Source organism: Condylura cristata, unplaced genomic scaffold (genome assembly GCF_000260355.1).
Source record: "Condylura cristata isolate star-nosed mole 26May11 unplaced genomic scaffold, ConCri1.0 scaffold00048, whole genome shotgun sequence".
NCBI classification, from domain to species: Eukaryota; Metazoa; Chordata; class Mammalia; order Eulipotyphla; family Talpidae; genus Condylura; species Condylura cristata.
In genome coordinates, this window is record NW_004567149.1 from 2,323,776 (window position 1) to 2,392,885 (window position 69,110).

Here is a 69,110-nt window from a genome sequence, read left to right on the forward strand (position 1 = left end):
AAGTGGGCGGAAGGGGGTGACCCATTCCCCAGTGTGGAGATGGGTACCAGAGGGAGCTACACGAATGTGTGTTTGAGGGGTTTAAACCAGATGTTGGGGTGATGTCTGAGGGTCCATGAGGCTGCCAGAGTAGCTGATAAAATGGAGACATCCAGTTCCTGGAAATCTCTGAAGTGGAGAGATTTCAGATCGAAAGGAAGAAGAAAGAGGGAGAGTTGTGAGGTCAATACTGAGGTTGGAAGAGTCCTCAGCAAGAGGGAAGCAGGAGGTGTAGAGAGAACTGGAGCCAAGGCACAGGTGTGCATGAGACTTGTCTAAAACACCATCACCCCTTTTAGACACAGGCCCTAAAATTCTAGGGGTGGGCCTGGCATTCATCACTAGCTAAGTTCATTTTCTTTTCCTCCATCAGTTCCTTTTTGGGGTTTTGGCCTCAGATCTTCCCTTCTCAGGGCGCCTTGGGCTTTCTGCTTACTTAAAATTTGTTTCTCCAGTATTTACATTGAAATGTTGGACAGATACTACCAAATTATTCTGCAAAAAAAAAAAAATTAGTTTATATTGCTACAATGTTGTTTTTCCCAGCCCTGGTGTTTATCAATGATTATCAATTTTTGGCTTAGCCATTCTGTAAAAAATGGCATCTCATCTTTGCCTTAAACAACTAATTTTTTGCTGAGCTTTCGGCATAAAAGTCATTAGTGAACTAAAGACTATGTATATTTTTGTTCCATGAAAGATTAGCTGTAGTTATGTTGCTGAAAAAATTCTTTGGGAAAAACTGTGTACTGTGATTAGATCATTGTTCTCTGATCCTTTCCATCAGGAGTAGCACTTACCTAAAACATGGGGAGAGGAAGGTACAAAAGAGAAAAAAAAAATCCGTTTCTCTACATAGCCCTATTCTGGACCCAAAGATGTTTCTGTCACAACACCTTGCAAACAGATTAGGAAGCCCTACACCTCACACTCTCTGCAGCAGCAACACCCCACACCCTCTGCAGCAGCAACACTGTGTTCCTTAGACTACTCCCTATCTGAGGGGAAGAAGCAGGGGCTGGGGGCAATTGGCAGCTGAAGCTTCGGGTGGCAATGGAGGAGAAGGGTTAGAGCAAAGGAAGACACTGAGCTGGTATCTTCCTTAAGGTGCCCCTTGGCCAGGCTTGGGAGGAATTAGCTTAGAATGGAGTGTGTCTGCGTCCCCAGAGGCGGAATCCTCCCCCATGGGGGACAGTGGGATATCCTTTGAAAGATCTTTGGCATCATCAATAACTGTGACTCCCTCAGGCCCTTCAGAGGTTGGGCAGATGGTCAGAGGCTTCTTACCACAGGACCACAGGCAGAAGAAGGGTCGGAGGGGACCCGAGAAGGAGACATTGGGGAAACTGTAGATAAGGGTCCCATCCATCATATTGTAGAAGGAGATGTCTCCTGATTCATAGTCCAGGAAAATCCCAACCCGGCGGGGGGGTCCTGCCAAAGGCAGAGGGGTCCGGCGTGGGGTGAGGGCCCAGTAGCCATTTCCATACAACTCCACAGCCCAGAACCCATTTTCGGGAGTCAAGGGGTCAAATCCTTTCTTCATCACATTCTCCCTACACACCCCAATTGCCCAGTCGGTCGTGTCTCCCACCTCCACCTCCCAGTAGTGTCTCCCCGAGGTGAAGGCCTCACGCCCCAACACGCAAGGCCAGGAGTCAAATCTCTCCGGTTTCTCAGATAGTTTCTGGCGTGAATCTTCTAGTCGAACAGATTTTGAATCCTCATACAGAAAGAGGTGGGGGTGGGCAGTGTCTGCATCCAGAGTCACATCCACTAGAAACAGAGCGCCAAGCTGAGCGTCAGTGAGAGGCTCCAATACCCACCCGCTCATCTCTGAAGAAACAGATCTGTTTTAGGAGCTGACAGTTCTCCTCTGGAGAACTGTCTGGTCCACTCAGCTGTCTCAATTCCTCCCCTTCCTCAGCAGCCACATGTTAAATCAGAGGATCACATATCATGGGCCTCTACTTACATGAAATGTCCAGAGTAGGTGAAACATACAGATTGAAAGTAGGTTAGGGGTTGCTTAGGTCTGGAAGGAATTGGGGCCAGGGAAGGATAGCTGGAGGATAGAATTTTCTCTTAGAAATACTTTAAAAACTTGCCTGTGGTGATGGGTACACAACTCTGAAAACACCAAAGGCCTTTATATTAAACAACTGAATGAGCGGCCAGTCCCAGTGCCACATGGGGCCTTGTCCAGGGAGCCTGCCTCCTAGCTGTCTCCCAGGAATGCACTTTGTGCCTCAAGGAAAATGTCAAAACCATTTGCCACTATCTTTCCCCTAACTTCACAACTAGAGCATGTTTTCATTTCCAAATATTGTAGCACTTTGTGGCTCTGGGATACAGCCTCATAGCCTTTGCAAAGTTCAAAACCACTGACCTGCATGTAATGTAGCCTTTTTCCAATCTGCAATGAAATAGAGAGAGAGAGAGTCACAGACAGGAATATAACCAAACAGGGAAAACCGTGAATGAAATGTTGATGAGATAGAACTTACTGAGCTCTTCCAGGAGTTTCTCTGGAAAACAAACAGAAACACCTCAGTGACCTTCTAGAGTGGACACAAAGACAGGAAAAAACTGGTGTGGAAACACACAAAGGAACTTTTATTTGATCCTGATGACCTGATTACCAAGCCATTATCAATAGGTGAAGAACAAGGATTTTTTCTTGTTTTGTTTCTAAGAAATAGGCAGGAAGTCCCCGCTGGTCAGGGATCAGATCTTTAGTAACAAGAGATTATTACCAGGAAACTGAGTTAGAAGTGAAGACAGAGTCTGAGGGTGAGTTATGAACAACCAGGTCTAATATTTTCATTAGGCTTCATTTTGACTCCTCCTGTAGCCCAAATATCTGTTATAGCTGTTTTTCATAATGGATACCAGTGACTTTGGGGTTGGGGGTGGGGTGGGAGGTGGGTCTTACAGTCCCTTCTGACTTTCAGGATTGTAGAATCAACTGTCTCCCCATGGGCAGTCACCTTGAAGGATTTGGCTTCCTGGGAAGCACCCCGACAAGCAGTCTGGGAGCCTGCAACTTACCTCTAGAGCTGAATTCATTCTTCCTCAATCTGGATCTTTCTCCATAGAGTCTCCAAGTGAAAAACATAGATCCAATGGTGAGAAGTCCTAAGACCATCACAATGACAATCACAGCCACCATCCAGGGAGTCAGCCTTGGGAGGAAGGTTGCTGAAATGGAACCCCCCAGGACAATATCTGTGAAGATAACCCAAACAAGACCAGCTCTTCTTCCAAAGAGAGTTGGAAGTAGGGGATGGACCCCACTCCTACCAGCAGGAGTAGCGCCTCTGGCATCACTCTAAGCATCTCAAAAATATTTTGATTTTAGGTAGAAGAAAGAGAAAAATAACAATGAATATGAACGAGACAGGTTTTGGGACAGGAACTGTTAAGTAAAGAACTTAATGGACTAATTTACATTGTTATGGAAATTCTTCCTTAAAAAAATCATTGCAGGGCCCTTCCTGGCAGCACAACCTGTTAAAGCGCAGCACTATGAAGCTATCCACAGCCACTGCAGCAAGAGCTCCATCCTGGGCCAGGGAGTGACCCACATGGTGCAGCAGACCTTTCCTGACCACCCGCTGCTCCCCTCAGCAGTGTCTTTCAGTAGATCTGCCTGTTCTGTTCCCAGTTCTTCTCTAGTGAATCCTCCAACCCCCCCCCCACACCCTGGCCTGTACCCCAGTTCTTGTATACATAAATAAAGGTATAAATCTTTAAAAAAAAAATCAAGGCAGCATAGGACCCTAGGGTAGAAGGAACAGAATGGAACTAAATAACCAAAAATAAGGAAGAAATGTGTGAACTAGAGGTGGTGTCTGGGAAATAAATAATGACAAGGTTTGCTTCCCTGGGGACCTTGGAAACCTAGATAGAACTGTAGCTTGGATGGAAGGAAGGGGCATAAGAAAGAAACAGTAAAACAAGGAAGATAACTTAGTTGTTTTGGTTACTCCCTGAGAGATGGCTCTGGATCTGGAAGACCCCCTAAAACTTATCCCTTAAAATGAAATATATGGAATTTCTGGGTAGAGGTGACACCTTCAGAATCCTTACAGTATGGTGAGTGGGACTTCCTGAAATCATCGTGCAGAAGCTGAGTTGGGGAATGTGGACAACTCTGCTGTGAGGTTACTCCTGCTCAGGGGTCTCAGGTGATGTGGCCCTGAAACTCAGCAGTAGTTTCACTGACCTGGTATGGAAATCTCCATTTCCTTCTCCTGGCCAAGAAGGAGGTTCTGGATGCTGCAGGACACATTCCCCAGGGAGGTGTCCCTGATAATCACCGAAGCTGCCACACTGAACAGGCCTTCTTTATCAGGAGTCCTGGCCTCTGACGTAGATGGGAATTTCTCTCCCTTGGAAGTTCTCCATTGCACCTGGGGCTCTGGGTACCAACCCACTGAGGTACACTTCAGCTGGATCTCCCCACTCTCTTGAACTTCCATGTGGACATGAGGCTCAGAGCCCAGAGCTGTGAAGAGAGAAGCTGGCCTTACCCCTTTATGGACATGCTTCTGGGACCCCAACCACCACAGAGTGGCAGTTTGAGAAAGAGAAGCACAAGGGACTGGGACTGAGGGGGACTTATCTCCATGCTTCATTACGTAAGGAAACTGAGGCATCAATCAAAGGAATTTCCTACATCTCACCAGAGAGGAATGCCATGTTGGAAGCTAGAATGTGATGGGAGATTAAGGGATGCTTAATCACTCAGCAGGAACAGCAAGATCAGTGGCTTAGAGTGGTGTTGGCTGGTAGGAGGGAATTCTGTGCTCACAAGGATTGTGAGGAGGCTTTAGGGAGGAGAACTAGGAGAACTCTTTTCACCCCTTAAGGGTGAAAAGAGAAGGACACTTGCAGAGAAGGGAGCTGTAGGATTTTCTTTGCACTGAAATCACAGCTGCCAATTTAAGTTTCCTTTATTATGACCATGATTCACAAACTTCCTTTATATCCTGGTATAAATCAATGTAAAGCTGCCTTTCCTGCCTAATTAAAAACCTTAAACTAAGGGAAAAGTTCTTAAACCACAGCCATACGTTTAATCCCTATGCCAAGTTTGTGCATATAGATAAAAAGATGTGTTCCTTTCATGAAAAGAGCTGCCATTTTTGGCAGATTCTCAAAGTATATATCACTCAGAAAAGAAAACAATGCAGTTTTATGCTGTCAAATCTCTAAGGGTTTAATTAGCCACCTGTAAAATATTTCCCTAAAAAACCCAAGGGGATTGCAACTGAGATGGAAAAATACACAAAATTATGTAAAAATAAACTAATATAAAAAAAATGTTTCCCAAAAAAGGAAGTGGGAATTATGTATGATGCGGCCTGGGAGACACCCATGTAGGAGGCAGGAACCCAGACTTCACCTGAGAATGTTTCAAACTTTATTTGAATATTTACATGAAAGGCAATATCTTAGCATATTCTGCATTGTAGAACAGTCTGAGGCAAAGTGTAGAGTGCTTTTCAAAATTAAAAAGAAAATTCCCACATACTCTCTAATTTTCTTTCATTCTTGCACATTCTCATTGGGCAGAAGCTTCCAGAGCTTCACTGAGAAAACAGACTCAGAAAGAGATTCCCCAGCCAATGAGAAAAAGGGACCTTAGGGTAGACACCTCCTGGAGTTCACCATGTTCCTCCTTGTTTCACCTGACTTTTGACTTGAAGCCAAAATGGAAACAAAAAACAAAACCTTTCTGGGGAGGTGGTGAGATGGGGAAAGAGATGAGAAAGTTAATGAATGCCCTGCTCCAGTGATCTGGGGTGACCAGACTCTAGGTGCTAATCCAGAAAGCAGCCTCAAAGTATGCAGGGGTGCCGCACCCTTGCGAAACCTATAGGGGGTAAACCTAGAGAGTGATAGAATGGAAAGTTACACACCCACCAGGGCGGCTACTTCATTGATAACCTGCGCAGGTGTTTATCCTATACCTGGGAGGAAAAGGCAGGCAAGGAGTGACAGAAAGCTCAACACCAGACACAGCTGCTATTCTCGCTCCAGGCTCAAGTCCAGCCCTCTTCCCACTCACCCCCCACTCTGGACCTGCCAACCCCTTGCAATCCAAGGGGCTGCTCTGTGGCGTAAACCTGACGGGCAGCTCCCCAGCTGGTGATCCACATGGAGGACGTCACCGCGGCCCACTCACCAGCGACCTTCAGATGCAGGGTGGCCTGCTCGTAGGTTTGGTTCTCCCTGAAGAAGCACCGGTACTCGCCGTCGTCCGAGGCCTTGACCCCGTGTATCCTCACGGCCGCGCAGCCCGAGGGGACGTGGCGGTCCACCAGCGACGCCCTCCCGCGGTACTCGGCCATCTGCTCGACCTCCTTCTCGGCGCCGTCCAGATGCACCAGGACGGCTGGAGAGAGCTTCTGCCGGAACCAGCGCAGCTCCATGTGCTCGGCGCTCACGTTTGGGGACAGACAGCAGGGCAGCTCCGTGTCCTCTCCCACCAGGGCCAGGATGGGCTCGTGGGGGCCAATCACGTTAAAGTGAGCTGCCCCAATACCAGGAGGGTCAGAGAAAAGTAGACATGAGGGCAGAGGACTGACGCAGACCAGATTCCCCACAAAGGCTGTGTACCCCACCATTTCTCTTATTCCTTTGACAGCATGAGGGGCCCCTTGTGGGCCCTGGTGGCGGTCACAAGGAAGAACCAGATGGGAAGTGTACATTTATTGAGAAATGTCATTTCTGCAGGACAGTCCGGGACCTACCAGAATCTAGTTTGGGCAGGTGGAGGAGAAGGAGGGTGAGCAGACATAAGGGGAGGCAGGAGCGTTGGAAAACTGCCATCTTGGATCTTTCTGAGGCAGCAAGATGCAGGTGCTCTGGGCTTCGCCAGTAACTTCAGCCTAGGAGATGAATGGGTAAGGTTCTCTAGACATTCTTTTCCCGGGTCTTCTCAACCACTCTCTCCAAAGAGTGCCCTTGACTTTACCTCTCCCCCCACACCACACACTATAATCCACATCACCATTAGCACCCACCCACCACCCAAGTTGGGTTAAGCATGAGCAACAAAATGAACAGTGAAACCCCCAGAGACCCAAGAGAAGAGAGTTGTGAGGCTTAATACTCATGAATAGGTTGCTATAAATGGACAAATCTTGGAAACACCGTCCTACAAAATGTCTTCTTTCAAAGACAACAGCTTTGACATTTGCTTTGAGCATTTTTTTTAGCAATGGTGGCAGAGATGGAAACCAAAGGGGTGATCCCGGCGAGAGTAAAGGAGAGATGGGACAAGAAAGGGGGGCTGACTAACACTGAAGCATTTGCAGAGTAGGGGCCTTGAGGGGAAGCAGCCAGGGAAGAGAGATTGCCCTCCAGCCTGCTGGCACTCAGGGGCCCAGAGTAACTGCAGATACTGACCTCTGATTTCGGAGGAGAAGGCACCAGGGAGCCGCTGCCCCAAGTGAGAAAACTGGTCGTGGCTCCAGAGGCAAAAGTTAAACTCGGAGAAGGAAGGAGGAAGTGCTGTGGCAGCACAGCCCCCAGGCCCCTGAGGTTTTGTTTTTTTTTTTCCTCATTTGTTAAAATTTTTTTTTATTACAAAGTTTATTTTTACATCATTTTGCACATTTTTTTTCCATCTCGATTGTAATCCCCGCGTGTTTCCCATCACCAAATCACCCCTGTGCCACCACCATAGTCCGGTGCATTTCCCTCCCCCCCCCCCTTTTTGATCCCATTCCCCACTCTGCCCCCACAGAATGTCTCTGGTATATGGTTGTTCATTATTTTTGTTATTTTCTCGCCTGGTCCATTATACTCCTGCTATGAGTGAAACCATCCAGTATTTTTCTTTCTCTTTCTGGCTTATCTCACTAAGCACGATCTTTTCCAGCTCCATCCAAGTTGCTGCAAAAGACATGTGTTTCTCTTTTTTGGTTGCTGAGTAATATTCCATTGTATATATGTACCACGTCTTTCTAATAGGCCCCTGAGGTTTTTACTGTGGAAAAAAAAAGGGTTTCCAGAGAGGGCACGAGGTTGTGGACCTGTGTCTTTAGCTCAGAGATCAAGACATCCATCACTGAAAGCCACGAGAATGAAGGAGGAGACTCTAGACTAATATGCCATGTGAGCACTTGGGCCAGGGCACTCTTCTCTCCAAGCCTCAGTTCTTTTTAGCTCTAAAATGGGAATATTGTTAGTAATCCTTCCTTTGGAGAGGTGTTGGGAGGATCACATGAGATTAAGCATGAAAGTATTTAACAATTTGTGGGGGCATGGGAAAGGCTAAGTGGTTGTGCTACTGTTTCTGTGGATTGAAAATTAAAGTAGTCTGGGAATGACAGAGAGAGATTCAGTTTTCAAGGGCCCACAGTTGCCTCCTTAAAAGCAATCCATGAGGACTGTAATTTCCCTATTTTGGGCTAAGCCTCTTATTGTTATTGAAAAAAAAGTCATGTGGAAAAATATGTTTCAATAGTAGAAATCCCCCACAATGTCATCAGTGAGTGATCACTTTTAATCATATTTTGGCTTATTTCCTCCCAGTCTTCTGTATATCAAAAACAGGATCCCTGAGGCTTTTGCTCAAAAAAACATTGGTAATAGCTAGATAGTATCCTATTGTGAGTTCCCATAATTCCCAACATCTGGGGACATTTTTGGGTTTTTGTCTATTATAAATAGTTCACTTTATACGTAAGTCTTTGTCCACATTTTTGACAACTTCCTGATAAACTTTCTGATCAGTTCTCAGAAATATAATTATCAGGTCAAAAGGGTATGAGCATACTGCCAGAAACCTCTTCCTGGAATGTTAACCTATCATACCATCAACAGAAATGTCCTTCTCATTTAGTTACTGCCAGCACTGAGGGTCACTGTCTTCCATTATCATTCATGAGAAGGGGGCTTTGATCAAATTATTTTCTTAAGCATTTACTAGACAAATGCTTTAACCAGCTAAGCCATGAAGCCCACTTTTTAGGCATCTATATAACAGTATAGGCTGGTCCTTTTTCATGGTAACCATTTACTATTTTCTGGAAGTAAAATTCCAGGCTAAATGCCCACCTCTAGACAGATTCGCATATATCTTCTTATCAATACGAACTTTTTAAAAATTAAAAATCTCAACCCTGCATTATATTTATAGTAAAGTCCTTCATCACCCTGATTTGTTCTTTTCTTTTTAATTGGAGCTATAATTAAGGCCCATAAAGGTAACTGCTTCCTCTGACCCAGCTGATTTCTGGAAGAATAATTCCCAAGGATATATTTAATCATGGTGTTTTCTCTTAAAAATTCCTACATGTCATGAAATAGTGACCCTAGTGCCAAGTTTAGGCACTATAATCTGGTCAAGAAAATGCTGTGAGATCTAATGCTTCTTTCTTCTCAATCTCTTCTCCCTCTAAGAGCTCACCCAAAAAGCCACTGGCAGAATTTTGACAAATTCTGGGCTGCTTCAACCTACATAATACCCCTTCAGGTTTTAAAATTAGTGCACCTATCTCTTTCTAGTGTGGTCTGTTTCTTATCTGCACATTTCTGGTTTTTCTCTGCCAAAACTCACTTACGGGCAGTCTCTCCCCGAACAACCTCACTTCTAGGGTCTCTCCTTTTTTCACTCACTGCACCTCGCTGGCATCACACCCAATACCCGGGCCAGAGGAGCTCTGGGAAGGACTCTCCAGCCACTGCCTGACAGGAGAAGCACTGTTGAGTCTCATTGCTTCATCTTCTGTAAGATCTGTTGAACTATGACCCTGGATATCCTTTGCCTCCTGCCTGTGAAATCCGTTCTCTGAAGATGGGCCAGGCTTGTCCTGTGTCAGAAAAAGGGTGTCGTCCTTCTCTGTTGGTGCACGCCGGCCCTGCATCCTATTTAAGAAGCAGATGTGGGCTCTCCCTGTTGGCGCAACTGATGGGTTAAAGCACCACATTATGAAACTCTCCAAAGCCACTGCAGCACGAGTTTGATCCCCTGCCAAGGAGCTGACCCACATGGCATGGCAGGCCTCTCTTGACTAGCCTGCTGCTCCCCTCAGCAGTGTATTTCCATGGATCTGCCTGTTCTGATTCCCCACTCTGTCTCTGGTGACTCTTCTCACTCACCAACCTCTGGCCTGTATCCCAGTTCTGTAAGCATAAATAAATAAATATTAAAAAAAAAAAAGAAGCAGATGTGCTTACTTTGTCTTTGTTTCTGAGTCTGTCTTCCTGTCCTAAACTGAGCTCTCTGAGTTCACACGCTCTGACTTCCCATCAGCATACAGACCAGGGGAGAACATGCAGCTTCAAGCAGATGAACGGGTCCTGAGCCGTCCTCCTTTGACACACTCCTGCCCTTGGTGTTTAACTTGCCTATTGTCAACTTCCTCTTTTCAACACATTCTAATTAGACTCTGTCCCTGCTCTACATTGACACAAAAAATTCACAGGAAATGTCTTTTGGGGAAAAGATCTTTTACTTGTACCCAAGGCAGCTAGACTGAATGGAACCAGCAAAATAGAAACAAATGGTGTTTAGAACTCAAGCTGTTACATGGTAGCTGCATTCTAACTGGATGATATATATTTTTCAGGGTTTATTTATACTTAGAAGAACTGGGGTATAGGCCAGAGGTGTAGGGGTGAGAGAATGTACCAGAGACAGGCAGATCTAGTGAAATACACTGCTGAGGGGAGCAGCGGGAGGGTCAGGAGAAGTCTGCCACACCATGTGGGCCACCCCGGGCAGGGAATCGAACTCATGCCACGGTGGCTTCAGATAGCTTCATAGTGCTGTGCCTCAAACCATTGCACCACCAGGAAGAACCCTGATTAGGTGATATTTGAGACATTTTGACAGACATCAACAGTCTTAGGTGACCAGAAGCAGGATCTCTAAATTCTCCAGGTACTTGCCTCTCGTGGCACCATTGATTATGAAAAGACTGATGTGGCTGCTCTAAGGAAGTTCCTGCTAGTCTCAGTAGAGAATAGAAGCACAAACTTCTTCCTTTCAGACATAAAAAACATCTGTGCTGAGGAATTTGATGATCCCTTTTGCCAGCAAACCTAATGGCAAAATATCAGGGTCCCCCCCTTTTTCATCATATATTTTTAAAATTTCTAATATTGGAGGTCAAATCCATTGATTACTCTCCTCTTACTTGATTTTTCTGAGGCAATCACTTGTTTTCTTTTTACATTTCACTTTTCTTGTATAAAACAACCCATACAAAGAGCTTTTTAAAAACTAAATAGTATAAGGAGATTTAAGAAAAGCATCAGTGCCACTTCTACCTAACCTTCCTCATTCCCCAGAAACAACCTGTTCAGAGGTTTCATGGTATTTACTACCTAGTTCTCAAGAGAATAGCATATATATTGCTAGTTCTTGAGCTATCCATTTTTTATAGATTTTCTTTTAATCCCTATTATGATCAATGATGACTTCATTCCTGTGGTGGATCATTTTGTGTTAATTTGACTGGGCATAGGATGCCTAGATTATTTCTTACAGAGTACATCTGTAAGGATGTTTCTGGAAGAAATAAGCATTAAAATTGGTAAGCTGAGTAAAGAAGGCTGACTTCAAGTCATTGAGGGCCTGAACAAAAATGTGTAGGAAAAATGAATTTGCTCTCTGTTTGCTGGACAGATGTCTCCTCCAGCTGCTCCTGGTTCTCCAGTCTTTGGACTCAGAACCAATTTATACCATTGACTCCCCTGGATCTGAGGCTTTCAAGACTGTGCTAGAACTTTACCACCCTTTTTCCTGGGCCTCCAGCATGTCAGGAGAAGATCATGGGTCTCTGAGCTTCCATAATCATAAATGAATCTGTGTCTCGGTGTATCTGCATCTATTGCTATATCTGCATGCACCTCTAAACCCCTATATATCCTATTGGTTCTCTGGAGAACCCTGACTAAACCAGTTTTCTTCTGTCACCAATAGAAAGGTACCACTTTTGCTCAATGTTTCCAGTATTATGGTTATATAGCCATTTTGTGGAGCCAAATGTCATTTTTGATTAATTTATTTTCCTGTATAACCTCTTGTGTTGTGGGGGAGGGTAGAGGGCAGAAGGTGTTAAATAGTTTACCCCATTTCCTTTGTTTAGTTTTCTGTGTTTCCATCTCCCCTCTAACAGTCTCCAAATAAACTTTCTTTTTTCCTCAAGTTTTATTGATTTCTCAGTCATCTACATAACTATGTGACTTTGGGGGGACATTTTCAAACCTCTGCAGGGGCACATGCTTCCCTTACTCTTCACTATCCCCTGTTTCCCCACTGTTAGGCCTGGTAACCACTATATTTTTCATAGTTTCTAAGAACTATTTTTGCTGTGCTGTACCAGTTTTTTCAGCTATTTACATTCCACAAATAAGTGAAATCATTTGCTATCTGTCTTTTGTCTTCTGACTTATTGTACTAATCAAGGTTGATCTGTTTTGTTCCAAGAGGCACAATTTCATCTTTTTTTTTTTTGACAACTGAGTCCTATTCCATTAGTTATATATCCCACAGTTGCTTTATCCATTCATATGTAGTTGGCCATTTATGTTGGCTCCATGACTTTGGCTATTAAATGCAGCTACGAATGACCATAAGTGTGAAAGTGTGAATTAATCTCACACTAAGGTTTTTCATATTTGAGTAAATAGCTGTAGCAGTGGCATTACTGTGTCAAATATTTCCATTTGAGTACCATATCAGTACCCTCACTGCCTGTCTAGCTCTTCTTTACCCTGCCGCTCCAAAGCAGCCCTTCTGAGACTGAGTTGAGATATGCTTCATTGGAGGGTCTAATTAAAAGCACAGATTCTGATTTACTAGTAGTAGTCCTGGCACCAGACCTGTAATGGTGGGGTCAAGAGTCTCTCTGCTGGCCAACAGCAGTTGCATCCTGCTCCTTATTCAGACGCTGCTGGTGAGGAGGCAGCTGGGGGTGCCCCTGGGGATGCCTCAAGCCCAGTCTTGAGCTTGTTTCCTTGGCCAGCAGCTAGACCACGCTATGACCAAGGACTTAAGAGAATGGGCCATCAGGTGAGGACTGTGTTCTGTGGCTGGCTAGTGGGCTTTGTGATCAGTTGCTTTCTCGGCACATGCTGTTGACATGCTGGAATTAATCAGAGGTGACCTGATGATATGTCAACATCATAACACTGACAGTATTCTTCTATCACAACTGTTAAATTTTTATACTTTGTAGCTCAACAGAGTTTGTGTATTTGAAGGATGGGTAGAAAGGAAGTGAAGAGGTCTGAGGAAGATGGTGAAGGATTTTGGTGTAAAGAGAGATTGAATAGAGTGTGTAGGGTGTGGGGGCGGGGGGGTGAGGGGAAGAATTAAATGTGCCCCCATGGAACAAGAAGCTGAGATCTGGTTGAGTGTTCACATCTGTGAGTCATAATCCCGGAAATGTTTTGAAACCGAGTGTCCCTAGAACAATAAGGAAGGGCAGACAGGGAACTTACAGGAGCCAATAAAGGGAATTTGAATTGAGCAAGAGAGAAATAGGAGGAGCGAGGGAAAAACAGGAGTGTGTGGTCACTCTGGGTTCTTCCCGGAATCTTCTCCCCTGCATCCTTTCTTCTGGTTACCTGATGGGTAACACTCACTCTTTGGGAGACAGGCTATAGAAAACCAGAAAATACAGAGTTAAAAAATTTTAGAAATAAAACATGAACTCATTATTGGTCTTACTTCAGCTTGGTTTTCTCTTTGTGCAGTTATCATTCTAGCTTGCCTTATTAGATCTTGTTTTAGCTTGAGTTCTCCCCCAAAGAAGGCCCCAACACACAGATTTGGGTGTAAGTAATTTAATTGGGAAAGATTCTAGAAAGCAGAGGGAAAGAGAGCAAATGAAACAGGAAAGAGCCAACACAGGGTTTGATAATTCCTGGTTTACCTTTATGAACACCTGGGACTCCGTCTTACTCTTCATAATCTCTGAGAGGTTGTGTGGCACTGGAAACTACTCAATCCAGAGTAGTTGCTGAGGGGTGGGGAAGCAGATTTACAGTCCAACCCCTCACTGCTTGAGGATCTTCTGGGGTAGATATGAACAGGAAGTGTATGCTGGCAGAGAGAGGGAAACCAAGAGAGTGAGGAGGGAGGAGGAGGGAGGCAGAGAGAGGAGAGGGGGAGGGATGTCAGAGGCATCTCTTTTTGTCTAAGGACATGAGACACCATCCCAGAAAACTTCAGGTGTCCTCAGGAGAAGGCCTTTCAGTCTGTTCACTGACCTCCACTCCTAGGTCCCTGACCCCTACTATTCACCTCTCCACATCACCCCTCCATGCCTTTCTTTCCTGATTATGAGCCGCAGATGAGTGTGATGTTACATTATTTGGGGGAAAAGAGAAATGGAATTTTAGGATCACCTTCCAAAGCCTGTGTGTCTTCTAAGGGAAGTTAGAAACAGAGTGGGGAGCAGAACAGGCAGATCTACTGAAATCCACTGCTGAGGGGAGCAGTGGGCGGGTCAGGAGAGGTCTGCTGCACCACATGGGTCAGCTCCGTGGCTGGAGAGCTAACTTGTGCTGGAGCAGCTGTGGCTAGCTTAGTAGTGTTGTGCTTTATTTAACCCATTGTGCTTCCAGAGAGGACCCAACTGGTCTTTTCTCTCTCAGCAGTGAGAGAGGTTTTATAAATAATGCAAAGCCTTGTTGATATGAACAATGAGACTTCTTCAAGCTCTTTTATGAGTTCACTTTGGAAAATAAACAGAATTAGACCAATGAATATTTGAGTTAAAGGTGTGGGAAGGAGGGTGAGTGTTTTTGTGAAGGGTACAAAGGAGTGACTGTTGCCTTCTGTGAACACTTGATTACAGAAATGGATCCATGGATTATGAACAAGGAATGTTTTTTGTTTCCGCTTTTGTTCTTAGAAATCTGCAGGAAGTTCCTTTTGGCTTTTGATACTAAGATATTTTCCTGAATCTGCGGAACAGAAAGCCTGGAGCCAAGTTTGGGGTGGTAGTGGTGCGTGGTAAGCACTGGAGACTGGCAGTGGGGTTCAGTCTTACCTGTGACCAGGCTGAAGACCACCTGTGGTCAAACCTGTTAGTTGCCTTTATTGATACTTGTTGGGGGAAGGGTGCTGGCTTGGCTGGTGTGGGTGGGTCACTGTGTCTCAGTGAGAGGATATGGGGAATATATAGGATTTAGGGGAGGTTCAATAAAGGCAAGTTTGCTTTAAATGTTGTCAGAAAGCAGGGACTGCTGCATGACCTAACATGGTAGTGATTTTTACTAGGAGCTAGAGGAACAGAGTGGGCTTAAGTTAAAAGGCAGGAAGCAGCAGTAAATGATGCAGTTAGCCGAGAGAGGGAGATGTCTGGTCATTTTTGTGGTTTGCCCAATGTTCTTGTTTTGATTCTGTCCGTGCTCTGATAGGATTATAGAATGCATTTGTTTTTGTCCCACAGAATGGCCTTGTCTGATGTCGGTTTTGAAGGCTGGGCATCCCAAGATGGCCAAAACAAGCTGTAGAAAAATTGTCATTTTGGCATGCAGATTATTGCAAACTAAGGTCAGCTGAGGGCGGGCAAACTCCTAAGAAACCTGCACTCTTAATAACCTAATAGAATGAAAATTGTTTCTATTACCCCAAATTAGGGTTTTATCTGAAATTGCCTTTGCTGGAGAAACCTATCCACATGAAAAGCATCTGCTCATGTAAGTCACCTTCTCCTTGTCATGTGAGTCCTTGTCCTCTCTCTGTGAAGCCCTACGACCCTCTCCCATGCCCTAGCTAGGGATGCACACCCTCATTTTGCTCCTTTTGCTTTGAAATCTACACCCAAGTGGATTCTCCATACTTATGTAATCAAATTGTTCTTTTCTCCTAGTAGTCTGCCTGATGTAAACTTGATTGTTTGATCAGCAGAAAAGCCCAGCATGATAGAGGCCCAGTCCTACCCTGAATAGCAAAAGCCTTTAAGGTTGCTTAGTAACACTGCAGATTGAAAGGTCTGGGGTAATTACCCACGTGCCTTGCACCTGACTGTATAAATGGGTTGATTTGGGGGCCAAGCATTGGGAAGTCTGGGAGGAAGATAAATTATTCTATAGACTGGCTTCACAGGAACCTATTATTTCTACTCAGCTCCTACCCCGTCCCCAGCTCCCAGACAACTGACTCTTAGTCCTCAGGTCTCAGAAAAGACCTCACTTTCTCCAGTACACCCTTTGTGACTTTACATCTAAGTAGTCACCCCCATACCCTTCCTTTCTCTCCACAATATCGCCCTGCTATTTCCTATATGGCACCCAACTTTGCACATGTGTGAAAAGTGCTAAGTTCATTGAAAATGGACAGATGCATAAAGATAGGAATAAAAGAACAAGCAGAGGCGAATAGATACCAAGTTTTTACTATTTTAATTGTTCCAGAGTGGCTGACACAGAATTGGGTTCATGTCTAGTTTCAACAAATACTTAAAATAAGTGAATTTTACATTAGGAGAGTAAAGAGAAGACATGATTTAGCAAATGTGTCCAGATGAGAACTCTATTTTCCTTGAACAACAACAACAAAAAATACACTTGACCTTGCCTCATCTTACTGTGAATGGCCATAAATGTAGTGTGAAGATGCAAGGATACAACGTAAGTGAAAGAGCTTTGTAAACTATAATAAAAGATAGAAGCATCCACACAAAGCCTTATTTTACAGAAACTGTAACATGAAAAACTGCCCCTTGGTTAAAGATAAAGATAAAAATGGCCAGTAAGTAGCAGCACTTGTTTCTCGAGTTTTCAGTCTGGTGTTTTAGTTAAAGTCATTCAAACAATACTGTAACAACTATACAAAAAATAAAACAACAGGTACATATTAAAAACTCAGTATCCATCTCAACTGGCTTAGCTATTTCAGTGTTTCTGATTCTTTCCAGAATGTGTCCATTTGTAACTGTAGTAGTAAAATTTTGAGCTTTTATATACATTTTTGGATTCACTCTTACCACCGAATTACTATGCTATGTGAAATGGGATACCATTTTAAACTATGATATTTAAATGCTTGATTCAATTCCAGGCCCTCTATCCTGGTGCTCAAAATCAGTTTGCAGAATTTCTGGGGGTGTCACAGTTTCAAGGCATGTACAAGGGCAATACTGTTTCCATCATCATCATCATCATCAAACACTATTTGTTTTCTTTGCTTTTATTCTTACATGGTGTACAGTGGAGTATTCTAGAACCTACATAACTTATACACACAGTTGATACCCCAATGTTGACTACAGAGAGAAATGCGGGTCTGGCCATCTCGTTGTAAGTAAACATGACAGTAAAACATTAAAGAACATCTTACTTCTCAATAACATTTCTTTTGCTTTAGTAAAAAAGTTCTTTTTCGTAAAATATATTTTCACAAATATACCTAGAATGGGCTTATTATTGCTATTTAAATATAAATTAATACATACAATCTAACCTTTCCCTTGAATTTCAATCTCTAATGCCATAAATATCAGCAGGTACAGGCCAAATACACAAAAGCTCTTTTGGGTCCTCAAAAACTTTGAAGTGTTTGAAAGAATGCTGAGGCCAAGAAGCAGGGAACTGCTGTTCCCTCTCACAAACTATAAACTTGGCGTCCACTTGTGATCCTCACCTGCTCTTCTGGGACCTTAAATCTTAGGCCATACTCAATGACTGCGTATGCTCTCCTTGTTTATCACGAGGATACCACAGTGAGGCCAGATCCAGATGGATCTGTGTTTTGTTCCAACTTCTGTGACCGGCCACAAGAAAAGAAGGCGAAAGGCAGAGAGGCTGAGCAAACAGTTTATTGCTCTCGGACAGCAGTTGAGACAGATCCCAAGAGTAGGGTCTGCAGCTACTGCCCACCCAGTAAGGGGGAAGGGTCTCATATAGATTCTAAACTCACATTCCAAAGGGGTGACTCGTTGCTGTGTCCTTGATGTGAGGCCCAGTTCGCTGTCACCTTCAGCTAGGCCCATACAGGATGCAAATTCAGTTTTATTACTACTTTATCAAGCTTGGATGCAAGGCAAAATTCTTTACCGCCCTAATTCAGTCCTTGTCAGTAAATCTTTGGTCACTTCCAACAATTCGGGTCCTCCATCCTTCTTCCTTTCAGTTCCAGGCACAGAGAGCTTCACTATGTCTCGGGAACTCATGGTTTCCCTGCCCCTGGTACATGCCGGGGTGTCCTGTTGCCCTCGCCCTGAGTCCACAGTGTCTGATGTCAGCTCGAGTGTCAGGTTGATGTGTCACTATGATGTCAAAGTGGCAGGTTTTCTGCCTGTTACGGTCTCACACTTCCATCTTGGCTGGTGTGGTAGCACTGGTTTTCCTGACACTGCACCCTTCCCCACGCTTACAAACCGATAAGCTACTTAACTCTGCCGGCCAATGAAGGAGAGATGGGGTCTGGATTTGCAAAGGGTGTCCAGGCGGATGACTCTGCCCGCAGATGTGACCAGAGGAACCAGACCGTTTTCCTGCAGGAGGCGCTGTGTTGCAGGAGCGGAGATGGTCTGGGCTTCCCCTACTTGGCTCTGAAACCAGGGAATTGATGCTGGAGGCTTCAATGGGTCCCTGACCTGTGAAGGATCAGACCAGACTCAGGCACCATGACCCCCTGGGCCCCTGTGAACGCTGGGCAGATAAAGAGGGGGCTGTCATCAGATCCCAGCCTGAAGAAAGGCCTCAGAGACCCAGAAAAGAGCGAACGGGGACATGTGTAGATGTGCGATCTGTCTCTCATGTTGTAGAAGGAGACATCTCCGGCCTCGTAGTCCAGGAAGACAGCCACCCGTCGAAGGCGCTCTTTCAGGGGGAGAATCTTCTCAGGGGAGGACAGGACCCGGTACTGGTTCCCAAACATCTCCAGGGTCCAGAAGCCATTCTGAGGAACCAATAAGGCCTCCCCTTTCCGCTCAACACTGTCTTTGCAAATGCCCACAGCCCACACCATCACGTTTTCCACCTCCACCTCCCAGTAATGTCTCCCTGAAGAGAAGCTCTGCAGGCCCAGGACACAAGGCCGACAGTCGAAGCGCTCTGGGTTGTCAGGCACGCTCTGCCGGGAGGGGCCCCTTCTCACACTTCTCTGGTCCTCTGAGAGGAAGAGCTCGGGGTGAGCGGTGTCTGGGTCCAGGACCACATCAGCTGCAGAGAAGTCTCAGGTTTAGGCTTGGGGGTCTCAGGACAATGTGTCATTCCTGGTCTTTAGAGAGATCCCAAAAAGTTGGGGGGCACCCAGAAAAGGAGGGGGATACCCTATGTATATGGCCACCTTTTATACAAGGCCCCTTGATCCCAGACCCCAGGCAATTCACAGACAGGTGGGGGGGGGGTTCGTGAGTGACAGGTAGAGAGACAGGGGCTCTGATCAATGTAGAAAGTTCAACAAATGAGCTGAGATTAATGGCTCCATTACCTGGAAACAGGCTCAGAATCGCCCCTTTTCCATTTAAGACATATAAACCCCAGGACTCCCTTTAGTTAGGAAATTTCCAAATGGCTTAAATCTGCAGAGACCCTATCCACCATCCACCATCCACACCCCCCAACCCGGCAACATTTCCCAATGAAACAATCCATCAAGTTCTCACTGCACAGATTCCTGGGGAGTTGGGGGGGGGAGTGGGAGGTGGGTAAAGGGTTCCTCTAGTGGTCCTTTGGGTTCCACCAGTTTAACCAGGTGACCACTGATTTTAACGTCTAGTAAAGGTACCCTCCAAAGGTTAAAAAAAAAAGGGAAGAAATAGCCCCCAAACCAACCTATAATGTATGCAAAAGGTAGGGGACTATTTCCTTCTGGTTTTGCTCCAGTGACAAGGGACAGAAGTCTATAGCTATGACCTCTAGACACAGGACACACTGCAGACCCTGAGCTCCAGATCGCCCACCTGCAGTTAGCACCACACATATCTTCTGTGTAAAAGTGATTTTCACTTTTCTCCAAGTTGATATGTCTGCCCATGACAGTTTTGAAATTCACCCAAAGAGGGAAGGCCTAAGTATCCAGTCAAGCTTGGATGCTTTGGTTCTTCTAAGCTCAAGGTGACAAAATCATAACACACAAAGGGCTCCTTAGGGCAGGGTGACTGGGTTCTGTGTCGCCCCCTTGCCCAGCCCAGCTCCCCGCCCTGTGCACAAGACATGATGGATCAGTGTCCTCTCAGGGCAGAGGGGCATTTGCATGTCCTGGAGGTAGGCTTGGGAGGCGAACGGCCTTCCCCACACAGTGCTCTGGGGAAATGGGGAATTGCACAGATCTGTTTCATCTCCCAGGTTACAAATGGCTAAGCCAGTATTGCCTCTTTTCCCCTCCAGATTAACCTAACATCCAAAGAGCAACAACAGCTAAGGTCACCTTCAGGAAGGTCCTCCATGCAGACCTCTGGCAGACCTCTGTAGTTGTGGGTTAGTTGACTCGGGGCTGCAGGGACTCCCTGACGGAAGAGTTGGGTAGGATACTGCTAGGGTAACTGACCCCAGCTCCCTGTGCCCCCATATCCAGCCATGGGTCCCCTTGTCTAATGTGTCCTCTAACTGGCTGCCTAGTGGGGAGAAGGCTCAGTATCTGAGGAGTGTCAAGGGCACTCACCAGCATGTAGGAGGGTTCTTCTCCATCCTGCAATGGGACAGCCAGAGAAGGGAGCATCGTGAGATAATGGCTAAGTGAGCAGAATCCAAATTGAGCATGGACTAGAGCAGGAAATGCTAAACTTACGCAGTTCTTCTTGAAGTTGCTCTGGAAAAGAAATAGAAGCTAATTAATGTCCTCAGAGAAAAATTAAGAGAATTTGCATTTGTATTAAACAGTGAAGGGCTGGTCCATTCTAGGAACTCCTCCCCCCACCGCCTCTGAGGATTGTCAAGATACCAGAAATGACCTATGGCCAGGTGCCGGATATTATCAGTACTTATCAGGTTTGCTTTTATGCAGCAGTGTAATAGTGGATGTAGCCAGGTGAGAGGATACAATAGTCACAGAATGAAGGACCGATGCTTGAGAATGCCCAGGCTTTCTCAAAGCCAGGCCACCACCCTGGCACAAGCCATGGTGCCTTAGTGCCTTGGAATATTGCATGTCCACGAAAGAATAATGCCCAGAATATTAATGTCCAAGGGTTTGCTCCATCCCCTCTGTCTTTCCCAGGCTCCTACCTATCAGTACTGTGTCATTTGAGTGCCAGTGAACTGCTCTCCTGCTCGCTTACCTCTTATCTGACGTTCTTTCTCTTTTTCCACATGTTCTTTTTCTTCATTTTCAAGCTCTTTTTCCAGTGATGGGACCTCTTTTTCCCCATGGAGCTTTTTGATGAGACAGATGCTTCCGGTGATGAGCAGGAGCACAGCCAGAGGGATGATGGCCAGAGCTGCTACCCAGAGGGACGTGCTGGGAGTGAAAAATTCTGAAAAGGGAACCAGGAAAGGAGAAGCAGGAGGCTAGGGTGAGAGGATTCACATCTGGAGAGACCTAAATCTGAGAATCTCCTCAAGGCATGCTCTGTCAGCTTCTCTTTCACAAACCCCAGTCTGAGAAAAAGACCTTGGCTCTCCACTGGCTCCCAGAGGGACCCCAGATCATCCAGGCCAGGGACCCAGGAGACAGAAGAGCAGAAACACCTGGCATCACCGTGGAAAGGAATGAAGGGAATAAAAACGAGCCACCACCCTGGCCCAAGCCATGGTGCCTTAGTGCCTTGGAATATTGCAGTGCGCAGACCCTCTGCAGTCTGCCCTCAGCACAGCAGCCCAAGTGAGATTGTGTTGCTATCTCTGCTCAAAACAATGCAATGCTCCTACCTCACTCCTGCCTCACTATAACCCAAAGGGGCCGACACGTTCTCCCACGTGATCTGGAAACATTGCCTCTCTGCCAACGTTTCCTGCACGCAATCCATAGCAGCTACCCCTGCTTCACCTCGGGGTTTTCCAAATTGTCAGACATGTTCCTGCCTCAGGCCCTTTGCACATGCTGTCCCGACTTGTTCAGTGCTCAAATATGTGCATGGTTTTCTCGGCCCAATTACTTTTTTTCAGTGAAACCTTCCCTGACCATCTTATTTTATCATTAAAATTCCGCCAAGGTTTCTAATATTCCCTAGCCTCTTCAATTCATTTTTCTTGTAGTATTTATCACCATCTGATATAATCTGCAGTTTAATTATTTTATGCCTTGTAATTATTTTACTTATTGTCCTCTGTCACTCTAGATTGTGAGCCCCATAAAGGGTAAGGATCTTTGTGTTTTGATCAGTGACTTACCTTCATTTTCTTTAATAATACCCTTGAACTATGAGATGCTGGTTAAGTCTTTGTTGAATAAATTTATGATTGTGTATAGATAGAGCATGTCCCAGCTCTGTTCTGGGAGAATGCCTTGGACAGAAAAGGAGGTCTTTCAGGCAGTGCAGCCAGGTACAGAAAGTCACCCAACCATACCATTCTCCATTTTCCTGGTTGTTCTAAGTGCTTAAACATAATGGAGAAAAGTATGACGTTTGCACTTAGAGAAGAGATTCTTCTGCGTGAGATTACTGTTGACCCTTGAATATGGTTTTGAATTCACCAAAATCTACTTATATGTGTATTTCTTTCTATCCTTAGGTTCCACATTCACAGATTCAACTGAGATGTCTGTTGACTGACTGTGGATGTGGAACTCAAGGCTATATGATGGGTTGACTCTCAGAGACTTGAGCATTAGAAGATTTTGGTATTTTCTGGGGTCCTAAAACTAGTTCCACCAGGGATGACTATAGTATATTTTGGGGAAGTCAAAAGTTAACAGGCAGATTTGCCACTGCTTGGGGAGCTGTGTTTGATTTTCCCTTGTGACAAGAGCGGGAGACTTAGCTCAGGCACAGCCACAGCTCTTTAGGGTCCAGGACTCTTCTACCCACCCCTGCATTTCCCCATCCAGGCTTTGGGCTCCAATTGGCTGAGGATCCTGCCTTTAGGTGATGAGGCAGGGAACTAACCTGGGATGAAAATCATGGTTTCCTTCTCCTGGCCGAGCAGGGTGTTGTTTATGGAGCAGGTCATGTTCCTCACAGCGCAGTCTCTGATGATCACAGCCGTGGCGACCAGGAAGAGGCCATCGGCACCCACAGTGTAAGCCTCCTCCAGGGCCGGCAGGACCTCACCAACAGGGCCCCTCCATACTGCTTGGGGCTCTGGGTACCACCCTACCGAGGTACACTCCAGCCGGAGGCCCCCATTCTCATGGCCCTTCATTTCAACGAGGGGCGCAGAGCCCAGACCTGAGGACAGAGATTAGGGCTTAGCTATAAGGCAATAGCGTAGTAGCCAAAGTGCCTAAGGACACCAGTTCTTAATGGTGAGGATGAAGGGAAGTGGGAAGGGAGAAAGTAATCAGAGTCACAGATTCTGATTGTTTCTATTCTGAGCATTCCTACAGTACCCCTCTGTGAAGGGAGGAGGGAAGAGGAAGAAGACAGGAAGGAAAATCAGAGAACACCAGGAGACTAATATGTTAAACATACTTTGAGCTCTCCAGGGGAAAGGACTACAACACACCTTTCCTTGTGCTCCACCTCCAGACTCCATAGACAGAGCACAAGATGGAGCAGATCTCCATCCCAGTAAATGGTGGTTGATTCATTCATTCATTTAGCTAGAGATTTTCATTCTCTTACTTCACACAGAGTGTGTCCACTCTGACTTGAAGCTAGTAGGTTTAGGATTTCACTTTTAGCCCTGCTCAGTAACCTTGGCCTCTGGAAGCTCTAGGCTTATATAAGGACAGAGATCTGGCTGGTTGGCAGAATCTCAAGAAACTTTTTGACCTCAATATACTGTCTTCTGGCTCAGGGGTTCGGATCAGCACAGCCATCTGCTCATTATGAGACTGTTGGGTTTTAGAAGAGTGGACAGAACTAGTGTGCAAAGGCAACCCTCACCCCAATTTAGAGAAGCTCAGTTTCTGAGATTCAGTGAATTGCATGATTTTCTAATAGTGTCTCTCCAACATTGATCTATTGGAAGACAAGATCCTAGCAGATGCACCTGGAATCCTTAACATAATGTTATCACCTCCACAATGCAACAGGACATCATCAAAAATCCTAAGAATCTAGACACTTCTTACTTTATTTTATCTTCAAAGGAATTGTCAAAAAAAAGAGACTCCTGTGTGAGAGAGTTACTTAGGCTCAGTTCTGGGAGACTCCTCCCCTTTAAGTCTTATGTTTAGTGACCAACCAAAGTTCTTTTAAGCAAAAAGATTAAACAACTGCTTAATTTTCATGCTTTCTGCTCAGTTTGATTTTTGGTAGGAAGAAGAAAGAAACTAGTTGTGTACTGAATGCCTCACACAGAAACCTGAAGTGAAGCTTCAAAAGAACTAAGCAAATTGCAAAAAAAAGATTCTACAAATCATACCACAGGGTTCAGTGAGAGCAAGCATGAGGCAGCAGGACAAAACTAGCCAGTCACAATGAAACAAAGATTAATAAGCAGAAAGTTCTGCAACAAACCTAGTTCAGATTGTTCAGGGTCATGTTTACAACGAGGAATAGAGGGTTCCTGCTACCTACAAACCCACATGGGTGAGCTGTGCAGGAGATTATTACTGCGCAGGAGATTATTACTGCGCTTGTGCCTTAGAAACCCTCCTACCAGGATATGTTGTATGCATCAGATACAAGATTGCTCTTTTGAGTAACTGTGGGGAACCAAAATGACCCCATCTTGTATCAATGCCTTACTGGCCCATGATGGTCATTTCCCTACCCTGGGAAGACAGCCAGCGTCCCAACATGGCCTTCCCATGTGTTAATGTGTACGCCTTGCTGATCCATAAGCAACTTTATCAGTCTTCACAGAACAAAGCCATGAGGGGCATGTCTCTCAGACATCTGGAAACATGAGTCTCACACAAGCATGATCACGTATACTAAGCAGAGTATAAGAAGTATAGAGCATAAGAAGATCTGGTCAGGGAGGGTGGTGTGGACCCTGTCCACCAGCTTTGCTGCTGAGGCAGGTTACCCGTAATAAATTTTAAGTGTGATTAATGTGAGTGCCTGGTTTGTTCTTTGGATTCAAATTATTTTCTTAATCTAAAAGAAAAGTAAATACCAGAGAGTCTAACTTATAGGAGAATTGCAGGGGGCTCAAATAAGAGATCGGAGGAAATAGTAATTATCACAAAGTAAAAATCCATAGGCAACTATAATCTGGAGACATTCTTCAGGGGTGGGGGAAGAAAATGGTTTAGAACGGGTGGGAAGAGCACAGGGACTATGGCGATGCTGCACGGATACACTGGTGATGGGAGCTCCTAGAGGACCAACAGGAGTGGATAAAACATACAATGTATGAAAATGAAGAATGACATAAAAAATATATGACATTTAAATTTTTAAAAAAATTATTTTCTTAATCTGGCACCAAGCTGGGATCTCCTGTCAGTTAGGATCTGGGTCTGCTGGGAAGTTCGCACTGTTCCCGAACTTCACCTCCGCTGTCCTGATGGACTGAAATGCCACTGACTTATGGGAGTCTGAAAGGTTCTTCCAGGCATCAAACATTTCTCTTAAAACATAATCCCTCCGAGTCATTTTAAATAATCTCCTAAAAATCCCCCGTTTATAGGCCACTTCTATTTTGCAGCCTTTCCCACCAGGCTTAATGAAACAATTGATGTGTTTAGGGAGAGGAAACAAGACAAAATTAAAATGTATCAAGAAGTGAGCTGTCCCCATGCTGTGGTTTGCTGGGCAGCCTTGTTGATTCCAGATGTCCTGGTGCAGCCATGGACAGTGCCTCTGTCGCTCTGGAAAGTGTCCAGTTCAAGTAACACATAGAAGATCCCTATGAAGGACCCAGGTTCTGGGTGCTGTGCTAGATGGGATCCTAGTGTGGCATATACCGACAGTGATTTATGATGATACACTGTTCTAATGCAGTAGTACTTCAATAGAATAATTTTTTAAAAAAGAATTAGAAATTAAATGTTCTCCCTTGCTCAAGGCTAAGCTGAGTCCTGTGTGTACAGGGTATTGATGCCCTCAGTTTTGCAGGGCACACCCCCCACTTCAAGCAGTAGGAGGCCACCCTCCCTGTCTATTTATTTATTTTTAAAGATTTATTTATTTGTGCACACAGAACTGGGGTACAGGCCAGAGAGGCACAGGGGTAATGAGAGGATTCACCAGAGATAGAGTGGGGAGCAGAACAGGCAGATTAGTGAAGTACACTGCTGGGAGGGAGAAGTGGGTGAGACAGGAGAGGTCTGCCACGCCATGTGGGCCACCTCCGGGGCCAGGGATCGAACTCGCACTGAGGCAGCTGCTGCTAGCTTGCAGCACTGGGACTTACCCTGTTGCGCCACCAGGGATGGCACTCCCTGATTAAAGGGGGCTCTGGGCAAGCATCTGCTGCTCTGCCGTGGGCCTGACTGTGGGAGAGAAACCTTTCTTAAGAGCCACACTGTGAAAAAGCACCGAGCCCGAGGGAAGACGCACCTGCCACCAGCAGGCGCATGGTGGCCTCATCGTAGGACCTGCCTTCTTGGAAGTAACAGCGGTAGACGCCGTCATCGTGGGCTGTGATGTTGTGTATGACCAGCGCCACACTGCCTCGCTGGATATCTTCACTCACGAAAGTTGTCCGTCCCCGGTAGGCCTCCATCTGCAAGTCTGTTCTCTCTCGCCTACCCTGATACACGAGGACGGCCAGGGAGAACTGAGCCCGGAACCAGCGCACCTCCATGTCCTCAGCACTTTTCTCTGGAGACAGGTGGCAGTGGAACGTGGTGTTTCCACCCACCATGGCCAGGACTGGATCTGCTGGCCCCACGACGGTAAACTGCGCTGTTGGACAAAGGGGTAGAGTGAGCAGGGGCTGATGGTCATCAAATAGCCACGCTGGCGAAGCTTATGTGGTTATCTCTGGAGCAGACATGGTCTTTCTAAGGCTACAGAGGCTTCTGTGGCAGCGGTGGCTGCTTGCAGTTACTGACACCTAGGAGGGGATTCTACTGACCTGCTAGTGCTTCAAGGAGGAAACACTGGGGAGCACATAGCAACACCCCTCAGAGACCCTTCACTTATACAGGATTTCTGTTCCCCACCTCACAGTATTTGTAGCATAAACTTCACAGCGCCAACAGGTTAGCCACCAGCGAGGCTCATTGAAATGTGCTGCAAATGCAAAATGCCTCTATAATTTTGAAAATGTGGAGTTAACATGTTAACCCTCTCCTTAGTCACCTTTTGCTAATTTAAAGCTTACTTTAAATTTTACTAATTTCAATTAAATAATACTTCCATGACTGGAGGTTACATAAAATATACAACCAAATATACAACCAAATTTTATTTTAACTGTTTCTTTGTGCTGTTTTGAATGCCACTACGCAGAAACTTAAAACCTCATGTGCAGCTGGCCTTTGTGCCTCTGTGCTTGTTGCGGACAGGACAGGGACACGCCACTGAACGCGTGCACAGTGACAGGGCAGGGATCCAGCTACAGTGTTTCTGGGTTCTGCTTCTCTGGGGACGGAAGGGTTCATTTCGCTTTTGAGCAATGGAGATTCTCAGTGGAGTTCCGGGTGACCCCTACCTGAGAAGGGTGGAAGCAAGCTGAGAAGCAAGAAGAGAAGGGGCTCTGGCAGGAAGAAGTGCTGAGAAGCTGTGGGCTCCATGAGCACCGAGGAGGAGAGTCCAGTCAGTCACCAGGCAGGGGCAGGGACTGGAGGCCTAGGGGCAGACACAGACGCGGAGTCAGCCCGAGTCAGCCGAGGACGCAAGGGCGCTGGGCACTAAGGTTTGGGCTCACCCACGCTGGTATCATAGGCACCCCCACTCTTGCCTTGGGCAGCCCCGCCTCTCCCCAAGTTCAGGTATCTTTAGATAAGACGGGTTCATTGATGTTCCAAGGATCGAGCCAAGCACACTGGCGTTGGGGGGGGGGAGGGAGAAGTGGGGGAGCAGTTTTCCGCTCACTTCTAGGGTCGGAGTTAAGTTTCTTCAGCTGTCACTTGATCCCCCTCCACCCTCCCCTCTCTCCCTCCACCTCCAAAGGTAAGGCCGGTGACTGGGGGAGCATCTCCGGTGACTGGGGGAGCATCTCCACACCCCGGGAAGCGTCCCTGCCACGGGGGTGGGGGTGAGAGGGTGGGGAGGGAGGGGGGCCCCATCTTTCCCACCTGGGGTCTTGCGCCCTCCACCTCCCGTTCATGCCAGAGTTGTCACGCTTCCCCTTCCTTTCCCACCTTCTAGAACTGACGCTCAAAAGATGATTTTCCTACTGTCCCTCCTCTCTCTACCCCGCTCATGGACACAGTCACACCCAGAGAACCCACCTTCCGGAAAGCGGAGGAAAATCCTTGTCCTTTCCTCCCGCAAGTGGCCGCGTGAAGGTGCCGCGGGCCGGACCCCAGTGCTCCCACCACGCAGCCCCAAGATTTCCTCCAGCAGTGTAGAACCCTGGACTGGCCAGCTGCGGGCGAGCCAGCCAACCACATCTCTGAACCTACTTTCTCACCAGTTACTAGGTAGAATAGACAGAAACTTTAAGGATTAAAATCACACAGTTGCAAGTAGAGACATTATCAGGATTTGTCCTTTTTCTTTTTTCAGGAGCAAGATCCTCTTCTCTTCTTTTTTGGTGCAGTCTCAGGATTCGTGTGGTTTATGACATGGCTGCAAACCTCAAGGAGACCTGTCCTAGAGGTGAGGTAGTGGGTGGGGAGGTAACGAGTAAACACCATCAGCTCTAGTCCCAAAGTCAGAGAAACCTTGTTCAAATAGCGCAGCTGGTGTGGGGAGCAGGAGAAGGGTTGGGGGATGGAGGAGGAGGATGAGAACGAGGCAGCACACACCTTCAGCAGCTGTTATGGGGACCAGGCCATTCACTCCAAAACTACTACTGGGCTGACCCTGGGGCTCCGAGTTAGAGGCAAGAACCCTCGGCTCAGGGCTGGCATTCTAGTGTGGGCAGGAAGATGGCTGAGAAGGGTTTCAGCAGAGGTCTGTCCGAGATGTGCCCTCCCCATCACCAAACACAGCATTTTGGTGACTTCAACCACAGGAAACGACCTCCCCAAGTCAGATTACAGCTGCAGGGGATGAAACTGCCCTTTCTCTGAGAGTTGCATGCATGGTTTCATACTCACTGAGAGACTTGATTTTTAAAATTCATAGTTTTTAATCAAAGTTTTGCTGCTGGAAATAATATCCAAAGGATGAAACATTCGCCTCTTGTCTGGAAGATCCAAGTTACTTTTATATAGAAACAGCCTTGACTTCCAACCTAGATTCTGGACTTCAGATAAAGGGCTTTGGGGCCAAGCATTTCCTAACTCTTGTTCTAGTTTTCAAGAAAATAGGGTCCTAGGTCTAATTCTCATTCAGACCTTTGCATAAGGTTCTGGGAGAAAAACACGTGCAAAAAAGAGGCACGGATCAAGCAATTTTTCTCAAGAACCTACTATTTTAGAAACAACATTTGAAAGTAGGAAGGAGGGCTGGCATAATGGAGTGGTAAAAGCCATTAGATATTGCAGCCAGCTTGCCCTGGTGATCTTTATTGGCTGTGTGACTTGGGGTCAGCTACTTCACCGCTCTGTGCTTCTGTCCAGTCTTCCTGTCTGTAAAATAATGACATGAACAGTACTTCCTTTTGGGTTGCTGAATGAGGATGAAATAAACAAGGCAATTTACTTACCATGGTGCTTCATGTAGATTAGGGCATAAAGTTGTTCACTAAGTGGAAAGTGAGCTTGATCAAACTCCTCAACATTGTTTGGGTAGAATTTTCCACTAAAGAGAATGAGCTGCCTGGATCGATGTGAAAGGAATACAAAGCTGAAAGGGACAGATCTAGTGGTCACTGTAAGACAAGTGTCTGATAGATACCAAAATGAGTGCGCTAACTTCCTCCTATAGGAAACAGACAGGCAAGCAACATACGCAATGATTCAGGTCCCTTTTGCAGCTCCACACTTTCATGAATGTATCCTAATGAAAACTGTAATTTGGAAGTTTATTTTGTGGCAGTGACCAGAATTACACAAAGCTATTTACACACAAAGGTTTGTAGTAGCATTCGTTGTAACAAGGAAGACCGTTTTGATTACAAATAATAAAAGATTAGTGTTCAAGATGCAGTGTTCAGCAAAGGAACAAGTCACAGTACAATAGATAAACACAGACAGCGTAGAAAAAAGTTAGACAATGTGAATTTAATTGTAACTGATTTTAACTTCAGGAAGTTATTCAGAGGAAAGAGAAATAGATAAATTTACAAACTGGGGTGGTGAGAGGGGGGAGTCTAGGTTTTAAAAATTACAAAACATTGAGAGGGATATTGAAATTGAGCTAGAAGAGGACTGGACAGTGCAGCTGCTGTTCTGGTAGCAAAACTCATCACTGGTTGGTGTGGAGGCCTGGGGGGCCTTGTCCCTGGTAATAACTCCTCAACCCCAGAGAGCAATTCATGCTCTCCAGAGGTTTGGCTGAGAGAAGATCTGGGGACTGGTCCTCAGTGGCAGATGGTCAGAGGAGCTGGGTCATGGAGCCAGAGGCCAAAGAAAGGATGGAGGGGCCCAGAGAAGGAGGCCTGGGGGAAGGTGTAGATGTGGGCTCCATCAGCCGCGCTGAAGAAGGAGACGGCCCCAGCCTCATAGTCTAAGAAGATGCCCACCCGACTAGGGGGTGTGCTCAGGGGGAGGGGTGTCGGTGGGGAGGTGAGGGCTTGGCACTTATGAGCATACAGTTCCACAGACCAGATTCCATTTTGGGGTGATACTCTGATCCCCCTCTCTCTTTCCCTGTTTTTCTCACAAACCCCCAGCTCCCAGTAAGTCCTGTTCCCTACCTCTACCTCCCAGTAATGTCTCCCCGAAGAGAAGACCTCGCGGCCCAGCACACAAGGGTCAACAGAAAACCTTTCAGGTTTTTCGGGGAGGTTCTGCCGTGTTTCCTTCCGCCTCACGCTTCTGTGGTCTTCAGACAGAAAGAGCTCAAAATGGGCAGTGTCTGGATCGAGAGTCACACTGGCTGTGAAACAAGAGAAAGGAGTTAAGTCAGCCAGACCTTCACTAATGTCTCTGATTCTTTGTTTTTTCATCAAACTTCAGTGCCCACCATCACTTTGTCAATCCAATTAATAGTTAGTTCCCATTTTACTCAAACTCTCAGCTGCATTTGACAGCAGCATTCCTTCCTCCTTGATACACTTCCTTTCCTCAGATTCTGGGACATATCTCCTCCTGGGCTTTTCTCCTCATTTCACTGGTTATTGTTTTTCAAACTCCTTCGCTAGCTCCTCTTACCACCAGCCTCTGAATGTTCTGGAGCTCTAGAATTCAGTATCTCCAATGTCTTTTCTCTCTAAACACTCTACTGATAAAGAATATTATCCATTCAACTCTTGATTTTAAAAACCACAAATACACACATGAATCCTAAGTCTCCTGCATCTACCAGACACTCCAGAATCATGCAGCCAAACAGTTTGGACTGTTGGACTCCAGTACAAACTAGAGCTTTGAATTTCTTCCTAGAAATACCCTCTCATTCCCCCAGTTGCTTGGGCCAGAAACCTAAGTAAGACCCAACATATGGGCCTATCAGCAAGTCTTTTTTTTGACATAGCCCAAATCCAACCACCACTTTTCACCGTCTCCATCCAGGACGCCATGATGGTCTTGCTTGGATTGCCACTGCAGCACCAGACTAGCTTTCTTGCTTCCCATCTGGCCTCTCTACAATCTAGTCTCAACTGAGCTGCAGTCAAAATGATCTATAAATGTAAATCAGATGACATTGCTCCTCCCCCTAAAGTTCCCAGTGGTTTCTCATCAGAGTTAAAATAATTCCAGGGCCCTCCCTGGTGGCACTACGGGTTAGGACACAGCACTGCAAACCAGTGGAAGCTGCTTCAGTGGAAGCTCGATCCCCAGCCCCAGAGGTGATCCACATGGTGTAGCAGACTTCTCCTGTCTCGCCTGCTGCTCTCCTCAGCAGTGTACTTTAATGATCTGCCTGTTCTGCTCCCTATTCTGACTCTGGTGAATCCTTTCACTGCCCCTGCACCTTTGGCCTGTACCCCAGTTCTGTATGCATAAATAAATAAATTTGAAAAAAAGAAAGAATTTTAAAGATACTAGTGTGGCCTGCGGTAGCTTTGATGATGTGGTCCCAGCTGTTTTCATGCACCACACCACATCTCCTGCCCTCTCTAGGCCTCTCACACTGTCCCATCTAGGCACATGGGCCTTTTCTCAGTTCCTTAGTCTTTCTGTGTATTTCCCCCTTTGGGACCTCTGTATATGACCCCCCCAACTGCCTTGGACTGGGGATGTCCTGGGTCTTGACATGTTGATTCCTTCCCATCCATTGTGTTTGCTATAAATGTCATCTTCTTAGAAGAACTATAGTGATCTCTTGCCTCTGTTTTCCCTTCTCATTCTTTATTTCTGTGCCTGGCTAGTCTTCTTTAGAGCCTAACATTTAAAAAGCACTTAGTAAATACATGTTGCCTAAATGAGGCCCTAATAAGAGAGAAATAGTACTTTATAAAGGATTCTGTGATGCAGAACAGTGTGGGTAGAAGAGAAGATTGATTTGAGAGCCACTTGGAAGGAAGACCGGAGAGAACTGGCTGGTTAGAATAAGATTAAGAAATAGGAATCCTTGATGATGGAAGTTTTTGCTTGGGTAGTTGGGTAGATAATGGTGATTATATAATAATATAAGTGATAGAATCCCTATGTGGGTAAAATTATGTAATATGGATCCCTGAAAAGATCCCTTGTACCTACCTGGTAACAAGGAATTAACTCTCAGCACTATGAAGCTATCTGCTGTTACTGCAGCACAAGTTCAGTCCCTAGACAGAGAGATGACCCATGTGGAATTGCAGACTTCTCCTGTCTCGCCCGCTGCTCCCCTCAGCAGTGTATTTCAGTGGATTTGCCTGTTCTGCTCCCTACTCTGCCTCTGGTGAATCCTCTCACTCCCACACCTCCTGCCTACACCCAAGGTCTTGTATGTATACATAAATAAAATAAATCTTAAAGAAAACAAAAACAAAACATCAGCACCTACCTCTTAGGACTCCTTTAAGGGCTGATAATTGAACGATTGGGTGGGACTTAGACCTGTGCCTGATGTGTGGTAGTAGATGCTCAGAAAATGTTAGCTGTTTAAAGTCAGTTCACAAGGTTTGATTTTTCCTTCCTTTTGGGGTCCCCGATTATGAAATGGCACCTCTGCTCAGCGAGAGAGGAGTGGGGCAGCATCAACGATCTCCCACAAGAGGCGCATGACCTACTTGACACCAAGTATCACCAAATGAAGCTTTTCTAGTTGCACCCTTAGGTCTCTGGTGCTGGAAATATTGGGAAGTCATGCAACCCAAGAGAGAAAGTGGGTGGGGGGGCTTCAAGAAGGGGTGACCCATCCCAAATGGTCTAAATGGCTGGAAAGAAATGAGGTGCCACTGCTGAACTTGCACCACGGTGGGTGGTGCTTGGTCTTGAGGCTGCATGGAGCTGCCTGGATCTCCATTCCTGGCCACTCAGCTGGCCACTGTGTGGAGCTGGAAGATGAGGAAGAACACTGAGGTTCTTTCCTTGTGGTGTTTGATGACTACTCACCAGCGTAGGACCGGGCTTTTCTCCAAACTGCAATAGATGAAAGAGAGGTAAACACTCCCTGTCTAAACCATATGCTTTATGGACATTTCTTGGCCCTCCTACCTCTCCTCTCCCGGCGCCCTCTTCACTCATTTCTAGCACTGTCTGGCTGCCTCTCCTACGGGTTCTCCAAGGTTTAGGCATAGAAAATCAAGGGAAATGGGCTTTTCCTCAGCCAAGACTCTAGATCAAAACACAGGCTGGTCGGCACTTTGGTTTGTAGTCTGTGGAATCCTGGAGATGGCAGGGTGTGGTCAGGCCACTGTGGGCACATATGTTAGTGTGGGGCACCCTCGAGGCAGAAGTCAGGGGCTTCTGAGAGACTGTGATGCCAGGGCAGGAGAGCCAGGGATTGGATCTAATCTTGTAGGCTAGTGTTTCTTCAGCTGAGTTCTGTAAAAAAGTTGTCTAGATAAAAATGAATGTCTCCAATATATTCTCCCAGTTATGGAAGGAATTGGGAACCAGCTTGAAAATACAACAGTGAAAGTTGAAATCCTGGGGCGGGGTGTGCTAAGTGGGCAGGGGGCCTAGTGGGCTGTGACAGAGGATTATTGGTGCTTTGTTGGTGAGTGTGTGATACAAAGGGGTGTGAACCTATCCCCCTAAATCATACTGTGCTGTAAACCAACATTAATTCAATACAAAAAAAAATACAAAAAAAAAAAGAAACGAATTAAAGTAAAAACAAACAAAAAATAAAATGAAGAAAATGAGTAAAAATAACACTAGATAGCAGAACTATCAAAGGCCCACAGTCATGTCTAAAATACTCAAGAACCAGCTTGAAGAGGCTCTTTCTGGCTCAAACTACTGGGACCACTTGAACTTAATAACTCTGACTAAAAAAAAATTAAAAAGTGTATTACCACTCCCCCCGCCAAAGTTAAAATCTGTCATGATAGAATCCATTTATTACAGATTGAGGGGACGAGAGCATAGCAGCAAGCCTGGGAATGGCAACCTTTCTGGAGTCACTGATCGTGAGGATGTCAGCCCGGTAACGGAGTCTCCTTAAGTTGTAGTTGTTTAGATTAAAATTAATATTAAGCCAATTCTTCAAAAATATGGTTTTAATTCTTTTGGAATTTACATATTCTCCATAGCATCCTCCACCCCATTAAAACTGTCCTGGGCCATGGGAAGCCACAGATGATTCGGGAATTCGGAGGGAAGAATCAGATTTCTGTTTTAGTGAGTTTACTCTAAAATTCTAGATTAGGGTTAATATTGTACTATTTTTTAAAAAAGACAATGTGTTACTTTTCAGATTTCTTGACTCTTAATCATTATTTAAATTATAAATCTTAAAAGAAAAGAATTTAAAGTCTTAAAAGAAAAAGAACAGCAGTAGCTCTTGAGGGCAGGAAGGGAGGCAGAAACCAAGGGCTGAAATGGTTGATTGGTGACTGTCACAGAAGGAAGAAAAACTGGGGGAAGTGGCCCAGGCCAGAGAAGGGTCACTGGCTAAAAGTAATAGAAAAGATGTTCCCTGGGGAGACGAAGGAGGTCAGGAAGGAGTTCACTTGGGTGACTGATGGCCACACTGACAGACCAAGCAAATACCGAAGATACAGACCTGCTGATTGAAAGGATCTGAGTTTGTGTGTTTTGGACAGAGGGCTGAAAGCGCTTTGGGGCAGCCATCAAGCGTGAGTCAGGGCTTGGTGTAGGTGTTAAATCCAGATTGTGTAAGAGTGAGCGAGCCCTTCAGGGAAGAATAGACATAAAGGCGTCCATTGAATGAGGCAGATAATAATCTTAGGTTAAAAATGGGACGAGCGGCCCTCCCTGGTGGCACAGCAGGTTAAAGCACTGCACTGAGAAGCTAAAGCCACTTCAGCATGAGTTCGATTCCCGCCTGCCCCAGAGGTGACCACATGGCTCGGCAGACCTCTCCTGACTCGCCCGCTGCTCCCTCAGCAGTGTACTTCATCGATCTGCCTGTTCTGCTCCCCACTCTGTCTCTGGTGAAGCCTCTCACTGCCCCGGAGCCTCTGGCCTGTACCCCAGTTCTGTGTGTACAAATAAATAAATCTTAAAAAAAAAAATGGGACGAGCACAAGGGATTATATGATTATGGTGCATGGGTCAATTGGTGGTGGAAATTTTAGGGGGACTACATCTGAGAAAAGAACACAAACATTGTACAAAAATGAACGATCATGTGAATTATATATAAATAAAAACAGTATTTTTAAAAACCCAAACTTTCCAATTTACTCACCGTCTACTTCCTGAGCTTTTCTCCAGCCTGAAGTAGAACAAAGAAATCTCTTGAGATAATTGGCACATGGGGTCTCGAATGATACTATAGGAGACGAAAGCATAGAACTTACTGAGCTCTCTTTGAAGTTTCTCTGCAAGGGGACAAAAAATGAATCAGTATCATGCATAGAGAAGAATCAGGCCTAATTGGCACAGGGCCCTTTGGGACATGGTTTCTTGGATTGTGTCTGCAGAAAATGAGTTCCCACAACGAGGAACTAAGGTAGTTAGAGTTACAGCTTGGGGGCAGTCAATGGAGACGGTTAGTGATACTGAATGAGAAAGGATTGCATTAAAGATCTCAGCTGTATAGTAATCCCCTGGGTCCTCTTCATCTCTGTCTTCTCCCTTGCTCTCTGCTCAGCCCCCCACTTCTCCTAATCTTCCTTGTATGGCACTACCCAGCCTCTGATTGCTGTACCTTTGGTCTGGCATTCTTGCTCTTTCTCCCAGTGAAGTTTCCAGATGAAACCAAGAGCACTCATCAGGAGAAATCCCAGGAGCAGCAAGAGCGAAGTCTGAGTTCCTACCCAGGTAAAGTCCATTGGAGCGAGAAAGCTGGAGCCCCACGCACTGAGCACACTTCCTGCAGGGAAAAGCAGGAAAGGACCAAGGACTTTGGGGTTCTGAAGCACACAGAGGACACCTCAAGCACTTGCCAAGCTTCCAGGTCCAGCCCAACGGCAGGGAGGGGTCTGGCTGGGAGAGTGAGCCAGCTTTTCCCGTTCTCTCTCATGGGAAACCAAGAAATCTCCAAAGTCATCATTTAAAAGAAAAATGCCTCTGGGACCCCTTGTTACACCAGACCCCTGAATATAGAGTTGAAGCTGGGATCCAGGAGAGCGGCCAGAGCCTAGGTATCATGGTTAGCACAGCTGCTTTCCAGAAGGATGGGTGGAAATTCTTCCCATTTCCTCAAATCATGAGAAAAACTTTCACAGAGAAAAACCTTTTATCTTGAACATGGGAGCGCCTCAAGTTACCCGTGGTTGTGGCGTGAAGTGTATTTTTGGCAGGGAAAGGGACGTGGTAGCAATTCAAAGCTTAGTCCACATGTGGTTTCAACCGAGCTACCTATGTCTCTATCTTGATCAAACTGGAAAGTTCAATAACGTTACCTGTGCTGGTGACCCTGCCGGGTCAATAAGCAAACCATGACAGGAGGACTTGATGACCTGTATGAATTTTAAAACGTGTTTCCTTTTACTTTTTCTTAGCATCTACCCCATGCAAGCCCCATGCAAGGAAACCTTCAGTAAGTACCATCAAGTCAAAAAAAAAATGAGAGTGTAAATCCTTTGATTTGCCTGTCAGGAAAAGAACAGAGAGTCCTTTTTGAAGAGATTTCATGAATTCAGTGGGAAATCATAGGCCTAGAAAAAGTTAAATCAGGAAGGTAAAAGCTCCCCATAGAGCCAGAACAGATATGAGGGTCCATAAGCAAATTTACTCCAAATAGCTGGCAAATGGTGCTGCTACAATGTAATAATGAAAGGAACTGAGAACAATCAGTCACTGTTAATTTCCTAACCCAGAAGTTTCTGGCAATTTTTCCTGTGCCTTCAGCATTATGTCTTTTGTTTGGTTAAACTTTATCTTCTACAGCAGCCCCCGACCCCACAGGGATTCCTCATTGCAGTATTTATTATGTTCTTCCTCATAGAATCTCACTCTAGATTTTATTCTGTATCATTCATACTGATCATGATTTGAGAATAAAAATAAGAGGTGATGTTCCCCAAAGACAACTAACTACAAAGAGCATATGTCAAAGAGTTTACTTGACCTATTAGTTAATGAGAATATCAGTCAAAATATTAAAAGTGGCTTAAATGAATATTTACTTTACAGGCATGTACATTCTGCCTTAGAGTAGAATCATTTTTCAAAGACAGAAACCATTTGTGAGTGTTCTGTAAGTGGATATTTGTCTCTGCAAAGCTGTAAAGCAGTATAGACAAAGAAACAAGGGCAACCTCCAGAGAATCAGATTCCAGAATTCCATGAAAAGATACCCCATAATCGTTTTCACCATCTGAAAGGCTCTTCCCCTTTTCCTGACAGCTCTTACATCTTTTGTTTTTCCCCTTCAAACACTGAACCCCGAGCAGACAGAGGCAACAGATCTTAGATGACATATTGAGCAAACTGACTTTCCCCCGAAGAAATGCTACCTCAATAGTTCTTCTAAAATACCAAAAGGGATTTTCAAAAGTGAGCCAGGCTGCCTGCAAAGGGCCTGAGGGGAAAAAAGAGCTAGACACACACCCCCTCTGCCCCCTTAAACAGCATCCTCACCTATTTCCTTCTGTCCAGCAGTGACTGCCATGAAGTGGCTTCCTTGGAAAAATGGAGAAGATTCTGGAACACTGAAGCTGTCTCTTCTGGTGCAAGAGCTGTTGACAGCACACACCTCCCCTTCGTGGTGCTGGGGGATCCCCTCGTCTATGCCCTGGTCCAAGCCCATGCTGCAGCCCGTGGATCTCCAGGTCACCGCTTCTCACCTGGGCACTGGCTTCCTTCGCGCTTGGCCAACACTGGAGCTGATTACCAAGTAGTCAGAGGCAGGAGAGGTGAGACAAAGGCAGAGTCACGGGCCTCCCTCAGAAGTCTGCAAGAAAACAGACACACTCTTGCTTCCTATTTGTCCACAACACTTATCATGCTAGAACTTTCTGTTTTTCTTTGTTATCTGTCTCCGTGCCCTAGAAGGCAGGTAGGATTGCCAAATAAAATGCACTGGTAAATAGGGCAACCTGAAACATGGGAACTCCAGATAAATATGAACACTGCGTGGTGCTTTTATTTATTGGGAAACAGACAAACCAAATAAGGCAGGAAGCGCACCTTCTAGTCCCTTCCCTGAACGGAGGTCCAGGAAGAGGTGGGGACACTGACTCAGGATGGGCAGTGGAGCAAGGGGCAGCCCAGCACAGGCAACCTCTTAGCGAGGGCGAGATGTTAGGGAGGAAGGAGACGCCCAACAAAGTCCGGTCCCCCGACGCCCCCAAACAACAGATAGGTCTGCAGCCACTCTTGTCATTCACTAGGCCAAAGCCCACGTCCCAGGGCTATTCTTTGTTCTCGCTTTTCTGCTATCAACGTGAATGACTTTTAAAATAAAAAAACCCATGAACATACATGATTAAAAAATATATATTTACTCATGCACACAAGAGCTGGGGCATAGGCCAGAAGTGCGGAGGGTGAGAGGATTCATCAGAGACAGAGTGGGGGGCAGAACAGGAGGATCTACTGAAACACACTGCTGAGGGGAACAGCGGGGAGACAGGAGAGGTCTGCTGTGCTATGTGGTCACCTCCCTGGCCAGGGATCGAACTCATGCTGCAGTGGCTGCCAATAGCTTCCTAGTGTTGTGCTTTAACCCCTTGTGCAACCAGGGAGGGCCCACATCCTCATTTCTTACCTGGATTTTTGGAATAGAAACTGCTTCAACTCTTAACCTCTATGACCAGTTGCCTGTATAATAGCCAGGGCAGGGTTCATAAAGACAAATGAGATTATACCACTCAAATCTGCCAGTGATTTCCCAGTCAGTCAGTCAGGATAAAGCTTAGGTCCTGTTCACACCACCCTTGCTATAACTACTCTTTGACTTCTGCAGTCTAAACTCTTTCTTACTCTCCTCCAGTCACAAAGGGCCTCTGTTGTTTCTTCATGCTTCAAGCCAAGGAGGCTTTTAAGGCCTAGATATTTCCAAACAGCAGCCAGGTAGCTGACCCTCTATGGTGCCATTTGTAAATGGGGTGGTTGTGACCACAGGTATTTCTGCCATTCCCAGTAATGTTGGGAAACATGGTATACAAGTCATAGAGCAGGTTACAAGGAAAAAGGTTACATCTACCTGTTAGCTCAACATGCCTATAGTCCCTCTCCACACGGCACATGTGAAGGCCTTTGTAAGTCATCACAAAGAGCTTCCATCAGGCTCTAGACCTCTGACACTTGTCAAGCAATTAGGAAACACAGTTTAAACAGGCCTGGAATTTTCTCGGCATAGCTATGAGCCCACAAATCTATACACACAGTAACTGCTTGCCCCACTGGGTCACTAAATTCCCAAAGGCCTAGTAAGACTATGGCCTCTGGGTATGCTAAGTCCAGTAATGGACGTCTCAACAAGGCATCGTGGAATCTTCTGATTTGTTGTGTTTGTAAACTTTCACTGGTCTCTTCAGACTCTCCTCCTTATATCCTCCCTCCTCCCTTTATAAAAATGTCTAAAGCTCTTTTCTCACTTGCTAGAAACTACTGCTGCACTGAAAAAGGAAAGCTGTCAGGAATTGATGGAGACTTTACAGTTAGCAGATGGGTGTTCCAGGGTCTCAGCTTAGATCAGACACTAAACTATGCATGTAATCCCCAGCCAGTCCCTTAAATTTCCCGGGGTTCTGATTCATCTTAGATTGAAGGCTTGGATGGAATCACCTCTCAGGGTCCCTACCATTTCTAATTTTTCTCATGTCCCTCCGTCCATCTGGGTCTGGAGACAAGAGGAGCTGGCTTAGAAAATAAAGAGACTGCCGTGTATGTGCTGTGAGTCAGACACTACTGGGCATGGAGGTTGGGCAGGAGAAGCAAAGAGTAAGAGAGCCCTGCCTCTTAGGAGTCCCATGAGCTCACACACAAACCCTCTTATCTCCTGTGCCCACACCCCCTGGCAGTCTCTGCCCAGACAACGACAGACATTTCTCTGCTCCTCTGAGTTAGTCTTTGGGTCGCTTTGTAATTTGGATGTTGGGCTGGGTCAGATCTTTAGCCAGGACCTCACTGCCTCCAGAACATCCACCTGGAACACACTGTCAGAGGCAGCAGAACATTGTGGGTCGGGTATTGCCATGGGCAAGTTCCCCTGAGCACTCTGGGTAGATTTATATCTTACCATACGTTCACACCTCCTACGCAGATTATAACAGGATTATGTCTGAGCTGTGCTCCCCTGCACCCTACATTTCAGATATAAGATAATGATGATTCTAGGGGGGGAGCCAAGTCTAGAGACTGACCTCCACAGCACAGCCCATCTGGTGCTCACACCACCTGGCACGAGGCCGTGGGTTCAGCTGGGTGTTGGCAGCATCTCACGTGAGTCCTCAGTGAAGGGGTTGGGAATACAAAGCAATTTTGTGTTAAAAACAAAGAAATAAAGCACACTCTAGAAGGCATCTGCTACACACTTTCTACTTGTTTGCTCCTTCAGGCATTGCAGCAGGTGAGGGACAATGGGACCAGTTTGCTGGGAAGCAAAGCCAAGTAGGGATGAAGCCACAGAAGGTGCCTCTTTAGACCTTTAATGGTGACAAGGTAGAAGGTTTAAAGCTACTGAAATGAAGCTGTGGAGCAGCTAAGAACCCGGGGGACATACAGATCTAATGAGCCATCAGCTATTAAACTGCCTTTTGCTATGCCCTTAGTAAACTTTGGCAGGATAATTGTTCTGCAGTCTTCCCTTGAAAATTGGAAACTGGGCCTAGTTGATAATCCTTAAAATAAACTTATTTTTTCCCAAAGATTTATTTATTTTTGCATACAGGACTGGGATACAGGCCAGAGGTGCAAGGGTGGTGAGAGGCTTCACCAGAGACTGAATGGGGAGCAGAACAGGCAGATCGATGAAATATACTACTGCGGGTCAGAAGAGGTCTGCTGCGCCATGTGGGTCACCTGCGGGCCGGGATGAACTCATTCGGAAGTGGCTTTAGCTTCTTAGTGTTGTGCATTAACCCGCTGCGCCACCAGGGAGGGCCCCCTTAAAATAAACTTTTAAGATCAAAGTAGGATATATCCCAATAAAAGTTGGAATGAAGTTTATCAATTACAACTACTTTCAATGACTGTTTTGTGAAAACGAGTTGAATATCGTATTTTGTTTTGATTATTATAAAAAAAATTTGGAACCTGGGGCCGTCCCTGGTGGTGCAACACGTTAATGCATAGTACTATGAAGCTGTTGCCAAAGTTATTGTGGAGAGATCCTCTGCCCCCAACCCTGGGGAAAAAGGAGTCCTGTCAACAGGAGCCTTCTTGATCCAGTAAAGCCATAACCCACCCCAGGTGTTTGTAATCTTCTTTCTCAAGGTTCTAGGTTAGCTTTTTAATTATTTTTTAAAGATTTATTTATTCATACAAGAACTGGGGTACAGGTCGAGATGCAGGGGATGGGAGGATTCACCAGAGACAGTGTGGGGAGAAGAATAGGGAGATGTACTGAAATACGCTTTTAGGGAGAGAAGGGAGAGACAGGAGAGATAGGAGAGGTCTGTTGCATTGAGCCACCAGGGTCAACTCCCTGGGTGGGGCCTCAGTGGCTTAGGAGAGCTTCATAGTGCTAGGTTTTAACCCCTTGTGCCACCAGGGAGTCCCTAGGTCCTTCCTTCCCTCCTTTTTCTACATCTTTCTTCTTTTGTGCATTTTTTCATCTCATTTGCAATCCTGTGGTCTTCCCACCTCCACTTCACCCCTGGGCTCTTCTGGCCACAGTTTTTCTGGAACTCTCCTCCCCCGTAGAATGTCTCCTGTTTATAGCTGTTCATTGACTTTTCGTTTGTATTTTATTGCAGTTACCTTTTTTTTCCCTGATCCCTTATACTCCTGCTATGAGTGAAACTATCTGGTATTTTTTCTTCTTATGCTTGGAGAAATAAGCCATAAAGAAAAATAGATAAACCAGATAAAAAGTAGCATTTAAAGCAGCCTAGTCTGTGTATGCTATTGCATTAGAAACCAGGGGTGCAGTGAATGGAGCAGTTCCTGCTAGCCAGGAATTCACAGCCAGGTTATACAAAGAGCAAATCATGCTTTCCTCTGTGTCTCTAAATGGCTTATGGCGCATGCCCTCTTAAGCCCTTAAAACAACCTATAGTCATTGCCACTGCTCTCATGCTCATTTGACAAACAAGTGAGTCAGCACAATGAGAGATCAGGGACTCTTCCCACACTTTGCAATCAGGCTGTTGGGCCCCAGGATCTGCTGGGGGGAGAGGGGAGGGGGACGGTGGGGGGATCCAACACACTGACTAAGCAACAGGTTGGTGCTACAATAAAATGTGGGTAGCATCGCTCTTATTGGGTTGTTCTTATGAGAAAGAGAAACCATAACACATTGCAAATGTAAATACTCTACAAATGTCACCTCTGCTGACCAGAACATTTTTTCACTTCAGTGACCTGCTTTCTCTTCTCCTCTTCTCTTTCTGCTTTTCATCCCTCCTTCCATTCCTCTTATTCCACCTTTTCTCCTCCTCTTCCCTAACCCTGTCCTCTCTTCTTCCTCCCCTCCCTCCCCCCCCCCACTATTGCTCCCACGCTCCTATCACCTTTTTCCTTCTCAGCTGATAATCTTTAGGCTTCTCTGCCCCCTAATGGCCAATGTGGAAACTACATGTGCTGTGTGCCTGGGAAACTGTCTTCGCTTCTCAACTCCGGTGAGTGGCTTATAAAATAGGCAAGCTTAGGCCCTTGTTCAAGGGGGAGTCCCAAGAACTGAAAGACAAGGATGTTGCTAAAGAACTCTAGAATAGAATTACGCCCCGTAAATAGGCCTCAGTTCTGTAAGCCACAAACTCGGGAGAGAAATGTGTATGTACATTTACTGGCAATTCCATTCTGCAGCTTGGTACTCAGAGTAAGTTCCGAATGCTCGGTATGAAGAACACTTGTGTTAAATCCATTCCTGCTTAAACGAGCTAAAGCACATCTATCCTTTGCTGTCCAACCCTGAGCAACATAGGGGACGACACCAGGGCATGTTGTTAAGATTCATCTTTATATTTTGCAGACTTAGCAAATGAGCCTCCCTGTGACCTCAAGATGACTGCAGTTGCCCATGGGATCACATCCAGGCTTGATAATACCCAAGAGAGGAATGTTTTGGTGTTGGATGTTTTGTTAACTGAAGTATCCCTTGAGACTAGCAAAGTCCGGATCACATAACCTAACAGTAAGAATTTGTTGAGTGAATGAGTGGGTCATTGGAACCACAAAATATCTCAGCCTTCCCCTCTCAAAATGCAAAGGATATTCTTCTAAAGTAAAACAAAGACAACACAGGCTGATTTTTCATGTCCTAATATTTCACTTCTAGCTCTGCAACTCAAACTCAGTTAAGGTGGTGGTGATTGGAGGTTGGGAGGGAAGAGGGAAGAATGTGTTATACAATTATAAAAAGATACTAGTAACTTGTGAAGCTCAAAAACAGAGGTTGGATTGGGCCTCCTGGTAGGTCAGGGCTTCCTGGCAGCAGGAGCTAAGGACCCCTGGCATTCAGGTCTGGGGTGGTCTATCCTGCTTGCCAAGCATGCACATCTCTCCTGACACTCTGGAGGTGATTTCGGTGCCACAAGAAGAACAGTTGCTTCTGTCTCAAAGAGCTGTAACAGCGTGGTTCCTAGGAAAAGGGGAAGTTCCAGGTTCCCTGCCCCACCCAGAAGCAGTGTGGAGCTGAGAAGAGAAAAAGAGAGAAAAGAAGGAATCTGAGGAGGAAGGAAGCAGGATGGAGAGCCAGAAGGTGACCTGAGGAAGCCACAGGAAGCAAAGGGAGACATGTATAGAAGCCAAATTTATTTCTTGGCCCTGGGCTGGTTGAAAGAGGTGTGAGTGAGAAACCCATGGGGAGGTGACTATGGCAATGTTTATATTGATTTTGATTTTGCTCTTTTCCTCCCATACTTGTCTGGCCATTTCTGACCCTTTTCTATGGATCCCAGCCAGAAGGTGTTTTAAACTTGTGATGGGCTTTCAGGCCTTGCCTTGGACCATCCCTTTTGGGTAGACTTTTGCCCATGAGGGGATGGGCAAGTAAATAAATAAAACTTCAGGTGTTTGATTTAGAAATTATATTCTTTGTCGTCCATATTGTGGACTCCCTGTATTAAAGTCCCTTTTCATTAAAGTCTTACATGTTTTGTCTTGATGTGGAGGATGGCAGAACCTATTTGGATCAGGCAGGTTTTGGGGTTCAGTGGTGCCCCTCTATCCCTGCCCTGTAACAGAGCCAGGACACTTTCTTCCAACTCAGGGGTCTGGAGCCTTTCTTTGTTCCAGATATATAGTCTTGACTTTCCTGAGCACGTGGTTTCTGTCATAGCTCCTCTTGGAGAGCCACCACAGACTAATGCCCAAGGTCGTGTGCCAATAAGCCTTACTTCTGAGTACTGGCAGTTGATTGCAACATGTCACCGAGTATTAGTCTTTTTTTCACAGCTATCGTCCTGGCAAAGGACTGGAGTTCGCTGCTGAAGTTGTTTGCTGGCCTTTCTCTAACCTGGCCTTTCTCTAACCTGACCATGTGAATTGTCAAGACTCTTCCTAAGGCCTTGTTTTAAAATTCTACAATGTGTTGGGGAAGTATTTTGTTCAAATAAAGGCAGTTTGGTGAAGGAATTAACCTTCAATCAAAGTCAGACTTTTGTTATGGTGTTTTACATTTATATTTACTAAAATAACCAATATCCTCCTACTAAATCCATAAAAAAAATCACTCTTAAGTGGACTACTATTATTTCTATATCTGGGATGTGGTGAATATATGCTGGATTCTTACTTCTAGAGAGAAAAACTTTTATGTAGTGGAATATTTGTAAAGTGCTGTTCCCTGTGATGTTATGCTCTAAACATTCATAAATATATGCATACTCATGCATCATATATAAATTTGTAGCTATATGTATACATATAGATATATGTTATTATCATGTAAAACGTGTTACACTAGAATTCTTATAATAATAACTGTACACGAAAAACTTTTGTTGTCTATTTAATACTCTGCCCATAGCCTTGAGGTGTTTTTTGTCAATCAGGTTGCTTGTGGTCAGACTGATTTCCCACCCTTCTCTTGCTTCCCTCTGTCTCAAAAGGAACTGCATTTTCCAGGCTCCCTCTTCCTCTGGCTTTGTGGTAGCCTAGGGACAAACTAACAAAATATTGGCAGGTAGGAGGAAGGCAGAAGCTATGGCATTTCTCCATCCTCTCAGCTCCATCCTGGGGCTGGAGAAAGTCTTCCCGGCTTCTGGCTTCTGAGCGGGAGCTGCTCTGGCGTCCACCAACCTCCGTTCTAGACCGGCTCCAGCACCTCCTCCCGCTGTCCGCCCAGGGATAACAGCTTGGTGTTGCTAATCTCTGGACATCCCCATGAGGGCCTGACCTGGCGGCCTGTTCACCTTCCTCTCTGGACCTTGCCTTTTAAATCCAGCCCTGCCCAGGCAGGTGAAGCTAACCTCAGAGGGAGGCTCTCTAAGGACGCTTCAGTTGACAAGTTTTATTTTCTCTCCGGTAAAGTGAGGCTGCTGACACTTTCGAAGTCCACTGACGAAACCCCTCCAGGAATGTAACAGCGTGGCTTGTTGCGCAGAAAGGATGCTGCCAAAATTCTATGAAGAGGTTCTGGTTGTGTGGGTTGCACAATGTAAATTCATTTAATGCTACTGAATTACAGACTTTTCAACAATTCATTTTAAACTACAAGACAGACATCAACTGTCCTGTGAGTTATTAAATAGCATCTAAAACAAATGAAGAAGCTTCTGAGTTAAAGTGTTTCATTGCATTTTAATAGCTGCCGTTAATGTTCATCCAAAATCCTGTTTTGTCAATGCCCTGTATGATATTAGCTGCAATCTGAGCTGGCTGATTTTTACTATTTATACTAATTTTTTGGTGTTTCTTATTAAAGAAAGAGATTATAAATATTTATATGCATGCAAATAGCCATACAAAATGTTTATATTTATAATGTAAATAAGTCAACTCCTTTCATTTTTCCTTCCATAGCATTGACATTCCACTAGCCATTGACATGTTGACAAGCACTTCTCAGGGAGATTGGCCGCGTGGGAAATGCATTGAAGAATTTTAGCAAACTTTATAGTGAGATGGTGATTACACCAACATTTAGTGAAAACTCACAATGTGTTAGGTAGGTGTTGTTTTAAGCATGTATAAATTCACAACAATACTATGAAGCAGGTACCACTATTAAAGAAATTAAAAATTTCAACTTTCAGTTAACAGCTGTTTTTGCAAACGCTGCAGAAACTCCCAGACTATTGGGAACTGGGTGTCTTTTCTGAAAGCCCAATTTATCTAACCTCCGGTCCTCTCCACTCCAGCCCGGCCAGTTCACTGGCTGCCAAAAGAAACTTACCACGACCTCTTGAGAGGTTAAGTCAGTCTGTGAACTGGCTGAACACCCTCCACATACCCATCCCTCCAAGCGTATTCCTCCATCTGCCAAGGTGAAAACGTCTTCAACCCAGTATTTATGGTCCCTACAATTTCCAACCGGAATCCTGGTTGGATTTTTAAATCTAACTTGGAAAAAAAAAACCCTGATTTTTAAGAATTAAGAAACCTAGTTTTCAGAGAAAGGTGCGTTTATTGTATAGCAGTGGATTGCTTTTTAGATCTCTTCCTAGGAGTTCATAGGCTGCGTGTGCACTGCAGGACTCCTGTAATTTCCCCCTGACATTAGAAATCCGGTGTTTAGTTTGGTAGAAGGGCGCTATAACCAGCCAAACTACGGGGCTAGAGCGACCTACCTGCTCCTGCAACGTGGTATTTTGCTCTTTGGGGGATAGCCTCAGAAACAATAATCTGATTCTCTAGGACTCTGGCAGTATGAAGGTAGTTTTGTTTCCCGTGGGACGGAGGAGAACAACCCGACAGCCCCAGTGAATGCACTTAAACAACAACAAAAACACTAGTTAGAATCTACAATCAACTTTGGAAATAAATTCAAAACTCACCCTGGTCGTTATTCCTGTAGCTCCCTCTCTTAATTTACTTCACTCTGCAGCAACGGGCCTTAAACAGAATGCCAGTTTTTAAAAGACAAAATCTACTAAACTCTTTAGCTTCTATTTTTTTTTTATGTACCTGGAGAAAAGTAGGTAAGAATAGGAATGAAATAAAATAGGCAGAAGTGAATACAGAAACAATTTGTAAAGGATCAGGCAATTTGTAGAGGATCAGGGAGTTATTAGAAACACGTTTCGATCCCCCCACCCCCAAACCTGAAGCCACCAGACGATACTTAGCTACCAGCCGCTTGGTCTTCACCCAATACCGGAAATTCCATAGGTTTGGTTGACAGGTGAAGAAACCCTGGCCTTAGGGGAGACCTCGTGGCGCAACGGTAGCGCGTCTGACTCCAGATCAGAAGGTTGCGTGTTCAAATCACGTCGGGGTCAGTATTTTTTTTTTTCTTTTGGAGGGTACTGACCCACAAAGTGAAGTGAGAAGGGGGAGAATATGCCTTCCTTTCTTTCTCAGACCTTGAATTTCCCGGTTAAAATTTGTTTTAAAAAGCAGATCTATACAGGAATATGAAATGTTCTTACTGTGTTTTGAGACTTCTGAGTTTCAGAGATACTTTGCTCTTTTATCGGAAACACTCATAATCTCATTCAACTCATCCACCTTCCACCAACCTTCCAGGCCTTCTCACCACTCTCACTTCTGTGCTTGCAACCCATCTCTCCCTCCAACCTTCAGCAACTTAGCAGATCTCCGACAACTAGCTTTGTTGGATAAGGTGACCTAACTTAACCACCTCACACCTGGGTCAACTTTTTCAAGTCAGATAGGTTACAAAACAAGCACACCCCTGGATCTCTGGGTTTCCCCAACTCCAGTCAATCATGGAAGGAGTTTGTTCACTTCCAAAGACAGAAAACTTGAACACAGCTTTTATTTGCAGAGTTGTGACTATTGTAGAGAATGAGCTATACATCAGAGATAGTCCTTTGGGCCTGAAATTCTGTGAACACCCCTTTAAAAAGTCTATGTTAAAGTGACATCTGCTTATGGGGTTTCTGACCAGCTCCTGCCCTGTCTGGGGTTCCCTACAGTTTGGGAACCACAACTTCACAGAATGGATAAAAAGGAAGAGCATCTCTAGCTCATGAGAAGAGTCTACTATTTTGTATAATTGGGAATAATTCTATAACATGACATTGGGATACCTACAGAGGTTTTGTTACTGCCATAAGGTACATGCCCAATGGGACGTTCTGTCTAATCATGACTTTTACGAACCAGAGAAGTGTATCCAAAAAAATCTTTCCTTTTTTTACTTAGTCTTTTGTTTAGTAGTTAGTTTGGCCCACAGTAATGATTTTTACGAAAGACAGATTGCTCTGGGGGTGGGCAAAAAAAAAAAAAATTGTTTTATTTAGTTTAACAAATTGAATAACCAAAGAAAGGCTGGATAGTAATTTTAAGACACCTTTGCCCTCACAGCAGAGTGGCGCAGCGGAAGCGTGCTGGGCCCATAACCCAGAGGTCGATGGATCGAAACCATCCTCTGCTAGGTTTTTTTTTAAAAAAAATTATTTACTCACACAGAACTGGGGTACAGGCCAGAGGTGCAAGGGCGGTGAGAGGCGTCACCACAGACAGAGCGGGGAGCAGAACAGGCCGGCTGACAAGTACACTGCTGAGGGGAGCAGTGGGAGGGTCAGGAGAGGTCCGCCATGCCTTGTGGGTCACCTCGGGGCGGGGATCCAACTCATGCTGAAGGGGCTTTAGCTTCTTAGTGCTGCGCCACCAGGTAGGACCCCTCTGCTAAGTTTTAACCCCCCCCCCTTTTTTTTTTAAATTTCATTTCCCTTTCCCAAGTAAAGATCGTGTAGTGTTATGAGGAAATAGATACTGTTGTTCAAAGAGCACAGGTAGTGAGAAATGAATGTGGGATGTTGTGACAAGCTTTTGAAATGTTCAAGTATTTAGATTAGGGGTATATAGAAAGAATAGCAATAAAAACTTGGGGAAAATTTGCTCTCTGCCATATGTACAGTTCTTTGGTAGGTGTCTGTCAATTACCAAATTGTAGGCTCATTTTTTTTTTTTTTGCACATGAAAAGTTGTTACACAATATGTCTTGATAGAAAGGCACCTTAAACTAACGTTATACTACTGCAAAGCTATTTATCTCCAAAAATCCAGAACACTAACAGCATCAAATGCTGGAGAGAATGTAGAGCAATAGGAACTCTCACTCATTGCTAATGAGAATGTAAAGTGGTAGTCACCGTTAAAGACTCAGATTTTTGCAAAACTAAACATACTCTAGTTACAAGTCCAGTAATTACATTCCTTTTTAATTACTCGAAGGAGTTAAGACTTGTATTATTAATACTTTGGCCATTTTATGTGAAATTTAATTTAAAAATAGATCGAACAAAAGTAGAACAGAGAAGCCTGGGCAAGGAGGGAATTTACAATGCCATAAAGCATAAGCAAAAACACCGAGCCAGCCAGGAGTCGAACCTGGAATCTTCTGATCCGTAGTCAGACGCGTTATCCATTGCGCCACTGGCCCGCGCACGTGCTAGAGGGGGATTTCACTTGTAGAAAAAAGAATCAGTAAAATTACTATGTTGCCCTAAATAATGAATGTGTGAAATCTTTAGATTTGCTTTTGCCGGTCACCAGGATTTTGAAACCAAAAACTTTCAGAATTGAAATAAAAATTGTACCTTTGTCTTAGTTTGTTTATGTAGCAAGCTTACTTCCTTTGAAGACTCTGTTTAGATGAAATTTGCAAAAAAGATTAAAGTGCCTCATACATACCCGGCAGAGGGCACCTGTAAATGTAAAAGCCACACCTCGTAGTCGGCAGGATTCGAACCTGCGCGGGGAGACCCCAATGGATTTCTAGTCCATCGCCTTAACCACTCGGCCACGACTACAGATACTTAGTAGTACTTTCAATATTTCTCATGTTACCATATATTATATACTCTGTCATTTCAGGATTTCATAACAGGAGAGAGGGAGACAAGCTATTCCAAACCCCATTAGGAAAACCGAAAAGGAACCAGCCAACTTCAATTCCAAGGATATGGAGTTGTTTCTAGAAAACAGCTCAAAGATATGCTGTAATAACTTTAAAAGAAATTCTCACACAGTTTTGCCTGAGTTGGAATTGTATTCTCAATGAATAACGCGACAAAGATATCCCTTAGAGATACCTTTTGTCTTCAGACGCTTAAACCAATGCCTAGAATATAGTAAGCACTCAAAAATGTCAGCTGCTATTGTAACAGTTTTTAATTCAAGAATGAGAATTTATCAAAATATTCTAGGGATGCTTATCTCCTGTCTCTTCATAAAGCTCAAAATATTTTAAAGAACTAGAAAGAATATTTTTGAATGAAATAGGAGGGTAGAAAGTATTTCTGAGAATCAAATCCCCTTCAAACCTGGGTGCAACTCTAACAAAGAGTAAATGGATTGTTTCTGATACTCTGTGGTTTTTAAACCATTTAAAAATATTGCAAAGACCACTCCCAAAGCAAGATCAGGCTACACTATTTTTATCATAACCTTACCTGTTATAATATGTGCATGTCAGCATATTACTGTGCATATACAGGACACTACTTTATCAATGGCTCCATTCTGTGGCAGAAGGATAGGGCACGATGGATACATTACTGCTTGTGTGTTCGTAGACTGAAAACTGTCTCTAGCCCAGACTTCTCTTCTGGGCTCCAAAATATGCAATTATCCTAGAGAAAGAAGTTATAACTTCTTTTTAAAATTTTAAAGAAATTTTTGGTTGAGATAGAATTGACATAGAATATTATATTAATTTCAGGTGTACAACACACTGATTTGATATTTCTATATACAGGCATATGACCACCATGATAATTCTAATTAAAAAATTTTATTCTTGTAATGAGAATTTTTAAGACATAATTACTTTCTTCTTGCTATCCACAGGCATCTAACAAGCAATGCAAAATGAAATGACTGCTCCATCCTTGTCCTCCAATTTGAACTTCCTCCAACAAACAACCCAAATATTTGACAGGAACAAGGAGATACCAACATGTAAGTCTCAGAAGTCCCATTATCCTTCTGTGTCCCTCTGACTGCTTCCCCACAGCCCAAAGGTTACCAGGTCCCAATTCAACCTCCTAATTATTTTTTGAATCTGGTTCTCCTGGAACTCAGGCCCATTTTCTTAAATCAGGCCCCCATCGTTGTTTCTCAAGGAGTTATTGTCTTTTGGGCTCCAGTCCCTTATCTCTGAAATGATTAATCCATTTCTTCATTCATTCTTGTAGTTGTAGCACAAAAGCACACACCAAGCACTTTGCTAGGTGTTGCTCATTTGAGCGAGAACAAGAAAAATATGGCCACCTCTCTGTGTGTTGGTGGGGGGGGGGGTGTTGTAGGGGAGGATTCCTATAGTAAACAATCATAAAAGTGAACAATTATAACTGAGGGTGATGAATAAGAAGGCTGTAAGAGTAGTGGTAGATGTCCGGCCTGCATAGTCATTTACTAGATCTTCACCTTCATAAAGAAGTTTTCCTGTCCTACTTTCTTTACCTCTGAATAGGCAGATGGGCACTTGGTAAATATATATGGAATAAATCATATTTAATTCAGATATGAAGGTTTGTAGGGGTGAGCTAAATTAGAGAAGTGGGTTTCTAGAACTAAACCTCGCAGAATAGGAAAGGAACTGAAGAAAGTTTTGTCTTGACTTTTGGAGGGGAATAGGAGGGTGCAGCAATGGAAAAGAATGCCAGAGATATAGCTTAGGATAATTATGTAGCTAAGTCAGGGCAATTGGCATGTTCATCTGAGAATGCAATTCTGATGAATATTTGAAAGCTTTAAAGGTAACCCAGGGCTGCAAAGATCACAAATGGCTTGGAAGCCCTCACCTTAGACACCCAGTTAAACTTCTTTACTCCCCTTTTGGCCACTCTGAGGAAGGAGGCTGGGACTCCTGAGATAAAGAAGGACCTACCCTTTCATCATGGCCCCAGTTTATTACTGCTGGCCCTCTACCTTGTTCCTTTCAAGCCTTATGTCTTTCCTTCAGAGTTTTTGCTGAAACAATTTAACCTCAGTTAAACCTTTTTTAAATTAAAATTTTTATTATATATAATTCCAAACATTTAAAAATACTGAAAGAACAGTCACCTCTATACCCACCACCCAAATTAGACAATTGTCAACATTTACCATATTAGTTTTATCTGCCTTTTTCTGTTGCATCATGAAATTTATTTGTAGACATCATGATACACCACACTTACATAAATAAACATGGATAAACCTAAACAAGCATAAATACAATGCCATTATCAAAACTGAAAAAAATAGCAATTCCTTTTAAAATATCTAATACCTAGTCCTTAATTAAATTCTTCTAATATGTCTTTTAGAGACAGATTCGTAGGCCCAGCTCCATAGATCTTAACTTTGTAGTTAGAGGGTAACGCTGAGAAAGAAGGGGGCTTATCGGGAAAGTTCGTATTTCTAATAAGCTCGCAGGTGCTGCGTCAGCGAAGCAAATGAATGGGACTGTACAGAGATACTGTGCAGAGACATATGGAGGGAAAAAAGAGAAAGACAAATAAAAAAAGTATGGAGGAGAAAGACAAGGAGGGTAAAAATGAATTGAAGGTGAAAGAAATGGAAGTCCGATTACCAACAGAGAAACTAAAGTCGAAATAAAGGAAACCAGCATCAACCACGAAGGGATTCGAACCCTCAATCTTCTGATCCGAAGTCAGACGCCTTATCCATTAGGCCACGTGGTCCACTTGTGGGGAGCCTGTTGTGGGTAGGCAATTTATTGGAAAAAAATCTCTGTATTCTTGTTGCAGTGAAGTGGAATAATTATTGTAAATCAAGTTATTCCCAAGTACTCCCAAATCTTACTGTCTAGTTGGAAAACCAAACTAAAGCGTCAAACAAAACAAAACAAAACAAAACAAAAACAAAAAAACTCCTGTAGCAACAACTAGATAAATAACAAGGAGAGAAATGTGATGTACAATAAATAATAATACAGTGCTTTCTCTTTTGGTGGTATAAACTAAAATCAACAATTAAAAGGATACTTTCCATGGTCTCAAGGAAGGGGCCCCAGCTAAGGAGCCACAACACAGTGGGAATGGCCTTGCAAATAAGCTGCATCATCAACAACAAAAAGATGCCAAAGAAATCGGTAGTTTTGTAACTGGGTGGTCCCTAGGAGAAGGGAAGTTCCAGGTTCCCTGCCCCACCCAGAAGGAAGGTGGAGCTGAGCAGAGAAAAAGGAGAGAGAAGAAGAGAGAAGAGAGGAGGAGGCCAGATGGAGAAGGAGACCTAAGGAAGCCACATGGAGCAGCAAACATGTGATGAAGAAACCGAGCTTGTTTCCTGACCCTGGACTGGTTAAGGCAGATGTGGGTGAGAGACCTGCAGGGAGGTGACTATGGCAGTGTTTATATTGATTTTGATTTTGCTCTTTTCCTCTCAGATTTGTCTGGCCATTTCTGACCCTTTTCCATTGGTCCCGGCTAGCAGGTGCTTTAGTCTTGTGGCAGCTTTCAGGCCTTGCTTTGGGCCAGTCCCTTTTGGGTTGACTTTTGCCCACGAGGGGATGGGTCACTTCAGGTGTTTGATTTAGAAGTTATATTCTTTGTGTCCCATATTGTATATTCACTGTATTAAAGTCACTTTTCATTAAAGCTTTATATGTTTTGTCTTGTTGCGGCGGATGGCAGAATCCACTTAGAGCAGGCAGGTTTTGGGGCTTCAGGGGTGCCTCTCTCTGAATTGAGGTGCCCTATAACAGTTTCAGAGAAAGACAGATTTCATGAACTATGGTATTGCTAAAACTCCCAGTTCCTGGAAGAGAAGCCTCTTAAGAGGTAGGGTAAATTTAACAACTCTGTTTATTTTCCTCAATGCATAGACAGCATCAAATAAAAACACTAACTGGACACATGCCAGGCTTTCTTTGTAAAAATCCTTGAAAATGTTTTCCTTGCAGATTATAAAATTTCTTATCGTGAGACTTAGAACGTAGGCAGTTCTTCTGGAGCCATCTAAAGGTTGCTCATAGGGTTGAGACTTCAGTCTTGATTCCTTAATTAACTCGCATAATTTTTGCTTGCCTCAATTTATTTGAACCAACAGTGCGAATCAGGGAGAAAGGCCATATTGAGGAAGGAACACGTGAGTTGAGAGCTAACAAGAGGAGGCAAAGATGAAACTGTGTTGCTTAACATTTCCTGGGGACCCACAGCTGCCCTGCTGTGCTTCAGATGAAGATGGCAGATATAACACAAGAAGGTCCAGAAATAACACTCAAAACAACTCTCAACTATAAATTCAAATAAGACAGAACATTCAGTACAGAGGCATGAGCCACAGCATTTATAGTCTGGAAAGTCTATTGAAGTGTGATAGTTGCTTTATCAAACATGAGATCATGAGTCTTAAAATGGTAGTGGAAAAAGCCAAGAGGTGAGAGATTTCATACCATGAAAATTCCATCTTTATGCTCCCTGGGACCCTAGCCCCATTACCTCAGATTATAAGAGCTTGGAGACAAGATGTTTAATGAAGTCACTAAGGCCAAATGATGTCATATGGGCAGGCCCCGATCCAATATGACTGGCATGCTTGCAAAAGGAAATGAGGACACAGACACCAAGGTGAAGACCCAAGAAGACTCAGGGGGAAGACTGGTGGGGCTTCCTGGTGCCTCCTGGAGGGGCTTCTGGTGGCCAGGGAAAATGCTGAAAAGTATTGCACTTGGGGTGGGGAGACCAATAAAAATTATAAGTGACTGCAGAAGGGGGCGCAGATGCATTCACTCTTGGGGATTCAGGGTTTCTGGATCTTCAGCATTTGGGGTCAGCGGACTGAGCCCCATCTTGTGGGTCTTCCAGAAGGCTGGTGATGGCCTCTGAACGTGGAGAGGCCTTCAGTAGCCAACCTCAGATAGAAAAAGTTCGGAGGCCACGTGGGTAAAACTGTTCCTGGTTTTGTTGCCCTCACAGCCTGGCTGGAAAGGCGAAGATCCGCAGTCGGGCTCCTCACTGGGCTGCGTGTGTGAACATTTATCTGGTTATTCAGCTGCTGCAACTGCTGTCTTGTCCAGTACAGTGCTGGGGAATCTCAGCACCTCCAGGAGCATCTCCTGTGGTGTCTTCTGTGTTGAAACCCAGCCTAGAGTCTGGCTGCCCAGTGCTCCAGGTCAGTAGTGACAGGAAGATGCCATCCTGGGCCTGTTGTTCTGTTATAGGACACCCCAAATCTGTAACAGGACAAAACCTGTTATAGGACAGCAAATCTGTTAGAGGACAAGGGGAGAGGGACACCCCTGAAGCCCCAAAAACCTGCCTGCTCTAAGTGGATTCTGCCATCCGCCTCAACAAGACGAAACATACAAAACTTTAATGAAAAGGGACTTTAATACAGTGAATATACAATACGGAACACAAAGAATATAACTTTTAATTCAAACACCTGAAGTGACCCATCCCCTCGTGGGCAAAAGTCAACCCAAAAGGGATTGGCCCAAAGCAGGGCCTGAAAGCCGCCATGAGACTAAAGCACCTTCTGGCCGGGACCCATGGAAAAGGGTCAGAAATGGCCAGACAAATCTGGGAGGAAAAGAACAAAATCAAAATCAATATAAACACTGCCACAGTCACCTCCCTGCAGGTCTCTCACCCACATCTGCCTTAACCAGTCCAGGGTCAGGAAACAAGCCCGGTTTCTTCCTCACATGCTTGCTGCTCCATGTGGCTTCCTTAGGTCTCCTGGCTCTCCATCCTGCTTCATTCTCTCCGTTTTCTCTGCTCAGCTCCACCACCCTCCTTTTGGGTGGAGCAGGGAACCTGGAACTTCCTTTTTCCTAGGGACCACCCTGTTACAGTTTCAGAGAGGATCTCTGCGTCCTCAGTGGCTGGGAGACGATGCTTTAGCTGCTTTTTGTTTAGGGCTGGAAAATACTAGACGCTGCTTCAGGTGAGTTACAGGCCGTTTTTGATCCCACGTCTTTGTTAAAAAGAATCCCATTGAGCCTGAGTAGTTTGTAATTTTGAGCGCGTGTGAGCGCGGGTGATAAAACTCAGTGACCAGTAAACTCTCTGGGCAGTAGCCTTGGCTGGCTTTAGAGTCCCTTGCTGTCCTGTATCAGACTGACTTCAGACTTCTGCCTCCCAAACTGTAGGAAAAGGACCTTAGTGTTATGGCCCTCAGCCTGTGGTTTTTTGCTATGGCAACTCTAACGAAGCAATACATATATATCCCTCTTCCATACTGACAGAAGACTGGTTACTTTTTTGAGAGACTGGAAGTAGTAGATCTCTAGGCAGCAGCAGTGAGTCCCAACCTTTTTCCTGCATCCCAACCAACCTGAGGACTTGTTGAGAAACAGGGTGCTGGAGCCCACCCTAGAGTTTCTGAGCCAGTAGCCCAGGGGTGGGCTTTCCAACCAGTTCCTAGCCGAGACTCAAGCTTTGTTAGGGGACCAAGGAACTGCGTGGAGAATAAGAGGCTGGGAGGACGATCAGCCACAGGGGTAGAGCTTACCAAAAATTAGCTATTTGCTTTGAGTTAACGTGAACTAAACAGTGCATGTACGTTGCATATACTAGAAGGTCCATGAATTCCACCTGAGAAGTAAAGGTGTGAAGAAGAGGTGGGTTTATGATTCAGCTGGGTTTCTGAGGATAAGTGGTATGGGCCCAGGGCACTGCTCCCCCTTCTGCTCTCTGTTCTTCCAGGATGGCACAAATGAGCTTCAGACGGATTGATAATAGGAAAAAAAAAAAAAGTTTAATAATATGTTTCCAGAGAAGTCCAGGGAAACTGATTTATTCACTGAAATATCCCATCACCTCCTTAAATAAGTTCATTGAAAGAGAGGGATGGGGGTGAGGAGGAAGTTCTGCCTTGGGAGGTTACCAGGAAGGGCATACTAAACAAAGGTATGAATTTTGCAGATTTAAATTGCTGCCTTCTGCAGTGAAAAGAGTGAAAAAGATTAGTCTTTTAATTACAGATTTTAAGTACAGAGAGACAGTCTTACAAAGGGGGATTCACCTTTGTATAAGTAAATCTCTTACAAAAGGGTAACCTCCATTCAGCCTTCAGTCTTTCCTATGACATAATCCTCAAGCCAATTACATTTAAGAAATTTCAGGAGGAAGACTGAAGGTTCACCAGTTTACTAAGTAAGCATATGCACAAACAGCCAAAAGTATTCGTGAGGCATTGGTGGTTCAGTGGTAGAATTCTCGCCTGCCACGCGGGAGGCCCGGGTTCGATTCCCGGCCAATGCAATACCTTGTTTATGCACTCGAGGGGTAAAATTTTCTTGGAGAGGGGGAGGAAGGTGAAAAAAATTTACTTAAAGCCACAACAATAACAACAAAAGTGTTCTTCTGGTACCAGGTATATCTGAGAGAGGCCAAAATTGACCGTCCGTTTGCAATTTCACCTTTACAAATTATGGCAATTAGTGTGCGTTTGGGTTTTCTATAACCTGCAATGTTATCTTCTTTGAGTGAACTCTGGCTTCAGCTGATTGGAGTCTTTCTTGGTTTAATTCTAAGCTACTGGATTGGGGTCTTAGGGGTACAATTATAAAATATCTATGCATTTTGAACTGAAGATGCGAAGATTTATCACCTTGAGTTAGATATTTAAAGCTACCTCCTCATATCGTAGCAGAGTGGCGCAGCGGAAGCGTGCTGGGCCCATAACCCAGAGGTCGATGGATCGAAACCATCCTCTGCTATCTGGCTTAACCTTTTTGATTCAAACCCTAATCCACATTCTAAAAACTGGGGTGAAATAAAATCTATCACTCACTGTCGGATAGGAACCGTGGCGGAAATTCCCGCAACGCAAGAGTCCCCAGTTTTTAGAGGTGCCAAATTTTATTCAGTCTCTCAGATTTGGGTACCAGTTATGATCAGGATGCTTAGAAAGCGTAAGGTGGGCGTCACTAATATTTTGTATGTCAGCCTTGTGCTTTTGTAACAACACCTGCAACCAGTATCTCGATCCTTAAAGTAATGATGATGCATTTGTATTGATGACAAGCACTCAAGAGCAGTATTTGTGGAAATATAAGGAGCAGTTTATAATAGGGAAGATATTATTCCTCATGGGAATATATCTGGAGCCCTAGAGCAGTTGTGTAGTCGTGGCCGAGTGGTTAAGGCGATGGACTTGAAATCCATTGGGGTCTCCCCGCGCAGGTTCGAATCCTGCCGACTACGGAGTAGTGTTTTCTTTCCAGGTTCGCCACTCAACGCGACTACCTGCCCAGAATGAGAAACGCAGTTTTCTTTGGTTATTATCTTTCTCAGGTATGTCTAGCCCTTTGGTGTGATAGTAGGGGAAGAAAATATAGGAAGGTCATTTGGGAAAACAATAGGCATTTCTGAGACCACTGCATAGATGCTGGGAATAAAGAAAAAAAAGGTAAGGCTTTCAATTTGAATTGCTGTTTCCCCTATCTGAAATCCAGGTCAAGTCGGTCTTCGCCTGCCTTTGCTTCCGCTGGATGTTCTTCCAAAAATGTGGGTACATCCAGTGTATCCTTGTTCTACTCGTGAGCATATTTGATGTTTTGAAATCAATCCTCAAACAGAAATTTCCAGTCTCTCCTCTTTCCGGAGTCTTATCATTCCACTCCTTTGGCAGGAACTGTAGAGGAAATACCAGACAGAGAATCTTCATGACTGTTTCAGGTATTGGCTAAAATCTTATTTAAAAAACTGTTTTGCTTGCTAAGTCTTCCTAACATATACTTAATATGCCACGGGCATAAAAGTATAAAAAATGTCTTTTATTATGCGAGCATTAGAAAACGAGAATAAGCAAAAAGAAGTAAAAATACGTACAAAGGTATTTTTTTCGTACTCTCAAATTACTGTATACATTTCCATCACGTATTTAACTTTTTTTCTTTCCTCTGGTGTTTTCTATTCATAAAAACCTGGCAAGATCTTTAAGTGCGGACTCTTGCCTCTGTAGATTCAAGAATATAAAGTCAATACCTGCGTTAGGAATTCAGTACATGCCCTGTTTTGATTTTGCAAAAGTGCTGTTATTCAAACTTCCATGGGCCCAGAGAAAGATTCCAAACAAAACTGAACTCTGTTCCTCTTTTCGCCACCTACAGCACTTTGGTTGCCTTCTAGGATCTAAAGAGCGTATACCTTCGCTCGGCTCACGATAGAAACCATTCTAAGGAAACACAGAACACGCTATAAATGTATTTCCAATATCCAAAATCATGTCGGAGAATACTGTAACTGTCGGCCCCATGGTGTAATGGTTAGCACTCTGGACTTTGAATCCAGCGATCCGAGTTCAAATCTCGGTGGGACCTGAACTTTCTTTTGTGTTTCTTCCCTCTTCTCTTAAAACCTTCTTCCGGTACCCTTCCCTCCCTAGAGACAGATACTTGAGAGTTTGCCCGCACGGGAACGTCGCATTCTAATTGGCAAGTAGCTGCTGTCTTGCATAACAATATCCTCTATGCCTTCTTCTGGAATGCCACATCTTTCTCTCCTTCCCCTTGGCTTTGATCACTTTCCAACACGAACTGGGTCCTAAGAAGTTCGTAGGGCTTAGTGTGAGCTCCTGTCTTTGTGTGTATTTTCTACTGTTTAGAAAACAATAGGATTTTCATCCACATTTTTGAAACTAAAATTATAGTCCACAAAAAATTGAATAGAGTGACAAGCTGTAATAAATATTCATAGATGATCCATTCAGAGCTTGTCCAATATGGCCCCATGGTGTAATGGTTAGCACTCTGGACTTTGAATCCAGCAATCCGAGTTCAAATCTCGGTGGGACCTGGCTTATTTTTGGTGACTTATGTCCCTCATCCTAGGAAATTGTTGGTGTATTCAGATCTACAACCATAGCCTTCCCTCTTGTCCTTTGTACCTCAATGGAGCATCAGTAGCATCTTGCCCTCTTCTCTGATTTCTGGAAAGCATCATCAATATTTATATCACTGTTACGTCCTGTAGAATATCCAGTGTTTCTCATAACCTTGACTCTTACCTGAATTCCCACAGTCAATCAGATCCTCTTAGGTTATTTGCTTGATCCTGATCTTAACAGTTCATGTGTTGGAGACTTCTACAGATCTTTTCTTTCTTGGAGACCCTCAAAATGTATTGGCTGGATGCAAGGATATATACATGAGTTGCTGTAGCAAGCTTGCTGTAGCAAGTTCCTCAGGTACTTTGGGCTCTGTATCCGGCAATTCAAGTCCAAAACCCTTTGTTTTTGGGGTCTCTGCAACATCTTGGTGATTTCTCTCCATGTTTCTCCTAAATCATTAGTTAGGGTGTGCACATCTGGTTGCAAGTGCTGCCTGTTACTTCAAAATCAACAATGAAATCATCATAGAGGCCCTGCCAGGAGAAAATTGTCTTTGGAATTCTAGCTCTACTCCTATTCACCCTGGGACAATTTCGAGATGCAGTGAACCTCAAGTGCACATCTTTGGGATTTGGAGGAAACCAGAACACCTGGAGAAAACTCACACTGATATGGGAAGAATGTGCATAAAGTCTCTTTGACTGCGTAAGGTCTGGGGTTGGGATGGAGACTATTTTGGAGGCCATAATTCAGTTGTCCACAGCCTCTGTTAAAACCTCAGTACTGTGTTGTTTTTTCATCTTGTCTTGTTCCTGATCTTAGAGGGAAAGATTTTAACCTTTTACTATGGGTTTGTCTTATACCATATTTATTATTTTTGAAGCATTTTCCTTCTGTACCAAATATATTGAGTTTTATCATGAAAGGATATTGTATTTTGTCACCAACATGGCATGACAAACATCCAACATGAAAGGGTGTTTGCACTTAATAAGGCTTTTTGAAACAGACTCTAAGGTTTCTCTTTCTAGTTGGAGCAACGGCAGTAAACCCTTCTCATACAGGGACAGTGCCCTTCAACAGGAATGCATGGAAATAGATGATAATAATAAGAAATGACAAAGCTAAATTATTTTAATCACATCTCACAGTCTATAAAACAAATATTGACAAAACAAAGATCCCTCAGGTGGTCTTACTTTTTTAAAGATAAAGTCCAAAACTTAAAAAGTCCAAATTTAACCTGTTGCTCCCACCTCTTCACCAGTCACTCACCTGAGACCAGATGACTATTTTTAAGAAGGGTTAATATCTTATATAGCAGACATCCTGAAAATCCTGAAGAGTACCCAGCAATAAAAAATGTAACACAACTAGTTTGATAATGGCTTTAATATATATGGTCTAATAAAATGTTGAAATTCAGTTTGATTTTTAAAACAAAGAGCAGTCCTCTATGTCAGTTTCTCCCGTTTCCTATTTAGGAAGTGTTTTTATACAGGTACACATTTTTATCTGTATCCCTGAATTGATCTGTTATTTTTCTTTATTAAAACAAGAGTATCACGAACAGAAAGAGAATATACTAATTTCGTCCATGAGAACAATGGAGTAAACAGCAAAATTGCAGTGAAACTTTGTTGAAAAAAGAAGCATAATATATATCCGAGAGCCCCAGCATCAAAGACGAGGTGGCCGAGTGGTTAAGGCGATGGACTGCTAATCCATTGTGCTCTGCACGCGTGGGTTCGAATCCCATCCTCGTCGTTGGTGTGGTTTTAGCCCGTTCTGCCGACCTTATACTTCGCAACTACGTACTGGGTGGGGCTCTATCAAGAGAACAATTAACCACAAGCACGCAATCCGAGGCTTCAGATGTTGAAAGTTTTGTTTGGCAGGCAGACAGTTGAGGCGACACGGAAGAATGACGCTCCCTCCGCCTTGCGCACAGGTATGCCTGTCTCAACAGCTTTTGCAGGGTTTTCAGCTCAAGCTGGTTTCGGACTCCAAAATATTGGCTCCCCTTCTGCTTGCAAATCATATATAACTTATTCAAATGCTCAGCTTTTCTCCATACCCTCGCCACAATGAAAGCAGACTCTTGCTTGGTGGGGTCCAGAGGTGGGTGGGGTCCAGAGGTGGGTGGGGATCAGACAATACAGCTGATCCTAAAGGGTGTGGGGTTCCAGACCCCTCTGGCCAAAATCTTCACTGTCTGCTCCACCCATCCCCCCAGTTTGGCCAATCCCCCCACCCCCCGCTAATCTACGCCTTGTGTAAGCCCAGGCACGTTTCAGGTCAAGGTTCTTTCCCTTTACCATAAATGACACGCCCCGATTTTTAATTGAACATCTACATTTACCACTGTTTCTGGTATTTAGGTTATTCCAATTGAAACAAAAGGGAAACATATCGTTTACATTATTTGTAGAAAACATAAAATGTGCACATTAATTTCTAATCATGGAAATCAGTATCATAAAGTTTGGTATTTGTCTGCGAATAGGTAGTGAACCAAACTCCTAGAGGCATTGCAAGTCAGAAATCCTTTCGGAAAGCTCATTGGCAATTTATATCAAATGCCTTGAATATATTTGCTCCAACCCAGAAATTCTACTGCAATGATTTTATCCTAAGGAAATAGGACTCATGCAAATATTTATCTGCTATGTACAGCACAGTACTATTTTAAATTATCAGTGCCAGTAACAGTAGACATTATATGATGGGATTATTATACATGTGATGTTATTCCTAAATAATAGAACACTACCAGACCATTAAACAGTTTACTAACAAGTCACAGTGGAAAAAATTGACAAGGTTGCCAAATAAAAATTTGGTCCGAAGCATTCCATACTTAAACTAAAGATGTGGCAAACTGTAAAAATGTATTATTTTTTATCATAAGTCAAGATTGTCTTGAACTTTGAACCCACTTTCCTGAACACTGCTGTGTGATGGACAAAGAGAAGTCACTTAAAAATTAATTGCTTCTATCTCTGTGATATACAGTGATTCAAAATTTAAAATTGTTGGTGCCTCCCTGCCAAAAGAAATGAAGGACACACTAGTTGAACGAAATTGAATTAATTGACTTGTTGCAGTGAAGGGGACAAAATACCAAGATGAACTATTAAGTGACTCAGCGATTCTTTGGTGATATACCTTAATAATTCATCTAGAAGTTGAGAGTATCAAAGCAGGACTATAAAAAGAAAAATATTAGATAATATAATGGAGAAAAAAAAAAGCAGAGGCCCCTCACATTAGCCATGAAAGAGGGGGTGCTTGGTTATTTTTGTTATTTGAATAACGTTCTTGATTGTGGACTTTTTTTTTTCAATCTAACTTCCTAATAATTACAAAGTGGACTTGTCTGTTGATGTTCATTGAAATTCTGTTTAATGGGAGAGGGTTTAGCTGTGAGTGTCCGGTCCAATATTGGAAACACTAACGCCTAATTACTAAGGCCAGACCAGCTCCTGGCTGGCTTGAGCTGCTTTTCTTTTTGTTGATGCATGTGACTTAAATATTTAATAATTTGATTTTAATATGAAATGCAAGAATGCTTGATATAAATAGGAAAAGATGGATAATTTCTAAAATTCGCAAATTTGCATTGACACGTATGATTCATGTATTGACTTCAGTTCTCCCTCCTGCCCTTCCTCCCTCCCTTTCTCCCTCTCTCTCTTCTCTAATCCAAGCCCTTTGTCTAATAACTTCTCAGTTCCTCTTGAAGAGATGGATGTACCTCAGGGCTCTAGTCTTCAGTTGGTGAATATGACCATGTAGATGTGATTCTAGCAAGGCACTTCAATCTGCCTGCCTGCTGGGATTTGCCCTCAGGTACTTCTGATGTCTTCACTAAAGGATTTTCCTCTGGGTAGCTTTTGTCTTTTCACTGGGAGTCCCAAATTGAACATACTTCCAACTAACCAGCTCCCCAGAAGCTAGGAATCAAGGACCCAAGTGGAGCTGTGCCCACGTTTACAGTACAAACTTGGCTAAGACAGTTGACCTTCAGGTTTTTGAAGAATTGTTCTTGTTGTAGGGCTCTAAGATTGCGTGTGAGTGTGTGTGGGGTTTCTTTTTGCTATCAAGCAAATCTCAGTGTCTGAGAACTCATGATAAAGGCCCAATTTTTCTGTACAATTGGGAATCTACAAAAGACTAGAAAAAACAAGAGTCAGACAGGACAGTTAAGAAAAAACTGGAAAAGGAAAAAGGGAGGATTTCATTATTTGTTTTGAAGGTCACTGCTTTCCCCTAGTGAAAGTACTCCTTTTACTAGGAGTACTTAGTAATTCAAAACTTCTGATCTGGAGTCAAACACCATATGCTTCACCATGATGTCAATAATAGCAAATTACTTTTTGTTTGTCCTACACTATTATTTAGGTACAAACCTGTTGGCATGACCTCAGTAAATGGCTGGGCTCTTTTAATAACTTTGATATTTCTGTCTGATAACTTAGATTTGTATATGAACAACAAACCCAAAGGAAAAAAAAAGAAAGTTGAGAGTCCTCAAATTATTGGACAGCTTTATTTCACTTTTGACTTTCAGTTTGTCTTCAGCCTTACCACTGACTCTCCATGCCTCTTGAGAACGATCTCTTTTAAAAAGTAAAGCAGAAGGAAAGGGTTAGTTAAAAAATCAATTCCTTGAAGTGTACAAATCACTTTATTTTTGGCAGGAGTGTGCAGAGGCCAAAATTAACCACGGAGGGATTCGAACCCTCAATCTTCTGATCCGAAGTCAGACGCCTTATCCGTTAGGCCACGTGGTCCCCGCAAAGGATTTATCACGTTAGCCCTTGAATGTATAATAAATTCTGCCATGTCCGGAGTCTCGCAAATTCCATATTGATTCAAGGGCCCTCGCAGCCCACGCTTTCTGTCTTGCAAAAATGGAACCTTTCTGTGGGTCACGGTGTCGGGTGTTGGGAATGGTAGGAACCAAAACAAAACAACAAAAAACGGTAATAAAAAGAAAGAAAGAAAGAAAAGGGCAGGAGTTGAGTCTTAAGTGCTTGTAGGATAGGACGCTCTATGGAAAGTCATTTACGACTTCCCAAGCAGAAAAACCAAAAATATTGCATATTGTTCGCATCTAGGTGTATTTTAAAATAAATTCACTCAAGAATTCCTCCTTACTAATTCACCAGTTTCAAATTTAGGTACTTGGGGTGTGAACCTATGCAGTTGTCCAGGAACTCACCTTAAGGCAGCATCTGCACCATTGCCACTCTGGCTTTCCTTCTCATGCTGTCATCACACTTTCCCTGAAGGCTACGTGGAGACAGAGTGTTTTTCACAACATGTCCTTGTTAAGAGAATGCTCTTTCTGGTGTTTCTCAGAGGTTTAGAGGGGACCAGGGTCATTACTCTTTTTTGAGGTGCAGAATCAAATTTTGCAGGAGTGTGTAGAGGCCAAAAGTAACCACAAAGGGATAATAGTTGTGGCTGTGAAAGGCTGACTATAACATTCTGATTGTTGATTGCCTGGGCATTTGGCACCCCAAGCCCCACATTAAGGGTGAATTGTACACTTAATTTTGCCTGTCAATGGCGAGAGAGAAGGAATAATAATAATAAAAAGTTCATAGATTGTGAGACACTTTTACAGTTTGTGATAAAAACAAACCACAAATCAAGAATTGGACTGCCAATTTGAAAAAAAAAAAATCCAGACTTTCTAATAGAATACTTTGCTCTTATTGGCCATGTTTTCTTATTGTACACAGAATGAGAAAATTGGAAACTCTTAACCTTGCACACTCACTCCTTATGATGGGCCCCTTCCCTGTATCTTCTGTCACAACTCCAATCTGTAACATAAGATGTAAAATTTCAAGTGCTCCCTTGACATCTTTCAGTGCCCAAGGCCCCCCAAGCCCTGTTCACCTGTTCAACCAGACCAGGTTCATCCCATCAACACCAGCACCTTATTGGGTATTACCTTCCTTTGATCACAGTTAAAACAAGCCAGTCATATCTTCTGGAGGGGACCAAGGGTCACCTACTCTCTGATTACTATAAAGTCTCCATCTCACAGTCCTTTCTTCTCCCTTATGCATTTTTGGGGTTCCTGCATGTGTGGTGCCCTCTTCTTCCAGTAGCTAAGAATATATGAGTAGGAAGCAACTGCCAGTTTCATCTGACCAGGACTGAGTGTTGTGTGCTCAGTGTTTAGGGGAGAGGACCCCTCCTCCACCAGCGGGTGACCAGAACACAATCAGCACACAGTCATTTTACTTTTATCTCCAGATCCTCCCCCCTCCAATCTCCCTTAGCTTCTTCTTTCACAATGAATCTTTTGTAGTTTCCTGGGAACCTTAACTATCTTCTTGGCAATCAAGTTTTGGTATAAAATCTGCTGCCTTTCCTGAATTAGGTCATTGCCAGGGCAAAGTTAGTGTAGCAAATCTGTTTCATTCAGTTTTCACTTATCTCTTTAGCCATGGTGATCATCCTTGGTCAAACTCTGAGAACTAAAATGATGGGTTAGTCACATAATTACCAGGTTAATATGTTATACTATATACCTGTTGCAGTGTCACTGTGAACAAGGTTGTGTGCATATTTAAGTAAACATGAAGATTCACAACAGATACAGGGTATCGTGATGTCTGGTCTGTTCTGGGTCTGGTCATGTGGTGTGTGGCTAGCTCCCACTTAAGAACTTAGGACTCCAATACTCAAGTGGACTTTGCTGGACAAGCATGGCTTACACATGTCCCTGCCATTCACAACCAGACAGAAAGTATCTGAATCAACCTTGAAGACAGAGGACAAGCAAACTGTCTCTGGTCTTTTCCTGTATATATATAACTGTTATCCTGGTGTTTCTGTGCTGCAGTACATCTTAACTGTGAGACTGTCTATACTGAGGTCAGGTGAGGCCTTCCAAGGAATCACAAAGCTAGTGGGTAGCGATGGGCCCCTGGAAACAGCATCATTTTTCCTTCTCATTGCACCTAGTATATAGAATCCTTTTAAAGAAGTATCTTTCTGTATTCTAGATACATATTTACTTAATACCATGTGTAGAACTAGACTACTTGACGCTTTTTTTTTATTGCCTAGCAGATTATCTATCTAACACATAAATAACATAAAGGAATGCTTTCTGACAGAGAGAAATTTATATAAAACAGTTCATGGATAAACATTTGTGTATTGTGTGTTTTTGAAAATGAGCACAGAGAATAGTTCTGTTATAGATTGTAAAGAAAGGTAGAGACACATGCATCAGTTGTTTTCTCAGTTAAGAATTTAATAGTGACCACCAAACTGCGATTTATTTACTGCAAAGATGAAGTCTCATCGTTGAAAAGAGTCTATGCTGGAATGAACAGTCTACTGAATTTCTAGTATGTTGCTTAGTCACATGAACACAATGATCTAAGGAGTAGTGCTCTCTGAATTATGTATAGAGGAATAAAACTCCCTATCTCGGTTTCTACCCTTCCCCTCAAATCCCCACTCAAGTTTATTTCGGTATTTTTTTCAGGCTACATAGGGCAACGAAGAGGTAGCAAGAATGGTAATATGGTCTCTCTGGCAACCAGAAATGTTTTATTCTGAGGCTATAATATTTAAAAATGATAACTGAGTGATTATGAACATTCTATTTATCTGTAAAGTCTCATTTTTATTTTCAGGGTACGAATTTAATTTTAGCATTAAAAACGATGTCCATTTAGCTTTCTTAGTTTATTGTTAATACAAGCTACATCATTCTTAAAGATTAACATTAGCGCAGCAAAAACTAGCAGAGGATGGTTTCGATCCATCGACCTCTGGGTTATGGGCCCAGCACGCTTCCGCTGCGCCACTCTGCTCCACGGGCGTCGCATTGGCCCCATAATACTCTTAAGTCCATGAGAGATGATTTACTCAACTAAAGGAAACTACGGGAGTTAATTTATTAATTTCAATTATCTTGGCTACCACATTTTGCCAAATCCCTGCAATAATGCTTCTAAGAATCAAAGAACATAAAAGTCGACAAGTAAACATTTAACACATTGGTAAATGGATCCAGGGGTGCGGAGTACCTAGATATTTAAGTGAGAATTACAGATTTCCATAAACGGGGAAAGGACAAAATGCAAACCCGGAAAGGTGCTCAGGTTTCTGTAGCGAGGGAGACCGCTACCACGGAGTTCTATCACTACCTCTTCTTTTGGGAAGAAACCCCTTTTGGTCAGAGCTCCCTCGACTTGGCGATGAAAAGGTTGAAGTCTTGAGCTTTTTAAACTCCTTGGGGGCGGGAGGTTCGCCTCCGAGGGGCTTTGCAACAGGGAGCGAAATGGCGGGAGCTCGGTGAACTTCGGGGCAAATCTGGCATCGGCATTCCGAGGACGGCAGCTGTACTTTCAGACGTGCAGTCACCCCAAAGCAGCAAAAGATAACCATAAGGAAATGTGAATTTCTT

The 69,110-nt window shown here is 44.1% G+C and overlaps 3 protein-coding genes and 13 non-coding genes across 16 annotated transcripts; 8 read left to right on the plus strand and 8 right to left on the minus strand.

Annotated features, from left to right (window-relative positions):
- Positions 1–1,141: 1,141 nt before the first annotated feature.
- On the minus strand, positions 1,142–6,879 carry LOC101636952 (butyrophilin subfamily 1 member A1). Its single transcript, XM_004694847.1, has 7 exons — positions 6,801–6,879; positions 6,233–6,580; positions 4,268–4,549; positions 3,091–3,240; positions 2,547–2,567; positions 2,429–2,455; positions 1,142–1,815 (listed from the first exon to the last, which is right to left on the minus strand). The coding sequence occupies exons 1-7, from the start codon at positions 6,877–6,879 to the stop codon at positions 1,142–1,144; spliced, it is 1,581 nt and encodes a 526-aa protein (XP_004694904.1).
- Positions 6,880–18,323: 11,444 nt separating this feature from the next.
- LOC101631858 (butyrophilin subfamily 2 member A2-like) lies at positions 18,324–28,524 on the minus strand. The gene is made up of 8 exons (XM_004694827.2): positions 28,364–28,524; positions 27,622–27,758; positions 26,523–26,870; positions 23,013–23,294; positions 21,246–21,440; positions 20,756–20,776; positions 20,630–20,656; positions 18,324–19,185 (listed from the first exon to the last, which is right to left on the minus strand). The coding sequence occupies exons 2-8, from the start codon at positions 27,701–27,703 to the stop codon at positions 18,602–18,604; spliced, it is 1,539 nt and encodes a 512-aa protein (XP_004694884.2). The 5' UTR covers positions 27,704–27,758; positions 28,364–28,524; the 3' UTR covers positions 18,324–18,601.
- Positions 28,525–30,133: 1,609 nt separating this feature from the next.
- On the minus strand, positions 30,134–38,700 carry LOC101632089 (butyrophilin subfamily 1 member A1-like). The gene is made up of 6 exons (XM_012734178.1): positions 38,270–38,700; positions 36,393–36,557; positions 36,043–36,063; positions 35,931–35,957; positions 33,665–33,691; positions 30,134–31,061 (listed from the first exon to the last, which is right to left on the minus strand). The coding sequence occupies exons 1-6, from the start codon at positions 38,436–38,438 to the stop codon at positions 30,544–30,546; spliced, it is 927 nt and encodes a 308-aa protein (XP_012589632.1). The 5' UTR covers positions 38,439–38,700; the 3' UTR covers positions 30,134–30,543.
- A 9,408-nt stretch (positions 38,701–48,108) lies between these two features.
- Positions 48,109–48,180, plus strand: TRNAW-CCA. The gene has a single exon. It is a non-coding gene; the product is annotated as a tRNA-Trp (tRNA).
- A 1,049-nt stretch (positions 48,181–49,229) lies between these two features.
- Positions 49,230–49,301, plus strand: TRNAM-CAU. The gene has a single exon. It is a non-coding gene; the product is annotated as a tRNA-Met (tRNA).
- A 938-nt stretch (positions 49,302–50,239) lies between these two features.
- On the minus strand, positions 50,240–50,312 carry TRNAR-ACG. Its single transcript has one exon. It is a non-coding gene; the product is annotated as a tRNA-Arg (tRNA).
- Positions 50,313–50,600: 288 nt separating this feature from the next.
- Positions 50,601–50,682, minus strand: TRNAS-AGA. The gene has a single exon. It is a non-coding gene; the product is annotated as a tRNA-Ser (tRNA).
- Positions 50,683–53,489: 2,807 nt separating this feature from the next.
- TRNAR-UCG lies at positions 53,490–53,562 on the minus strand. The gene has a single exon. It is a non-coding gene; the product is annotated as a tRNA-Arg (tRNA).
- Positions 53,563–58,018: 4,456 nt separating this feature from the next.
- TRNAG-GCC lies at positions 58,019–58,089 on the plus strand. The gene has a single exon. It is a non-coding gene; the product is annotated as a tRNA-Gly (tRNA).
- A 386-nt stretch (positions 58,090–58,475) lies between these two features.
- TRNAM-CAU lies at positions 58,476–58,547 on the plus strand. Its single transcript has one exon. It is a non-coding gene; the product is annotated as a tRNA-Met (tRNA).
- A 405-nt stretch (positions 58,548–58,952) lies between these two features.
- Positions 58,953–59,034, plus strand: TRNAS-UGA. Its single transcript has one exon. It is a non-coding gene; the product is annotated as a tRNA-Ser (tRNA).
- A 1,046-nt stretch (positions 59,035–60,080) lies between these two features.
- On the plus strand, positions 60,081–60,152 carry TRNAQ-UUG. The gene has a single exon. It is a non-coding gene; the product is annotated as a tRNA-Gln (tRNA).
- Positions 60,153–60,555: 403 nt separating this feature from the next.
- On the plus strand, positions 60,556–60,627 carry TRNAQ-UUG. Its single transcript has one exon. It is a non-coding gene; the product is annotated as a tRNA-Gln (tRNA).
- Positions 60,628–62,346: 1,719 nt separating this feature from the next.
- On the plus strand, positions 62,347–62,428 carry TRNAS-GCU. Its single transcript has one exon. It is a non-coding gene; the product is annotated as a tRNA-Ser (tRNA).
- Positions 62,429–65,384: 2,956 nt separating this feature from the next.
- On the minus strand, positions 65,385–65,457 carry TRNAR-UCG. Its single transcript has one exon. It is a non-coding gene; the product is annotated as a tRNA-Arg (tRNA).
- Positions 65,458–68,442: 2,985 nt separating this feature from the next.
- TRNAM-CAU lies at positions 68,443–68,514 on the minus strand. The gene has a single exon. It is a non-coding gene; the product is annotated as a tRNA-Met (tRNA).
- Positions 68,515–69,110: the final 596 nt, after the last annotated feature.

Coding starts and splice junctions, on each gene's coding strand:
- LOC101632089 (XM_012734178.1), bottom strand. CDS start 38,438: ATGGGCTTGGACCAGGGCATAGACGAGGGGATCCCCCAGCACCACGAA. Junction 36,064..36,392: donor GCAAGAATGCCAGACCAAAG/GTACAGCAATCA, acceptor GTCCCCTTGCAG/AGAAACTTCAAAGAGAGCTC. Junction 33,692..35,930: donor AAAAGCTCAGGAAGTAGACG/GTGAGTAAATTG, acceptor CATCTATTGCAG/TTTGGAGAAAAGCCCGGTCC.
- LOC101631858 (XM_004694827.2), bottom strand. CDS start 27,703: ATGGAGCCCACAGCTTCTCAGCACTTCTTCCTGCCAGAGCCCCTTCTC. Junction 26,871..27,621: donor CTTGCTTCCACCCTTCTCAG/GTAGGGGTCACC, acceptor TTTGTCCAACAG/CGCAGTTTACCGTCGTGGGG. Junction 20,657..20,755: donor GCAACTTCAAGAAGAACTGC/GTAAGTTTAGCA, acceptor GTCCCATTGCAG/GATGGAGAAGAACCCTCCTA.
- LOC101636952 (XM_004694847.1), bottom strand. CDS start 6,879: ATGGCAGTTTTCCAACGCTCCTGCCTCCCCTTATGTCTGCTCACCCTC. Junction 6,581..6,800: donor CCTGCCCAAACTAGATTCTG/GTAGGTCCCGGA, acceptor GTATTGGGGCAG/CTCACTTTAACGTGATTGGC. Junction 2,568..3,090: donor GAATGAATTCAGCTCTAGAG/GTAAGTTGCAGG, acceptor TTTGTTTTCCAG/AGAAACTCCTGGAAGAGCTC.